The 60,160-nt window shown below is 45.5% G+C and overlaps 1 protein-coding gene across 1 annotated transcript; it reads left to right on the forward strand.

The window, feature by feature from the left end:
* The first annotated feature begins 15,434 nt into the window (after positions 1-15,434).
* slitrk6 (SLIT and NTRK-like family, member 6) lies at positions 15,435-31,191 on the forward strand. The gene is made up of 2 exons (XM_053417530.1): positions 15,435-15,963; positions 27,238-31,191. The coding sequence occupies exon 2, from the start codon at positions 27,253-27,255 to the stop codon at positions 29,770-29,772; it is 2,520 nt and encodes an 839-aa protein (XP_053273505.1). The 5' UTR covers positions 15,435-15,963; positions 27,238-27,252; the 3' UTR covers positions 29,773-31,191.
* The last annotated feature ends 28,969 nt before the right edge of the window (positions 31,192-60,160 follow it).

Below are 60,160 nucleotides of genomic sequence, written 5' to 3' on the forward strand. Positions count from 1 at the left end.
GGGGGGGGCAAATCACCTTCATTATAAATGTGTCTCATTACAGCAATGAGACGATTTCATTATCCCTTAAACGACCTTGTCCCCGGTGTGCTGAACAAGGCCGGCTGTTCCAGAACCCAGTGGGCTTCTTGAGTTGAAGCCCAGCAGGGGGGTCAGGCAGGCAGGCAGGCGGGTGGGTGGTTGGGGTGTGTGTGGGGGGGGTCGACAGGTGCTGCCGGCTGCGACGTGCATGGAGACATCTTAGGGAAGTGCACGACAGGGTGTTCACGCATGTTTTCGATTGTACATGAGAGGTAGTGACGTGAATGCTTAGCAGGCTGGGGTCCTCCTTGTAGTAGAAAACCATTGTGTTGTTCTTACAGCCGTAACAAAAGTATTTGGATATCTGGAGTGACGGTGAGGAAACACCCACTCTACTCCGAGAGCCAGTTGCCTTCAGATGCAGTAATGGTTTTAAAGGAATCTCATATTTTTTACACCGAGAGAAAAGGGAAAGTCACCACACACCTGGCCAGTTAGGTAGCGTGAGATTGTTGGACACAGCCCATGTTTACCTTATTTTCTCTTCTGTATCGAAGCTTTAAAAAAAAGAAAATCATGAATAACTCTTAAATAGTTCTTCAATTTCTGTCGAAAACATGAAGTCACCTGACCAAAGCAGCTGGTAATACATTGACTCCCCATCTTCCCAGTTCATCCAACTCGAGGGGGGGGCTGGAGCCAATCCCAGCTGAGATGAGGATAATAAATAAATAAAAGAGGACCTATGAATAACGTGCATTTCTGTTGACGTTTGTTTTGTTTTGTTTGTGTGCATTTCCTCTATTGGTGTGTTGCCAAAAAGGAAACTCACCTCCATCGTGTTTCAGTGGTTGTATCTTTTTAGTGTTTGTTTTTATGAGGGCTTTAGGTCTCAAGTGACTTTATCTCTTTTTTATCTCACTCATTGATTCCTATAAAAATCTCTTACTGCGTCACGTGCCATGTAAATGTGTGCGTTCGCTTTATTTCATTTTCATTTCAACCTTTTTTATTATCTATTTGATCTGCATTCAATGTAGGAGCGTTGCTGTACATCACATTATTATTTCCAGAGCCTTGATTTGCTCATGACACCTTTTCATACGTCTTTATACTGTGTATCCACGATGTACACGCTCTCCCTCTCCACGGCTCTACCTCGCTCTCCCTCTCATCCTCAAGCTCAGCACTCAATCTGTTTGGAGAGTGAACTCCAGTTGCCGGAGAGCTTATCACCCGCTTGTGAAAGCACCCCGTAAGAACCCCCGTGAACTAATCCCAGCAGCGAGGCCCTAATCCCCCCCACTCTCCAAACACCTCAAGCACTATTTGCTTTCATTCTAATTGTCTCCAAGGCGTTCTGGGGCTCACACGGGTTACTTCCCTTCTGTGTGTGTGTGTCCTGAGTCTTCACCTCACCAGGGCGGTAAAAGCTCCGAGTGTGTTGAGCCGTCTTTTTTACGAGTTTGACCGGGGTGGTCGGGCATGGGCCGGTGACCACGCGGCCGTCAGGGTGCATTTAGGAGGATTGCCACTGTGTAGGAAGGGGATCAGGACCAGAGTCCTAGACCAGAGCTGTGTGGACACGAGCCCGGAATCAGCATTCAGCAGTGTGTGTGCATATGTGTCTGTGTGTGTGTGTACGCTAACCCCATGGGTAACAGTACCTGGTCACAGTCTGTGGATGGAAGTAATTGCCAGTGGAGGGCAATGTGCAGCTGAGGCCTAGAGATGTTGTGTGTGTTTGTGTGTCAGTGTATTTGTATGTGTGTGCGCTGCTAGCTGCTGCTGCTGCTTTTGTCCAATGAGCCAATACTCTATACACACACACAGTGGATTTTCTGCTTAGTCACATGCACAACTATATGCAGTGTATGAATTGGTCTATTAATAGACACTGTTGTGTTTTGAGACCCACCTGGGTTCACTCTCCTGACACTGTGGAGCCAGTAATGAATTTCACAGTGGACAGCACTGCTGAATAGACAGATATTGCAAGAGCCTGACCTAAGGGTTCACTTTAGCATCATGTATACAGCTTTTAAGAAAACTACAAAGTAAAAGGCATTATATACATTCTGTAATGTCAGAGTATGTTCATCATCATATCAACAAAGCAGAAAAGGACTTGAACACAGGACAAAAAGATTTAGATTGTAGTCTGGGTTTCTGAAACTTATACATAGTGGTTCACCATAGGCTCCTCTAACCAGTGCAACTCGCCAGTCACCTGAAGCCTGAAGTCAATAACCAAAACCTATAAATGCACAACAGAAAAAACAACAACACGAGGTCTCAAACTAATTAGAGACACAATATAAAATCACAGAAAACCTGTCATCATATCAAATTTTAAGGTAAAAGACACTACACTCACATTGCATTAGAATTTGGTTTGTTTCAACCCAACAAAGGTCCTTGTGACATCACCGGAGCTACGTGTTATGTATGTACTTTTATATGTTCTACTGATCGATATCTGAGACATATCGATACATAAAATAAGAATTATTATCTCACAACAACCTGTCCGTGCTTTTAATTTACTTTTATTCTACTTGTCGTTGTATGTGTGTTGTTGTTCTGTAGCCGTGCGCTGGTGGTGTGGGTGGGAGAGGGTGAGCATTAGTATTAATGTGCTCATAGGAACACCGCTCGAAAATAACACTTCAAAAACCTTTCAAAAATCCATGAATAGGAAGTGGAAAATCCGAGGTCATTAGACGAATCACGGGTCCTTTTCACTTCTACAAAAATGCCACCTATGAATATAAGGGTTGGTTTTTCATAACAGAATAATATCAGGCTGAGCAAAGGAACCTTGCAACGTTTTCAACACTGTACTTTTACTATCCACTCAAGTATTTTGTTTTTCTTCACCCTTTTACTTCACTATAATTGCCATAATGCAGTAGGCGTAGTAAAAAAGTTATTCGTTTTTCCTCTACTCAAGATATTTGTTTCTCTACTCTTCCTTTCACTGCTCGAGGACCAGAGTGGGTGAGGACTGCCCAAACAGACTTAATGGGTGGATTCCTTCCTTTTATTCATTCAGGGTGTAAAACATAAACCAGCCGGAAAATCACTTCATTCATAATTTGAGGCCTTCCCATAAATCTATGGGACTTAAACTGGTTTTCAGGTTATGAGTTGAGGCTATTTGGAGTTGCATTTAATGCATGTTTTTGTTAGATGTGTTACACTGAGAATTTAGCACCAGTGCCTTTTAATAGTTGCTTCAATGTGACTGTAGTGAGTTTATAGCACGTCGTCTCCTCAGTTTTCAGTGTTGTGTGTTGTTACATCAAATCGCCAGCAGAGGGCCACAAAAACTAACATTTAACAATACACCAGTATGTTCCCCCATCAGGTCTGCAGTGGCTAGTTGAAATGTACAGTTGGATCAAAAAACCTCATTAGATTGTTTTCCCTTCTACTTAAAGAGGAATTAATTAATACATAAAACTAATTAAATTGGACCACACAATTAAATTCAATACAATGACCTGTACAACTTATATATCAGACAAACTGTTATTTTGTGTGTTTCTGTTGTGTATTAAACCCTATAAACTGGGAATACACCCTCAGGAAAAACCGATTAAACTGCATTGAAACTAACTCTTCGCACTTTTGAGCCCGCTGACCCCAAATGGCCACCAATTGCACCAGTCGGCACAAACATTGTGCACGAAGAAACAGAAGGAGACAGGCCCAGTGACAGGCACTGCGAGGTGGGAAATCAGTACGCAATAGACTGAGGGGGCCGTGTGACAGAGGGATCGCACCCCCGGGGCCTTTCTGATCCTTCACAAAACCACTCCATCGGCAAAAACAGAAATAAGCTGTCCCCTTTCATCGGAATTGACGTCACAGGGGTCAGGGGGAGGGTGGGGGGGGGGGGGGTAGTTCTCAGCTTGCTGCTTTACCTGGAAGTGGCTCATAGATCAGCGGCCCACGCACACAAAAAAGCTGAGGTGGCTCCCGGCCTGACGACAATGGCACCAGACGCTTTTGTAGTAAAACACAAAAGCAGCGTTAGGATTTAATTAAAAACCCGTCCCCAGGTGAACAATAAGCCGGACGCCCGGCCAGGTAGTGGTCCTTTGTAGCACTATGTGGCAGGTAGGGCGGGGTGTTGGACGCGGGGGGGGGGGGGGGGGGGGTCTGGCATGAGGGTGACCGGATCGGTGTCCGATGAACATCGCTCAAGAGCGGGCAGGTGTGCAGGGGACGAGAATTTACAAGGGGGGGGGGGGGGGCGACGTTTCCAGGGATTTGTCATATTGCACTTATGACTCATGTCGCACAAGTAAGAGAGAGAGAAAGCTGAGGGGAAGGGCGCCCTATGACAAATGGGATTGGATTGCTAATATGATTTTGGCTCAATAGTAGATCAATGGGGTTCAGGCGGCCCTGAGTAATGCATGTGCGACTCAAGGACAAGGAGATAATGCTCGAGGGGGGGCGTCCGTGCATTTTGTGCCCGGACAGTTTGGCTTGAAAGTTGAAAAGCGATGCTTGAGTCATTTCCTCCGCCTTGCGTCTTCATGTGTGTGTGTGTGTGTCTGTGTGTGTGTGTGTGTGTGGTATCCTTTGCGGTACTGTGCCGCTTTAATTCAAAAGGTCCGCTAATTCTCTCTGCAAATAGATTTTGATGTGTTGTCACAGCAGCAGATCCTTGCAGCCAAATATATTTTTTTACAGGAGCGTTATGCCATTTGAAGGTTATTCTCGACTTTATGTTTAAGAGCACTGCCTTGATTTATCCTCTTAATATGTATTTATAGAAATTATCTTTCAGTTTCAGTAGCTTTCTTATGTCTCTGAGGTTTATTTGGGTTATTTTGGAGCCGAATCCCTGTCGAACTACGTTTCCCATGAGGCCTTGCACAACAGGGCACAGGTACACTTAATAAGATCCAATTTAAATTCTGGACTGCAGCACTTGTGCTTTTCCGTCCTTTCATGTCAGATCTAGGCACTTGCCCGGGGAGCCATTGGCACCTGCTCTCTTACAGTCATAGTCTGGAAGTGTGTCGCCCTGAGGGGAGAGGGTGTGGAGCGGGTGGGGATCAAATCGGACACCTGCCATTTCCCCGGCCCGGCCTGCTGTGCCTTTTGCATCTGGGGCTGTCATGCCTTCACCTTTGCCCCCGCCTTGTCGCAATGGCGGTGTTAGGGTGGAATTGAAAAGCACCTGCACAAGCTCCCGAGAAATACCAAAGCCCCGCCAGAATAATATGTCAGCCGTGCTGTGTGGGTTCCCTAAGCCAGCAGGGACTTTTTGGGCATAAAGGGTGAAGGCGGGAGGTGACATTAAAGCAAGTTGCACCTGGTGTCCTCAAAGCGAGGCTAAGGTGAGGTTCAGCGCCGCAGCCCAAATAACGTCCAATAATAATAACAATATTAATAATCTTTATTTATGAAGCACCTTTCAAAACAAGGTGCTTTGCTAGTGAAATAAATGAGGAATTAAAGGCAAACAATGAATACATGAATACAAATGTTCAGAGCTGGATTAAGATGAATTATAAATAGAAATAAAAATCGAAGGTGAATTACGACATATACAAATTGAGGATTAGGCGTTGGCCTGTTGGATCGCCGAACTGGGACTGTGAGCAAGGCCTTCGCTGAGGCAATCATTTCCCCAAATCTACAGTAGGTCATTTTTTATTCTTTGTTTCGTTTTGGTATATTTGGTGGTGACTCAAACAACAAACCTTCGTAGAATCAAAGTAATTACAAACCAATACATCATTGCATCACGACAGGGAGAGCAACACGGTGGAAGACAAACCACTGTCACTTGAGGTGAAGGAGAAAGCGTGTTGCAGCTTGAGGTCTGATTCCTGCCAAAGTTATAGACTTGAATAATCAGACTCTGTTATGATTCACACACGACATGAAATTTGACTTTGACAACAGCCCGAACCTCATTTTCCCAGGCAGCCTCGAAATTAATGAAATTTGGCCCGTGAAGCCTTGAGCTATCCGAGATGCTACCACGCCTTGAAGGGCACACATCTCTGTGCTTTGCATTTGGCTGTGGCTACAAACATGCTACGCAACACCACTAGGACAGGTTGGACAGCCGGCGCGGAGCTATCAAATCTCCTGCAAGCCCGGGCCTGAGTCAGCGAAGGCAATTAGCATGCTCCTCTCCTCTCGCCTGATGCGTGTTTGTCAAACAGGCAGGGTTCGGGTCTTCGGGGGAAAGAGGGAAAAGCTGCAAGTTACCGATGCTGGCAGACGCTAGCTCGCCGGAGTGGCTGTCATCAGCTGGCTTTAGCAGTTAGCATGTGCAAATATCAGCCCGGCAGCACGTGTGTTTGCTCTGACTCTCTCCAGCTTTGCATTCCCACCGACAGACTTTAAAGTACACACCGAATGTAAATGCCAATCCGGGATGGTTACAGTTCCAAGGGAGACGGCGTCTTTCAGCGGCGTCCCCGGAGTCTGTCTCGCCTCCCCGCGTCCAACAACAAGTCCGCCCTGGGTTGTGTCATGGGAAAGTTCAGGAGCCGCAACAGGTGGAGAGCCGTGAAAAAGGACAGGACGGGTGATAAGAGCCGGGGGGACACAAAGCCATCCATGTGTCCCATGGGGGATTTGGTCCTTCACGGTCTGGTGGTTCCGAGCGATAAGAGACAACGGACAACAAGTATCAAGAGGGTCTTTATTCCACCGGCCACCCAGCTCACCTAACAACCCGACTGCTACAACTCAGTCGCTGAAAACACGCAACGATGTGTACCAATAATTGAAAAGCCTACAAAACATTGAATTACTTCATTATAACAAAAAATAACAATCTTATAATCCCTACTTCTACAATAAGGGGTGACTTAATAAAAAAGAATAACAACAAATGAGTTTGATGACGTCCTGAATCAACGTCCCGCTCCTTGTTTCAGTCAAATCTCTCATTTGATTTCAGCCTTAAGTCGACAAAAGATCACGCATTATTAATTGTTAGCCATTTTGAGACAACATATGTTGCCAAAGTTTATTTGTTTATTTAGAAGGATCCCCATTAGCTCTACCCGAAGACAGAGCTACTGTTAGTGGGGTCCACATTTAAGACATACAGTGCCTTGCATAAGTATTCACCCCCTTTGGACTTTTCTACATTTTGTCATGGTATAACCACAGATTAAAATTTATTTCATCGTGAGTTTATGTAATGGACCAACACAAAATAGTGCATCATTTGGAAGTGGGGGGAAATATTACATGGATTTCACAATTATTTACAAATAAAAATCTGAAAAGTGTTGAGTGCATATGTATTCACCCCCTTTACTGTGAAACCCCTAACAAAGATCTGGTGCGACCAATTGCATTCACAAGTCACATTTGCAAGTCACATAATTAGTAAATAGGGTCCACCTGTCTGCAATTTAATCTCAGTATAAATACACCTGTTCTGTGACGGACTCAGAGTTTGTTGGAGATCATTACTGAACAAACAGCATCATGAAGACCAAGGAGCTCACCAAACAGGTCAGGGATAAAGTTGTGGAGAAATATGAAGCAGGGTTAGGTTATAAAAAAATATCCAGAGCTTTGAACATCTCTCTGAGCACCATAAAATCCATCATAAGAAAATGGAAAGAATATGGCACAACCGCAAACCTACCAAAAGGAGGCCGTCCACCCAAACTGAAGAGTCGGACAAGGAGAAAATTAATCAGAGAAGCAACCAGGAGGCCCATGGTTACTCTGGAGGAGTTGCAGAGATCCACAGCTGAGGTGGGAGAATCTGTCTACAGGACAACTATTAGTAGTCTACTCCACCAATCTGGCCTTTATGGAAGAGTGGCAAGAAGAAAGCCATTGTTGAAAGGGATCCATAAAAAATCCCGTTTGGAGTTTGCCAGAAGCCATGTGGGAGACACAGCAAACATGTGGAAGAAGGTGCTCTGGTCAGATGAGACCAAAATTGAACTTTTTGGCCTCAATGCAAAACGCTATGTGTGGCGAAAACCCAACACTGCCCATCACCCTGAGCACACCATCCCAACAGTGAAACATGGTGGTGGTAGCATCATGCTGTGGGGATGCTTCTCTTCAGCAGGTACAGGGAAACTGGTCAGAATAGAGGGAAAGATGGATGTATCCAAATACAGGGAAATCCTTGAAGAAAATCTGATGCAGTCTGCAAAAGACTTGAGACTGGGGCGGAGGTTCATCTTCCAGCAGGACAATGACCCTAAACATACAGCCAGAGCTACAAAGGAATGGTTTGGATTAAAGAATGTTAATGTCTTAAAATGGCCCAGTCAAAGCCCAGACCTCAATCCAATAGAGATTCTATGGCAAGACTTGAAGATTGCGGTTCACAGACGGTCTCCATCCAATCTGACTGAGCTTCATCTTTTTTGCCAAGAAGAATGGACAAACCTTTCCATCTCTAGATGTGCAAAGCTGGTAGAGACATACCCCAAAAGACTTGCAGCTGTAATTGCAGCGAAAGGGGGTTCTACCAAGTATTGACACAGGGGGGTGAATACTTATGCACCCAACAGATGTCAACTTTTTTGTTCTCATTATTGTTTGTGTCACAATAAAATTTATTTTGCACCTCCAAAGTACTATGCATGTTTTGTTGATCAAACAGGAAAAAGTTTATTTAAGTCTATTTGAATTCCAGTTAGTAACAGTACATAATGGGAAAAAGTCCAAGGGGGGTGAATACTTATGCAAGGCACTGTACATACAGATATCAAACATTTAAAAAAAAACATTAAATACCAATATCAAACATTTAAAACATACGTTACATTATAAATATAAATATGTTACATTATAGATATCAAAAGTTAATATACATAAAAATAGTGTTCATATAATATTACAGATATCAAAAATAAATTTAGTGGTTATGCAATAGCACCTTTGTCATGATATAAAACACTGATACATACAATTCAATAGAAGCGAAAACTGCAAACCATGTAAGAGAATACTACTCCTTTATGTACAGTAACTCACCATCTAGTGTCACAAGTATGCTGTACCCAAGTGTTTCATTATTTGCTTTTTGAACATACATTTACATTTCACGCTAATAATTTCTGCTGGTAGTAGGTTCCATAACTTCATGGCTCTGTATCCCACAGTGCGTTTTAAGAAAATTGGTATTAGTTCTTGGGAGTTTAAACCTACCTTCTATTGCTCGTCTAGTGGCATAGTTACGTGAGGCTATATTTTCATTTAGTTCCCTATACTGATCTGAAGTTACAGGTGTGACACCTCGGCCTCTGAATCTGAACAAAACCGCTCTCTTGGATATAATCTAATCTAATCTAGTACAGTTGTTCCTGCTCGCCTCGTTTTAAAATGGTGTTTTAAAACTCCTCGTCCTTACATGTTTGAAGCAAGAGACTGTGTCATCATTTACAAATGTGTCTGCTTCTTTTTAACCCCGCCCCTTATTTTTCTAACTGAAACGGGACCGGCGGCATTTCTAGACGCCTCTGAGTAATGTGGACGGAAGGCGTGGACACAGCAGCGGGGATGAGAAGTGGACGTAGCCATGGAGACAAAACATGCACTCACACCTATGGGCAATTTAGTGTCCTCAATTTACCGAAGCTGTATGGCTCTGGAATGTGGGAGGAAGACGTCAGACAGGGTGCAATGAAAGCACTTGATGTATGTAAGATTAAGATGCATTTATTTGTCCCAAACACATGCACAGACATGCACAGGCACTCTCATGCAGGTAGGGAAATTTAACCTCTGCTTTTAACCCATCTGGTGCAGGACACACAGAGCAGTGAGCAGCCATGTACGGCGCACGGGGAGCAGATGCTGGGGGAGTACGGTGCCTTGCTCAGGGGCACTAGACAGGGTAGGGAGAATCCTCTTGGATTTTTGGACAGATCAATCCAGATTCGTCTTTTTGTTGTTTCTCCGTGGAGTCGAACCAGAGACCTTTTCTGCCCTTAGTCCAAGTTTCTGCCACTAGTCCACCGCCTCTCACTAAAGTGTTTCTATTGGCGCAGAAGTGAAGAAACAACCGCCATCGTTTCAAATGAGCAAACGTAGATTCACTGGTGTTTTTAATGGGGGATGTCTCCGGCTCCAGCAGCATTACAGTGTTGGTTGACCTTAGTCCCACACAGTGTCAGTTTGTGGACTTTAACTTACCACTCCTTCACGATAGATAGCTCGAGGTGGACCGCGTTGAGGACTCAATGGGATTCTGAAGTTTTGGCCTGGTCTATTATTTCTCCTTTCGACAGGAGACAGAGCGAAGAGCGAGACTAATATTACCCGGTTCAGGTCCTGGCAAGACAATGCATCTTTTCCTCAGGATCCCTGATGCAGAGCATGTGAGACATCTCCGACTGCAGAGCACAAACTGTGCAGCGCAGGACACGTGGGTGGGCCACAGCTCCTTCCGGCCAAAGACAGAAAACACACACGGATTCAAGAAGGATCTTCCGTTATTTGGGGAAGGGAGTCTCGTCGCAGGGAAGCAAAAGTTGGCCCTGTCCTTTGAATCTCGTCACGCTGCAGTTTTCTTCCTCCTGTTGGATCCGTTGGCGCCGCGCCGCCCGCATGAGGATGACTGATGGTGACATCAGAGGAACTAAAAGTAGCAGCAGACAGGATATGGCTCCGGATGGGTCGCAGAAATCCGCGAGCCTTCGGGTCCAAACAAAGCCGGGGACTCGTGTATACAGTGGGATTTTTTTTTCTTTTCCTAAAATGCAGCACAGAATCTGACCTTGATGGATAAAAAAAACAACCGCGGGATCCATTGATGATAATTGTGCATATTGTTACAGCGCCATTATGCAAACTATTATGTAAAAAAGAAATCCTTTGTTTGGCAAAGGGAAGGTCCTTCAGAAGACTCAATTATCAGAAAATACACGATTTGCATGAGAAAGCTGCGACTGCGAGTTTTGTTTTAATCATGCATAAGCACAGTTTTGACCAAGAAACTAGGGAAACCAGATAATGAATAATCCAAGAGGAAAGCAAGGGATAATAACAACCTTTTTCACAATGGGGATCGACCCCTTGTCTGGATCCGCACCTGAATTCAGGGGCTTCTTCCCTGACCACACACCACATCCGTCCACCAAGTGCAGTGGGAATCCGTCATGTAGGTTTTGCGTAATCTTTGCAAAACTGATCAACACCATACTAGTGACACTAGATGGTGAGGTACTGTACATAAAGGAGTAGTATTCTCTTACATGGTTTGCAGTTTTCGCTCAATGGAATTGTATATTTCAATGTTTTATATCATGACAAAGGTAATATTGCATAACCACTAATTTTATTTTTGATATCTGTAATATTATATGATCACTATTTTTATGAACATTAACTTTTGATATGTATAATGTAATACAATTATAATGTAACGTATGTTTTTAATGTTTGATATTGGTATTTAATGTTTGTTTTAAAATGTTTGATATCTGTATGTATGTCTTAAATGTGGACCCCACTAAAAGTAGCTCTGTCTTAGGGTAGAGCTAATGGGGATCCTTCTAAATAAACAAATAAACAAACAGCGAGTCCTTTCCACCAAGTAACGCATCTGATCTCTCCCGTTGTTTTTGTGCAGCGGTGGTAACCAACAAATAAAACGTGATGATAGCCTCATTGCGAGTCAAACACTCCCAATAAACAATAATTTCCAATGTTGAGCCCCAGATTTTCAACAAATGTGAGAATAGTTGGATGAAGCTTCATATCTGCTGCTTTCTTTGATTAGAAGATTTGTTTTCCTGCCGTTTTTTTGCTTTGTTGCTTCTTAGTTTTTAATGATGGTGTTCAGTGGACAAAATGTTAAATCAAGACTTGCACGCGTTGCAGCTCGGGTGCACTTGGCTCGCTATCTTAAGGCTTACAAACTGCAGCGGGGAGAATCGTGGGAATCCCGTGGTGAAAGACAAACATTAAAAGGAAACCAATGTAAAAAAAAAAAGAGGAAAAATGGTGCTTGTAAATAGGGTTGCAAAATTCCGGGAATATTCAAAGTGGGAAACTTTCCATGGGAATATACGGGAATATACGTGAATTAACGTGAATTAACGTGAATTAACGTGAATTAACGTGAATTAACGGAAAAAAACTGGAAATTATGTGGGTAATTTATACTAACTGTTTTACCTTGTCATATACAGACATAAATATAAACATTTTGTTTAGTCATAGGCTGATTTGAGCCCTGAGGAAACTTTGGGCACTTGACTTTATGCTTCTGCATCTTTGTGTCAATCTTAACATAGGTCTTTGCACAGTATTTGCAAATGTACACAGCCTTTCCTTCTACATTGGCTGGGGTGAAATGTCTCCACACATGAGATAGTGCACGTGGAAGTGTTCTGTAGAATAAGAGGAGAAAAAAGCTTGTAAAAAAACATTAATGCAATGCCAGAGATATAAATAGTTGGTCAAATAATTAGAATCGTCTTTAAAATTTTTTACAATTGATGGATAAATGAATAGAAATAGGCTAAATGGACAGATGAACAATCCTCAATCAGCATGTTAATATAATTCCCCCTGTTATATCATCGAAGCTCAATAGCCTTGCTGTAGTGTGAAGGATGCTGGGAATTATCTGTGCATGTGATGGAGAAATGCACAGTGGAGGGTTGAAATTGCAACGTGCAGCGTGTGCTGCATTCCATACATCTTTAAAACAGAGTTTTGAATGATGTTTTTATTGCGCAAGGTTTAATTTGCGAATATTTTTATTTTTTTCAAAATTCCCAAGTCAATATTCCCATGGAACGTTTCCGGAAATTTACCAGAAATTGCCCGCCCCTTTGCAACCCTACTTGTAAACCAAATTAACTTAATAACCTCAGCATCCGTGTTGATGGAAGCGCCGAATAATTACCGGGGCCTCTCGATATGTTGCATCTGGAGCTGATGCAACGCGGGGACACAGTTGTCACAAGCGGGACGTCAACACCACCCGAGAGACACTGACAGGGCGTTTGCTTGCAACAACTGCAAAACTCCGGCTTCAACGAACTCCATCAGGTGGAATCAGCATCTCAAGCTGTCTCGGAAAAAACCGTCAAACATTGTCAGCCTCGTCTGAGTGGGTTTGTTTCTCTCCACTGTGGGGCCCCCCCTGGTCTCTTGTTTCATCCACCACATGTGACCTAGGTGTTCCCGGGATGTACAAAGTCGCCTTCCGGCGGATTCAACCACACACAGCTCAGCGGCAACACAGCATAAAGAACAGGAGTTGACACTTGAATTGTGAACAAAGCTTTGAATAATAGATTTGGGTAAAGTTCCGACTTCTTTCTCTTCGTTACCTTTTGTGCAGCTTCCGTCGCCGGTAAACCAACAAAGACCCTTCATTATATCCACGTGCATGTGCCACCTGCACCGCGGCGATGTTAATATTTGCATTTGATTATGAACAAAGAGCACCTTGTCCCGCGATCAAACAACAGATCAATAATAAAAGAGGAAATAAATAATTAAACCCGTCGTGCCCTTGTCGGGATGACGGCAGTATCAACAGCTGTTTGTTCCTAAAAGCAAATACAGCACAATGAAGATATGCATCTTATCTTCATATATTTGATTTATTGTAAGTTCACGCCCATGTGATGAAGAGCACCGCACCGTACTGATAGGGATTGTTAATGGCCTCATCAGTAGTCGTACAGAAAACAGTGTATTTTCTCTTCAAGAGAATGGGATATGAGCTCCGGGAGTTATTATGAGTAATATTGCAAAAATATTGTAAATAAGTGTAACTTAAAATAATTGGTATTTAAATGGCCTGCACTGTTTAAATATTGATTCTATTTTGTAATAAATGCTGGAAACTCTTTGCAGAAAAATATGATGTCACATGAGGTTGACTTGTAGGAATAACAAATGATATGTCGGCTAACTTTTTAATTCAGCAACTAGAAAAGCAGCTAGTAGAGCACATATGTCTCCAACTGCCCCCCCCCCCCCCTTTTAAAACCACAATTTACGTCATTTAATGCAGCACCAAATACACACTCATTAAAATCAATGGACATGTTGAAAAAGGCAAACTAAAAAGTGAAAAAAAGAGAGAGAAACTGTCGTGACTCATACTCTATCCTTCCACGAAAATTTCAAGGTCATCCATCCCCCGGCTTTTCTGGCGAAATCCTTCTAAATATCAAACGCACAAAAAGCGATTCAAATAACCCCCCTGGGCTGAGAAAACATCTTCTCTCTCATAAGCCCTCGAGGAATTGTTTAAGGTTCTCATATTTACACCTTTTGTTCCCTCCCACATCTTAAGCCTCCGACCTGAGAAGATGTATCTGGGGGTTGGTTCACCGGTGAGGCCAAGCCCGGGCTTATACAGGCTTCACCACGCCATAATGCTGCAGATGGGAGTTAAGTTGTACACTAATGCTGAGACAAACTTGGCACAGGCAAAAAAAACACACAAAAAAAAACGCAACGTGAGGGAGAAATTCCTGGCCCATCTGAAAGTGATCAACCAGCGAGCCGCTCATAATATCAACCAGAGTTCACACGTAGATGAATCAGCCAGTACACCCCCCCCCAGCCCAAAGTTACTGCCGGTGGGTTTTCTGCATCCAACTGTTTGGCATTTTTTAAATCGCACAGAAGCTTGAGCCGGCATAATTATGATTATACTTTATCGGCCCCGGGGGGGTTCAGAGGTCAGGCCGATCCGCAGCTTGGCTGGTGGCTGGTGGTGCTCTTCGGTGTCATGCTCAAGGACGTAGACCAGCTTGAGCTCCCAGTTCGCTGCGGGGGTGTGGAGCTGCGCTTTGTTTGACTTAATCACTGGACTTCCAAGCAGCAAATGCCCTTCCAGTTTCCTCTCATTGGAACTTATACTATCAATTACAACCTCTGAGTATTAAAATGGTCACAAGCCCATTTTCTGACTATGTTTTGGAAGCATTAGCAGTATATGTCTATTAATTAAAGCTTTGTATTCACCCGTCTGGCTTGGTGCTACATCCAGGGTTATTTAAAGACCATCAAGGCAAGTTTTTTTTTTTCTTGATATTTCAAGAACCTCCAAGAGGAGGAGCTCTGTGCCATCGCCACAGAGCTTCCTCCAGCTGTATGAAAAGTGAAGACACATGTACAAGGAAACAGCGGAAGTTGCGATTTCAGTCCTGGTTTTATTAAATCAATATGTGGATGTGTTGCTCACCCGTGCTTCAAAACGCCTTCGTCTTTGCAAAATTCTAAGAAAGGAGGAGGGAGAGGTGCCAACATGCGCAATCCGTTTGGAGCACGTGTCATTTTACGCACTCCGCGTGCTTTACTCTGAAAGGCATCACCGGAACTCCTGCTGGTGCACTCTCGCGGGCTTGGCGTCGCTTCCTCTTCGCCTCTGCCGTGCACCTCCACAGCATGTAAATGACTGAGCAGCTCCACACCGCGCACTGGTCAAGTACAGAGCGCGCAGCGCGGCGCCACGGGAGGACACGGTGCGCGCTTTTTCGTTGTTTTCAGTGGACTTTACGCAGATGAAATAGCCACCTCTTGTTTTTTGGGGTTTTAACCGCAACGCCGTTTCATTCCTGTGGCTAAAAAACCTGCAACTCGGTCAGAATTAAAGTGTGGTTCGGCCGCGGGGAGGAGAGAGACGCCGATCATCCCGGGACCCGGAGTGGAAACCTGTCCCCCGCGCGCAAGGGGAATATCGAGTCGCTCGCTGTGTGACAGCTTCGTGGAGACAGCAGGGGGGACTGACTGCGAAGTGTCCCCCACGAGTGTGTCCGCCTGCTCGTGGACTGCTGAGACCAAAAAAAGTGTGGTGGAGGGTTGCCCCCCCACACACACACACCCACCGACCCCCTCTCCAATGCGTCGCTTCCCCGCATCCTGATGGACTGAGAACGGTGGAATTTTTTGGGAATAGCCTTCCCTCTTTTTTTCTTTTTTTCCCATCAGTTTTACCCGGTAAGTCGCGAGGAGGAGACGCGGGGATGTCTGTCTCGTAGAATAATAGAATAATGCATTAATGTGCTGAGTTAGTTTCTTTTACTGTAGGTTGCACTCAGCTGTGTCTTTCGGAGAGGTATGGAATCCAGGCGTCCATTACGGGGGCAGGTTCCAACTAGCTGAAGTATGTTATGGAGCAGTTTAAACCGTTCCATATATGACAGCTGAAAACGACTCTCCCTGTAGTGTGTGGCGATGGGGCTTGTCACAATGTATTCATCATGTGGATGACGGCACCGGGGTCCTATAAAGAGAAAAGTGCCCTGGACTTGACAGAGAGGGGACCAGTGAGTCCCCCCCCCCCCCAGTTACAGTATCTCACGGCGCCGTGCAGGCCTATGGTAATGGGGGGACTGGTGGTGCCTGCACAGCGTCTCTTTTAAATACACACTGCTTTATTACAAGCCCCCACAGTTATTTGGATATTAACACTATGCGTAAAAATGGCTCTGCTGGTTAACGTTTCACCGGCTGACAGCTCCTCTTCTTCTGCCGTCAGGACACCACTACACGAAGTGGTGGTTTATGAATATGGATTATTGCACGCGAGTGGTCACAGATGTGCGAAATTCCGCCAATCGGATAGGAGCTCTGTTTTTATTAGATGCGTAATTCTTCGTTTTAATGCGTAATTCCTCATTTGAGCTCCCGTTTTAAATCTCTTTACGCAGCCCTGTTGGTATTAAACACACATAAACTGAGAGAATGAGATTTGACTGCGGCTTAATTTTTAATCAGTTTGCACTTTTTACCATGCGAGGTGGAGGTTAGTTAATGGAGGGAAGAAGTGTCTAATTAGCTTTTAACTTGTGCGAGCTGCATAATTGAGTTGGGAATCCCAATGTTTTGGTTGGATGAATCGATGTTTTTCCTAATCCGGTGGCTTGGTCTATAAGTGTTCCATAGCATGAATGCATGTACAGTTTAAAGCATTCATGTGCCTGGGTGACTCGGGATTAATTATTGATTGATGGGTTTTTAAAGAGGCCTGAGCCCATGTGGAGCAATTGAACAGATCACGCAGAACACGAGGGGGAATGTTGTTCGCTGCTTTGTTTCGTCATCCAGCTTTTTTCCAAGTGTAGTCAACAAGACGTCTGCATGTAATGGTTTGCATTTATGATGACAGGGCCCATTTTCTCCAGCTTTAAAGGACCACTGGTTCAATCCCAGTAATCATGGAGGCACTGACATTATTAGGGAAGAGAATTATTGGCCGAGCTGTGGCAATCAGATGCTGCAGTGGTCGACGGATCTCTGTCGAAACAAACAAGATGCCTTTGCACTGAAAGCAACACCTATTCAAACACAATGCATTTTTTTGGAATAGGTGTTGTTGTCGTGTGGGACACAATCACAGGAAATTGGTGTGATTGGTGCGAGCAGTGTGCAGGCTTAAGAGGGGAGGGCGTTGTGAAACTTTACCCGAGCACACTACCTTTTAGAGAGAGAGAGAGAGAGAGAGAGAGAGAGAGAGAGAGAGAGAGAGAGAGAGAGACTGCAGATAAACTGGAGGAGCCTCTAAGACACGGAGAGAGTAGGCAGCGCCAGCCCACAGAATATTGAATCAGTCAAACATAAATTTAAAAAAAAAAACGGTTGGTACACGGGGCAAGGGAGTTGAACTATATCTCTCGCCTCTAGAGTGGGCGGATGTCATAATTATCATTTCTCCAGGATTTGCTGCGGAGCCCCTCGCAGGATCTCTGCAGCTATGTGGGTGTAGCGGTGGTGTCGACCCTGTAGGGCAGGCCACATCACTTCCGAGGCAGAGGAGAGGAAGGGACAAGTCCCGCCGTAATTGGTGCCCGGGAAGACTGCCGGGGCGCTCCGGGGAAGTTGATGGACGGTCAGGGGCGAGTAGGCGTACTTATTAAGCAAGGCCGCGGGAGCAAGGACAATAACTCGCACACATCCATGCCAAACCAGTAAGAGTGCAGGGAGCTCTTATCTCTGCTTTCCCGTGTCAGAGTGAAATGAGACAACCTCCCCCTGGCCTGGACGCAACAGGTCCCCCCATGTCACATTCTCCATTTTTACTCCCATTCTCTGTTTCAGCCCCCCCCTCCGAGCAAAAAGCAGCTTCACTTTAAGTGTCAGTGGACGCACGCGACTGTCACTCGCTGACCAAAGAGAGAGAGAGAGAGAGAGAGAGAGAGGGGGGGGGGGGGGGTCTAACCCCTGCCTGCCGCTGGTTTCATAACTTCTCTTTTTGCAGTTGGGTGTAGATGGGAGGGAAATAGCCGGTTGGATGCAGCCCTGTCTGAAAACCGTTCTATGTAATTATCAGAGAGGACATTCTGTATCATCTGTTTGTGCTTAGTCACACCTTGTCGCGTGTGTTTACCTCAAATGACTGAAAGGAAAATAAAAGGGGCCCCTCTTTCGGTGCAAGGGTTTTTCTTGCTCTGAACCGCTCTGTCAAGAGACGTAGAGGTGGTAGTAGCTTCAGGGTCAGTGGATCTCTTATTGGAGTCTGGTGAGTTAATAGAGTTCGTGCAGGGCTCCAGAAGTTTACCTGCTGTATGAATATTAGAAAACCTGCTGTTCGGAATGTTCAGAAAGCTGGCGTTCCGATGGAAACGCTCAGTGAGCAGATTATTGAGGACAACAAACACCCCTCTGCCTTTGTTTGAAATGCAACACTCCCTTCTGTTGCGTCAACGTCACGTGCGATACGCCTATTCTCCGTTCCCCGCAACACATGCAGTGTTGTCTGTAAATGCGTTTTAATCTTCTCTTTCTGTTATGGATCCAAGCGTGTGAAAGGTGCTCGGCAGCAATCTGTCCATAAAACAAACAGGGAATTACGGGGGGGGGCTGACTTTGATGCTTTATTTCTTGGGACACGTTTGGACAGGAGCGTTAGAATGCCTGGCCGGCCCCTGTCACTGCCCCTGCCCCGCTGTGGCATTCCTACTTAATTGTTCTTGAGAGGTCCCGTTCGGTTGGGACAGTGCAGGGTCAGCTGGAGTCGCCGAAGTTTGTCAAGTCATCAGACACTCAATTAACTCGGCCGTGGTACCACATCCAGAAAAAAAATGACACAGCGGGAGCAGGAAATACAAATTACCTTGACATCTGCTCTAAAGCAACTGCCTTCGGTGACCGGACGAGACTTTAATGTAAAAATAATTCTTTTTATCTGCTTAAATCCCATCTGGGACTGCAGTACTGCAAAAAGCACTACCCCCCCCCCCCCCCCCCACACACACACTCACTCAGACCCCCCGGGAATCGTCCTCAAACTCGCACATCAAATCAAAACTGTCTCTTTAACATCCAGTGGAGCTTCATAGTTTAGATCTCATTGGAAGTCGTTTATTTTTGTCATAATTACCATTATTCAGTCTCATGTCCTCATGTGCTGGCAAAACACAAACAAACATCCCTTTGTATGCAAATAAATGATCATTTGCATATTTTTTTGTAAAACTTGTATTGACTTGATATACCTCTCAGTCTTCTCGTGCTCTAACCAGCTCATCCAGTTGGGGACTGTCATCCGGATCCACGCACCACCAGCCGTCCTCCCGCGTGTGAAACTCCGTCTCCATCTGTTTGCTGTTTAAGTCGGTGCCGTCTTCATTCTGGCAGCTCCACTGAGTCGTGTCACGTCCATTGATCACACTCTGGAGTTCCTTCGGGCGGAATTTGCATCAGGGGTGTCAGACGGGGGCTGGAGTTTCACTCGCGTGGGCCCCCCCCGCGTCGTGAAGCGACCTATTCCGACCCCGGTAAACATGATTCATCCCTGTGTCAGAGATAGGGAGAAGGCAGAGCTCAGGAGCAATCGGAATAAGTGGGCGTACATGAGCCAACCTGCGTTTTTTTGAGACTTGCCTGTGCAAGTTTTCCAAACAGTAAAGTATAGACGGTGACGTTGTGCTAATCCCCTGTCGAGGTATTTGTTTTTTCTACATAACAAAAGCGATAGAAACTAGGGATATCCTTTGCTGGGTCGGGGCACTATTCTTTTTGTTTATTTACATCTCTCTCTATACATATTTTTGTATTCCTCTCAAGGACATGCTTGGACGCAACATATTCAAATATGTATCGACTCAATCAAATATTAAAGGGTACAGCTACCTGCCAAAATGTACAAGATTCAATTTGGACAGTAATGATGTCCCTGTAGCCATCAGTGAAATGTAAAAAAGAAACTGAAATACAAACAGATCTCATGCAGTACTGTTTCGAAAAATAGTTTTTTTTTAATATTGGACTTATTGTCGCTTAATCAGATATAATTCATGACAAGTAGCTTGAACCATTAGCCGCAGTTAAGGGACAGAGCCCTGGGTTTGCATCCTTCATTGCCTCCATGTTACGTTTCGTCTTCTGGAAGATTACAGTTACGTGTCTGCCAATTAGGGATGCCACGAACATAAGACCTGTATGCACCACACTGTGATCTGTCATCAAACAGCTGGTTGTTGTGGGTGTGCTTACAGTGTGCTCACACAGTGTGTTTGTGTGAGAAGTTCAGGGACATAAGCTCACAAGTCATTCTCTGATCACATAACAAACCTAAGAGACTCGTGTTCGGTTGGACTGACGCGGCAATTAACAAAAACATCCAAACAGCCCAATTATTTCCTGCTTTCCAGTTTATGGCTCACATTTTTTGCAGAGCACTTATTTTTATTGGCTACTCTGTGATATCAAATGAAGTTTGCTCATCGAATCACACGCATATTTGGCGAGACAATGTAAACCATTGAATGAGCCGCCTCTCGGTCCTGTTGTCGGTGACGCTCCGGAGCGCTCCGGGCCGTGCCTTGTTTTTTTTTCCCCATAGGGTTTATGCTCAGTAAGCAGGTCTGTCCGCCTGTAACGCTCGGCTCCTTTCAGACTGAAGCATGCGAATCAGGCAGCAGATCTACACCTATTTCTGGAGTGAGTCACAAGACTGTCATTACGATCCACCCTGTGGCCCTGTTTGCCCGCTGTGGGTGGATTTCTTTTTGAAAATAAGCAATTCCAACCACATGAGTTTTGAGACAAGTAATTATTATTTGTTAAAACTTCTAAAAACGACTAGAACTAAGTTATGTATATATTGTAAGGGGACATTTCCATTGCTTTTTCGTGGTTTTGTCCATCAATGATTATAACCAAATACAATACTCCATTTCTGTTTCCTGCATAACGTTCATAAATCTATAATACAATCCCTCATTCATGAATTAGCCTGTTAGCTGTTTTCTAATCGGAGATGACGATGGGTAGAACCCCCGTGGTCCCATGCTGCGTTCAAGATCGTCATCGAACTGTAGGTCTTTTGTTGTTGTTTAGATTGAGAGACCCCTTGCAGCCAATTAGTACCGAGATAATGTTGCTGTGCATCAGTCATGAGGGAAACTGTGCTCGAACCTATTTGAGTTTTTTGCTTATTATGTGCCAGAATATCCAGATGATGCTGTATTGTGTACTCTGAATGAATTATCTACAATTTACCAGCCCTGCCGGGGCCGGTGAGTCACTCCTGAATAGTGAGCATCCCTCTTTTTCTTTTCAAGGGACAATTAAGTCCACTGGAAATATACATCTGTTTGGTGCAGATGTTATTTTATTTTTTTCCCCCCCCTAACAAATGCACCTTGATGCCACCGTACACTGGTGTAATCCGCCCCGCTCATTTCTGGAGAACTAATTACTGCGCATTAGTTAAACAGACCGTTTGAAATGCAGGCCTGCTAAATCACGCTTGCCGGGGGAGCCGAGGCCGTTTCCCTCCCTCCGCGCACACAGTCTTTGTGCCGCTATTGTTAGTCGTATCATGCATATGTTCTCAATCAGACGGCGAGGCCCACCAGCGGAGAGCGGTCGGGAGGCGATGCGGTACACGAGGGAGGCGCGAGTGAACCTGTTTCTTTACTTGGAACACAGGTAGATTAGGTTCCCCCCCCTCTGTAAGGCTGTTTCAGTTCATCAAGCCCCGCTGCTCACGCCGCCTCTCATCGCGCCAGCTGTTAGAACTGCTGCAGGACATGAGAGGGAGGACAAATGCTGATCTGTCTCTCTAAACAGGCCCTCCGATGACATTTGTAAAGACGCCCCCCCCTCCCCCTTGTAACACCCAGCCGAGCACGGGACGTCGTCTTCGCTCCCCTGGCCACCGGGGCCGTGTGCTCACACCGCCGCTGCCAAAGAGAATCGTTATGTCTGCCTGGCGGAGCAGCTGACGGAGGGACTATGGGACGCTGCAGCCTGACTCCTATCCAGGTGGAGAATGTGGGGTTGATTTAGAGGCACATATGGTTCGGTCCGGTTGGTTTTGAGTTTCCGGTGAGCTGCAAAGGGGGGGGGCTTGTCGGGTTTCTCAAAAGGAAAGCAGATGGATACAAAAGCCACTTTTTGAACCCGCTGGAGCGTGCGCCTTCCTCTGCACCTCCCCTCAAACACCAGAGCCGTGTGCCATAAGGTGTAAGCCAGCCGCCGTGAGAAGAGCGGGTATTCTCCGTACCACAATATTGCACATACTCATACCCTTCCCCACAAAGTTCTCACTAATGAGTGTAAGAAAAAGACTCTGTTAGAAAACAAAATGTGCCTCCTCGGAGTCCTGCATCATTGCGTTTGATCCTTGTTACGGAGAACGGATTACATCTACATGTTTTATATACGTAGATGATACACTCGTATATTAAACTCCATTTATACATTCTGACAGGGGACCTCAGACTTCGCAGAATTAGAATTTACTCCCCACCAGCCTTGCATCTGTCAAGACCCATAAATCACCAGGGCTGCAGGTAGCCCAGCAGTGAGGAGGGCCAAGGTCATAAAATGTGAAGGACCGAAAGTTGACTGCGAGGGCCTTTCGAAACGAGCCGAGACCCGAGAACATTCCGGGGGAGTATCCACAAGATATCCACACACACGATGCGCTTGGAACGCAAACACGGAGTGACTGTTATCAGTCTTGACGGAGTTGGGAGGACGGCTCTATCTGTCGGGTGCCACTAGGGATAACAAGCCTTTTATTCTCCGACATCAAGTTGCCTCACGCTACACAAAAAGGAATTAGACTTCTGCCTTATGGGCTATTTGCGGTTCTGCCGGGCTGACTTGACTCACTCTGACAGAGCATGACTACGGGATGTGTTCATGTTATCTCAAAAATAATGTCTCCGACTGTCAACTGGGAAAAATGCGCATGCTAATCGGTCCAGTTCAAAACCCAGGTTCGTGTTTGTTTGTCATCCGCTGTGTCTGTAATATGTGTGCGTGCAAAATATGACAAATGTATAGGGGATAAAAAATACTGCAGTGCTCTGGATGTCTGGTGCATGGAGCGTGCTAAATCGATAGAAAGCAAGGGCACCGGGCTTTTCAGTAAAGAATACATGTTCCAGACGGGGACCTCTTGCTTTCCAGCTGTGGAGCGAATGCCACTGACTTTCAGTTGTCTGTGAGTGCGTCCATTAATCCTGAAAACAGGATGGATTGAGAAGGAGAGAATATCAATATGATGCTTCTTAGTGTCGATTCAATTGCGATTTTTTTAAAGCGAGTTCACATTACCGCTGGTTTCTCTCGTGAGACCGGTCGTAACAGTGAATCTAATATCTCAAGCGTGACTACCGCTTTCGGTGGCGCTCAGGTAGACTGCCAGGGAGAAAATGAAATTACATAAAGGACCAAATAAACAAGCACACGAGGTGAGTTCAGTCAGAGAGTAGGATGCAGCATTGGCGGCCTTACTGAAGTGCCTATGAGCAAGACACAAACGTTTTAACAGCAGCAGAACTCAGCTGTCGTGTTACTGAAGTGCCTATGAGCAAGACACAAACGTTTTAACAGCAGCAGAACTCAGCTGTCATGTACACAAACGTGGACGACATGAGGGCTTGGTCTTGCAGCTGAATTAGACATGTGACCCTATTGTAAAGGCCTTTTAGACCAATAAAAATTAAATAAATAAAAAGCAGCAACTTGAACACACCAATGGGAGTGATGTGGAGGCTTGTTTCTGTTTGTCCACTCCATGGGGACATCCTCTTCCTGATTAATTGCCCGTTAATATTGGTGCAGCCTTTTAAGCATTGCGTAAAGTACATTAAGTGCATTGATCACTTGGTGGGCATAGCTAAGTCTAATCAATATGGACAGACAGCAGTTTCTCGGGGTTTTGTGTTGGACAGGGACGGTGCAGTAAAAACTGTGGCTGGTCCAAATAAAGTGTGAACATGTCACTTATGGGTGTGCAAATGGCAAAAGCCCAGTTTGTATGTCCCAGAGCCTGGAGAGGGCCTCTGTGTGTGATAAATACTCCATCGACAGAATTCTCTCCTCCACTTTGCCTGCCCTGGTTTTCCTCGTGAATGATGGGAGATCTCATAGGGCTTCGGTAGATCTCTAACTGAAGTGTCTGAGCAGCAGGAGATGCACATTTGAATCTGGGAGAGGAGAGAGTGTGCGGCGCGAGAGGCTGGCACCGGAAGAGCATTTCATCTCCCGCGCCCCGTCACGCCGAGTCCCCCATGCAACATTGATTGCCTGGAAAAAATGGGATCGGTTAGACGAGTCTGTTTGAAATACAGAACAAAGATTGCACGAGGCTGATGCCTTTCCATATCTGCCCCTCAGCAGCGTGTTATCGTGCAGCGGGCGATAGCATCTGTTAATAGCCTTTGTTTCATTTTGTGTTGTCTTGCGAGCCATCGGGGGGTCACGGAGGTGAGTGCCTCGGGTGCCGTGACCACCACCGGCCTCCTGAATGAGAAAGAAACGCAGACAAATGATGGAAAAGGGCCAGAGATGTGTTTTGGCAGCGGCTTTGAGAGCTCCTTCGCTCTGTGTCATTACTGTCAAAGCAATGCTTTTGTAATAAGTCGGACAAAGTATAATTCGGCGTCTCATTATATTTCCTGCCGCATTATCTACCGTTGAGAAACGTGGCGGATTTGACCCTCGCCGCCGATAATAATAGCTCCCTGTCCTTTGTTCGAGATGGTCATTTTCCTAACTGGTCCTTTCTGGTTTGCCATCGGAACTTCACATTGTTCCTCTTTTCAAACCCTTATCTGGCCTCATATAACATCAGTGAACAGCTATGAAGTGTTGGTCAAGACTGCGTAATTAAAGTCTAATGGTTTATAATGCAATATGCGATAAATAGATGGATCACATTATTATTTATTTAAGTTTGAAGAATTTTTTTTCTCATTTTTGCTCCTGAGGGAAGGTTGTGGTTTAAAACATTCCTCTCTGGGCAGAGGGTGTCAAACACCTGATAAACAGGGAAATATTTTACAGACGTGAACATTTGAGAAACAACTAGAAACTGGTTTTTGTTAATGAGTTATAATTAGATGCCCTTTTTTGGAAAGATTGCTCAACAGTGGGTCTCCCTATTCTTGTGCTGCTGTGAACACCGACTCCGAGCACTGGCTGTCCCCGGGGGCGAGAACAACTAATTACTCTGGTGTAATCTGTCTGATGTTGTGGTAATACCTAGAACAGATAACTATGTACTTTATGTAACAGTGACGATACTTCTTTTGTATATTACATATAGTAAGGTGTTTGTATGTACTCAATCATTTGTATATTTCATATGATAACAGGAGTGTTTTAACATTTATCTTCTTGTCTGAAATTTGATGTGATGATGATGACCGTTTCAGTCGCCTCTTGGTGAACGATTGTAGAGTTGGTAAACAATCTATTGTTCTGTATTTTGGGATGTTTTTTCACGACACCATAGAATTTACCATACATCCACGTTTATAAGATATGTTAAGCAGAGCCACTGGAAATTAGGGTCCCCCTGAAAGCCCTAATTTGGGGGGAATAGGGTTTTCTCTCAGTGGTCAGGTCGAATCCTCGGGTGCATGTGGGGCAAACCAAACTTATCTGAAGTAGCGACTGTAAATCTGAAAGGGCACATCTACGAACTTTAAAGACAAGTATTGGTCAGTATGTGTCGAGTTCGAACAAGGCTCGCCTTGTCAAGTCGGAAATCAATTTTCGGGTTGCTAATCAAATTTTTGTTTACGCCAAAAGAAGTGTTTTCTTGACATCCTTCCAGCTCTTATCCCTTTGAAGCACTATCTTCTTAGGGTGGATATTTAGTTATCCTCGATCACGGGAAGAATCCATCTCATGACTTTCTCCACCACTTCCCCCTTGAGTGGGTTGCAGCCCTTTGATCCATTTGGATTCCAGTCAAATTTGTGGGATGGATTTAGATGTGTTGCTGAGGGGCCCACGTCGATAACAAAAAACCACATGTCGATGTTTCCCCCTCGTCTTTCGACAGAAGTCCTGCTCACGGCGATGTTGGTTGGTTCGGGGGAAAGTTTGGAGCTTCGTGTAGTCTGGCAAATCGGATGGATCGACTTCAGCTTGGCTTGTGATCAGTCCACTCGAGTCTTGAGCTAATTGGGCGAACAGTAAAGCCATTAATTTCCAGTGCCGAGCTGAACACCTGTTATAAACGTAGCTGTAACAAGGACTCAAAAATGGCCTTAACTGACTTCTGCATTTGTGTGACTAACGCCGAGTTTTTTCTCCATGTACCATTATCCCACTGTGAGTCACCGGGGGAGGCGATGCTGTCTTAATGTCATCGCTCACCCTGTGAAATGTATTTACTCATCGCTGAAATTGCCGGGGTCCGTGCGGATTCAGATGACTCTTTTATACGGATTATTAGGATTCCCATTATCGGCTACACTTGGTTTAATGGCCATTCTTCACGTCCACACGGGGAATTGTTGCTCAGCATCGTGGAGGCCACATAGGGGTAATAGACGAAGAAAGAAATGCCACTATAATCATGATGAGCTCATCACGATGCATTTAGATTGGCAAAACATCAAATCTGTGGGATAGTAAGATTGTGACGCTGGTTTGCTTTTTCACCCTATATATTTTTCATGGATTTCCGCCGTGTTAAGGCAATTTGACACTACACAAATGCTTCCCTCCAAGACGAGTGTTACTTCCCTCCATGCATATGATGCACCCATAAATGTCAATTTCTCCTTTGTTACACTTTCTAACACGGCCAAAGTTCAAGTATTGTAACAAATACATTTTTTATCCCTGGGATTGCACGTGACTCCGTCTCAGGGCATGTAAATAGAAATGATTATTCAGAAACAGGCATTTAATTCATGTCATCTTGTATAACAACGGTCATATAATGTTGTGTTTTCTCTCCTCTCCTACCCACCCCCACCCCTTCTGCCCATGTTTCTTTCCTCTCCTCCACAGATATCTCAGCCCGAAATGCTGCCCTGTATTATTTCCATCGCCTTGTTTGTCACTGCGGTCCAATCCCAAGATATCCATCCCTCACAGGCATCATCCGCGATTAGCGAGTCTTGTGACTCCCTGTGCTCCTGCGAGTGGAAAGATGGCATCCTTCATCTTAACTGCGAGCAGAGAAACATCAGCAAGATCTCCCAGATCAGAGTCCCGGCAGGTGTGCCCTTCCACCTGAACCTTTACAAAAATGACTTGGTTGAGCTGCGTGCGGAGGAAATGGAAGGGCTTAACACTGCCCTGTCGCTGCACATCGGGGGTAACAGCATACAGGAGCTGGAACCGGGGGTCTTCAGCACTCTGAGTTCGCTGAAGAAACTCCACATCAATAGCAATTTCCTCGTCACCTTGAAAGAGGACACTTTTCAAGGCCTGGTGAATTTGGAGTTTCTCCAGGCCGACACTAATTTCATCCGGGTCATCGAGCCGGGGGCCTTCAACAAGCTGATCCGCCTCAAGGTCCTCATCCTGAATGATAACTCCATCGAGTTTTTGCCCAACAACATTTTCCGGTTCGTGCCCCTCACACACCTGGACCTGCGTGGGAACCAGCTCCAGACCTTGCCCTATGTCGGGTTCCTGGAGCACATCGGAAGGATAATGGAACTCCTCCTCGAGGACAACGACTGGCTCTGTGACTGTGACATTTTACACTTGAAAATATGGATGGAGAACATGAGGGCCCAGTCGGCAATCGGGGACGTGGTCTGTAGCACGCCGCAGCACCTGAAGGGAACCATTCTGGCAAAGGTGAAGCGGGACGTCCTGTGCCCGTCCCACGCGGACATCAACCTGGAGGAGCCGTCGAAGTCACTGGATATGGTGGTCACTCCCTCGTCCAAAGTGTCTCCTAATCCGAAGTCCAAAGACGACGCCAAGGCACCGACCCCCTCCCACGTCCCCGGCAGTCCTTGTGTGGAACACTGCTCCTGCCACAATCACCCCGTGGCTGGGTTTCTGATGCATTGTCAGGACAGAGGAATCCAAAAGGTGTCGGATATCGGAATACTCCAGCAGAGCCCCACAAAGCTGGTCATGACGGGAAACATGATCCAGAAGCTCTTGAAATATGATTTTGTCACGTACGACAGTTTGGAATTGCTCAACCTGGCGAACAACAGGATTGATTACGTGGATAATGAAACCTTCCTCAGCCTGAGCAGTTTGAAAAAGCTCTACCTGAATGGCAACAGGATTGAAAAGCTGTCCTCCACAATGTTTGTGGGGCTGCACAACCTTGAGTACCTGTATCTGGAATACAACCTTATCAAAGAGATCGCTCCGGGCACATTTAATCCCCTGCCAAACCTGAAGCTCTTGTCATTAAACAACAACCTGCTCAGCTCTCTCCCGGCGCAGATATTTCGCAACGTGCCCCTCACCAAGTTAAACCTGAGGAAAAATCTACTCATGCACCTGCCAGTGAGCAACGTGCTCGATCAACTCGACGCACTCGAGCAGATTTATTTAGAGGACAACCCCTGGGACTGCAGCTGTGACTTGCTCAGCCTCAAACAATGGGTGGAGAAGCTCCGGAAGGACACGGTGGTGGGTTCCATTTTGTGTCACACCCCAAAGAATGTGATGGAGGCTGAGCTGAGGAGCCTGCGTCATGAGATGCTGTGTCCTGGTCTGGGGACATACTACCCAGGTGAGGAGGAGAGTGTGACAGCCACGCTGGGGCCTGACAGCATCGGCAAGGGATTTTTCAGCCCCCTCACGGACACTGTCCCACTCTCTGTGCTCATCCTGAGCCTCCTCATTCTCGCCCTCATGGTTATATTCTGCTCCGCCGGGCTGGTGGTGTTTGTGGTTCACCGGCGGCGAAGTAGGGCAAAGAAAAAGGCGACAGAGGAGCAGCCGAGAGAGAACACCAACAGTAGTCCCATCCACTTGCATTACAGCATGTATGGGCAGAAAACCACGCACCACACGCTGACCCAAAGAACTGGGTCTGCGACTCTGTACGAGGACAGATCACACAGTCCCATTGTTCAGATCTGCCGCAACCCCACCTACTGCTCGCAGCACAAGGAACATGACGCAGATCTGGATTATGGCCTCGACGAGCCCAGCGGCAAGCATCACGTCTGCCGGAGCATCATGGAGAAAGAGAACACTTCTCCCCTGACGGGGAACCCCGGCTCAAAGTTCAGACCCATGACCGGCGAGTGCCCCGCGGAGTTTGTCACGCTCGGGAACCCCAACTCTTTGTACAGGAACATCCTGGAGAGGGAGAAGGAGCTGCAGCAGCTCGGAATAACCGAGTACCTGCGGAAGAACATGCCCCAGCTCCAGTCCGCTGTGGACATGCATGTCCCGGGGCACCAGGAGGAGTTAAAGCTGATGGAGACAATTATGTACTCGAGGCCGCGCAAGGTCACGCTAGAGCAAACAAAGAATGAGTACTTTGAACTTAAGGCTAACCTGCATTCTGAGCCAGACTACTTGGAGGTGCTGGAGCATCAAACTGCATTTAACTGAGTTTAGGCAGAAAAGAAAAAAAGAAATATATATATATTGTGTTTTGAACCAAGTGCCTTGTCCCGTTTGCCCTGCTGTACGTTCCACAGTGTGAAATATGTATCATGGGCACATCACTTTAAGTTTAACAGTAGCACAGAATGTAACTGGGTTATTTTTGTTGTTTTGTAACTATCTATTGACAGCCATTTTATGTAGCTGGTGAAAGGTGTCATATATATTTTTTTGGGCCAAATGTAACTTACAGGAAGCCGTCGCCGTCTGTTGAGCAGGCCTCTTTGGAATCCACTAAACCAAGGTTTTATGATTGATTAAATGTTCATGGCTTTATCACAGCCAAAGGAATTGATCCCCCACATGCACAAACACACACACAAACACACAAACACCCTACATCTGAGGATAAAGCAGATGTTTGTGAAGAAACGAGTGAATTTCAATCACCACTTGACCCAGAAATGCTGTTAAATCGGTCTATCCTGGCTCAGTGTGACCTGATTAGACCCCCCCCCCCCTCCCTGTCAACACAAGCCAGATGGAAAGCTGAAACCAGAATGCTCATTGTGCCGTGGAGTCAGCAAAAACAACGCCAACTGTACATTTGACGGACCTATAGCGCTGCGCCGCTGCAGCCACGGGGCACGTTTTATTTATTTTTATACAAACTGGTGATGTGTTTGCGGACAGTTACGCTTTGTTTTCTCTCTATCGGTAAATAGAGCACTTAAAAAGTACAGTATATAATACACGACTGTAATCTTGTACAAAATGCATTGCACTAATCAAATGCCATAAGATGGTGCATGACAATCAAACGGAGTCCTGCTGAAACTTTACATGTTTTGATTTTTTTTGTCATTTCTGCCAGAAAAAAAGAAAATGAACTCGACATGTGTATGATTTGTGTGTTTTTGTTTGTGTGTGTGAGAGAGAGATGGCGTTTGATGTCACTGTTTTATGTCCGACTATATTCAAAAAGCATTCAAGAGCGTTGCACACTCTCCTCCGTGGAACTGTTCTGAACTGATCCCAGGTCGGCGGGGGGAGGGATATTAATCTATTAGCACATGAATGGTTACTGACGAGCAACGTTACTACCCCCCCCCCCCCGGAAAAAAAAACCACAGACTCAGCTCGTGCTCAAACCAGTGGACTGCTGGGAAGTGACATTTTTTGCAACTGTGGACATGTCTGGGATTTATACCGCACACTCATTCAACTTCGAAAAAACGGTTCATGTAAGCACACACTCTGTAGCTTTTCTACGTACCTAGATTGAATTATTTATTCTGTATATTTTGTATATACTTCTGTTCCATTATATCTTTATGGTTTTTTTTTTGTGTGCCTTCAGTGCTTGTACAGAATATAAACAGAAGTTGTAACTGATAAAGAGGAAATAAAGAAATTGCAATGTCACGTCAAGTTGGAAAAATTCATTTAGGAGGAGCTCGTGTGCAAAGTGGAGCCCCGACTGATATGACGCTTCGGGGCAGATGCAGAAATAAGGGAATATAAATGTTCCATCATTTTTAAAGTGGAAAGGTAAAACTGAGAAGTGACACATTACAGGAATTATGATTATGTTGAAGTGATATCTTGTTGTTGCTGCTGTTTGTCAGCTGGTAATGAATTAAAAGCAGGATATGACTTTTACCTGATCATAACCCCCAACCATCCGTAGATATATATTGAGAATAACATAAATATAATTATTTATAAAGCACTTTTCTTGCTTAACACCAAGTAGTAAAACCACAAAATATAAAAACCATTGGCCCGATAAAAGATAAAACAAATAATTGCAGATCAAAAATTCCCAGAAGCTTCAAAAAGAGAGGTTTTTAGACGACATTTAAAGAAATGTAATTGAGGCTTTATATTTGGCTGTTTACCCCATAAACTTTATAAGTAAGTGTAAATAAAAAAGAAAAACAACACAAAGAGAACTTTTGTTGGTTTTAATATTGGTGCATATGTCTCTGAAAGGCTGATATCAGCCAAACCCCATATCAGTCGGGCTCTCGGGCAAAGTCCAGCTTCTCTGCGGTGTCACAATCTGTCCCTTAATTGACACATCAGTCACCGCGACAAGGGAAATAATTTCTCCCATTGTGTTATCGCTCCTCGCTGTGCCAGTGTATGTGTGCATGCATGTACTTGTGTAAACACCGCTTGTTTGTTTTCCTGCTGTGTGAATAATTCAGCCCCCCCCCACCACCACCACGACGGCTCAAACCTAGTCTTTAATCACACAACAATGGCTGCGGGGGTTTATTTCTCACCCGCCGTGGTTTTTCTGCATGACTTTCATTTTTACCCCCGCCCCCACCTCTCTCCGGAGAAACTCTGGGCCCTCTCTAATTCCTCCTTTTGCATGATGGATGCATCGGAGGGCAGTCTTCACAGGAGCACGCACGTGACCTTGCAGCTTCGGATTCTCGCCGTGCAGCGCGAGGGCAGAAACCCTGCTGACGTGCATGAATAAATGCTGATCGATTTGTATGCAGACATGCATCATTTAAAGTGCCTAAACTCACAGAGGCAAATAGACCTGTGCGCACACACACACACACACACACACACGCTCACAGCAGGGAAGATGAATCATCGGCCGCAAGCTTGATCCTGCGAGGCTCATAAGTAATATTCACCTCCAAAGGTGAGACATTAGGAAAGTGCAGAAGTGTGTTCAGAGGGATTCTTTACGTCAGGGGCCCGACTTCAAATAAATGGAATCGCTTATGAGCTGGAGCTCTCTGAGGGGCCCGAGCTGCATTAAGAACACCGCACTGTTAAAAGGAATAAATAACAACCGCAACTCAAAACACCGACTGCAGGGTTGTGCAAGTCCTGATTTGCTTTTGACTGTTTCAATTATTACACGTGGCAGAGTTTGAGAGAAAGGAGAAAAATAATTACAGTGTAGATGTCTTTGTATTTGTCGCCAACACTGTTTAACCACCACAGGCCTCTGCGAGTAGAGTATATCGGATGTTATGAGTTGTTGTGTTTTTGCACCTTGCTGTGTTAATTTGCACAATCATGATAAAACACGGTGGTACATTAGAGGTAAATACCTCTTGTTCAATTGGGACGCTCCTGTTTGGATGCAGCTGTCACACTCACGCTGACTTACCTGCGACCATCCAGTGTAATGCAGATATATGGCAACACAAACAATGCGGCTAACTGTCGTGACTCAGAATTAGCACACGCGTGACGTGTGATGTTTAAACACATGAAGCACACGGGGCCCGGATTTCGGGGCCGAGCAAACAAACCCCGCCAAGTTGAATGCAAACAAACACAACCAGTTACCAACTGTGACTATTTACAATTCATTTCCAAACACGGCTCTCGGGTTTGTTTTGCATCGCGGCCAGATGACAATCGCGTCTTGTGACCCGAGATATTATCGCCCGACTCCAAAGTAAGGAATTCGTACACACCGGCACTCCAAAAAAACAAAACAAATAAATTATTCATTCTAACACAAAATAACACCGCACATTATCGAAACAACACAATTTGAGCAGGACTTATTGGAGTGTCTAGTGTCTCATCCCCACTGTGGATGATATATTAGCTTTATTAGCAAAAATGCTATCTGAAAAAATCCATACATCTCCCCCAGTTCTTTTTGTAAAACGGTTGGAGTACATCGTCGTTAACATTCATATCTGCGAGCGCAAAACAAACACAACATCTCTTCCGGGCGCCGTTATCGATCGAGCGTTTGCACTCCGAGAGTTTCACCGGGGCCCGTCTGTGGTTTGCTTCGGTCAATTAACGCCTCATTCTCGCCTTTAATTCCTGCAGGTGTTCCAAAGAGCAGTGAGTGGCAGAGATTGGGAATAATCAGGCTTTAGGATGCCACTCCCGGAAAACAAAAAAAAGTTGCAAAAAATTTTTTGCATGCAGGAGTGGAGCAGATGTAAGTTGTGTGTGTGTAGGTGCACTGAAACAGTTTTTATTGGCAAGATTTCCAAGGCCAGTTAAATGCTTCTACGTAGAATCCCCCCAAAGATTCCATGTACCAATACGTGCACTTCTTTGGGGGAATCCACAGACCCGCCTCACTCGGTGCAGCGGAGGCATTCCCCGTCACCTCCTCTTAGTAACTGCAGTGAAACCAACTTGCTGTTTCGACATTGATCTGCTCCGACTCCCGACAAGAGCCACTCGGTGTAAATCTCTCTGTTTGTTTTTTTCTCCTGTGGGAATTCGGCACAGGAAAGGAACCCCCACAGCAAATTAGCTTCGGCAGTGTAATCGCAGCTCAAGGAGCTCAAAGACTAAATAAAGACGGATGATGTAAGATTTGCTCTTCATTAGTTATTTGACGCAGTTCAAAATGAATGTCAGTTGAGACTGACTCACAATTGGTTGAACCCATGTATTGTGCAGACTCTAAATGCTTAAGCCGACACTGTTCACATCCGGTATAGTCTCACTTCCTTTCTGCATAGTGGGAGAAAGTAGGGGCATGTTGTCCATCTTTTTAGGGCCCGAGCACTGACAGTGGGAGGCCCTATTGAAATTGTAATGATTATTATTATTATTACTATTATTATTATTATATTTTTGAGGGCTTTGACATGCTCAAATCCTTACAAAAATCTGCAGAAAGTTAGAAAGTGGTAAAAATGTACGTATTCTGGAGGAATTTTCAATTGGTGTTGCAAAATGTCTCAATGGTGCACCCCCGAGACCCCTGGAACTTGTTCACATTGACCGATCTTCACAAAAATTGATACACAGGTGTATCATGAACAGACAAACAATAAAAGTCTAGGTGCAATTGGAAAAACGCAACAGGAAGTCTGCTATTTTGTATTTAGTGGCCATTTTGGCCATATTCCACATTTTTACTTTGATAAACTTGTACCAGGGCTTTTATCAGATCAACTTCAAATTGAGATCAGTGTCATCACAACAAGATGCAGATAAAAAGTTGTTATTACACACTATGTTTTAACACTCACAACTGTGTAGGATCCTACACAGCCTTTTGTATTCAACACGCCTTGCGATGACAAGACAAGGTGATCTGAGCCGCTTTAAAATCTCTCCTTCACACCGCCCCAAACTTTTAATAGACAGGGCGTGATTTGGAATGAGCCACACACCCAACCATCCATTTCCTACACACGTGCTTTCCTCTAATCATCCAAGGTCGTGCGGCGTAGGGGCTGCATTGGAACACAGACGTGCATGAGAAGCACATTTATGTAAAGGGATCCAGAAGATTGAGCAAAGGGAAATTTGCATGGAGTCGATTAACTTGTCACACGTCGCCGCAATCGCCGCCAAAGGTGTTCCCGGTGTACAATACCTGCTAATGTTCCACCGTGCTCATTTCGATTTCACCCGCACTTGGTTTCCTCCTGTTTCAGTCTCCAGGCGCCGAAGTGACATGAATCCATAACAAGTGGCTACATGCATGCGCTGTGTAGTGTCTGCAGGAATGAATGAAGCGCCATTGTGCGGGGGGGCCGACTTTGTGTGTTTGTGCTCCACGCCGAACTGCAGTCCGCTCAGCAGCTTTACCCCCGAGGGCGATCCTATGATGCCGGCTGCCAAAGGGGGGGAGCAGCTTGCCGCGGAGCCCTGGACACTGAACCCCCGCATCCTGTTGTTCGCTTGGCACACAGTTATAAACGCCGAGCCGGTGACCCAGTTCTGCGTCGGAGCATCAGAAGTATTTAGCGGGTGGGACGGACTGCATCGAGTGTTTTTTGTTCGGAGAGCGGCCTCGCAGGTACGGCGGATAAACTGTTTATCGATTTATTTCTAAAGCCCCCCCGGTTTCCCACGAGTTTCCGCACCTCACTCAGCCTCAATGGACCTGAATGTGATGTAGCCTTCAAACAAAGAGGCTTCAACTCTTCTTTAAATGCTATTAATGGGTCTATATGCCACATCTGGAGGTGCTGGCACTTTCTCCAAATTACGGGGGAAATGCAGGAAACAACCACCTGGCCCACAAATCAACAATGTATAGTGAGATAGAATGGGTGCCAGGCCAAAGAAAATTGCGGCACTTCATCACCAAAAAACAGCTAGTGGAAAAGTATCCCCGGATTAATGAGATCTAACAGGGTAAAAGTGTCCGAGGGAAGATTCTCTCCTTTTTTAATGGAGTGTGTGCCACGTTTCATCAGGTAGCGCATACAGTAGAGTACAGCTCAATGAGAATGGATGGCGGGTAATGGAGGGAAATGTACGGCGTGAGTGAGAGCATAACCGGTTGATGGATTTAATGGCGGGTAACATGAGGACACCTCCAGAAAACGGAATTGATTTTTTGTTCGGTTTCTCTCGGAGGCCCGTTGTTTTTCATCGTAAATCAATCGCGGGGGAAACGGTCGGTCTTTCATAAAGCGAAGTGCATTTAAAGAAAAGCCGTCGTCTCCTATGGATTAACCTTATCACATCCTTTCTGATCATCGAGGAGACGATTCACAAGGGGGATCGCGGATGGTCGCGACAGACCGTGTATAGTGTCATTAACATTTTATAAGGAGACATTAAGAGTGGTTGTTAATTCTCTCCGGCGGCGGGTTGAGATATCTATAAATTCGGGCACGACAGTCGGCCACGTGGCGTAATTTTTCTTTTTCCAAAAAACACTTCAAACGAGGGAGAAGGAGTACAGACTAAAGAGAAGATGGAAATAACCAAGCGTAAATATTTCTGAATATGTTTCTTCTTTTTTTCGTTGAATATTCGTAGTACAGCAAATAAGGGGACCTTTGTATTTATCTCTGCTTTAAGTTGGATTTTTCACCACTGTCGGTTGGTTTGTCGGCAGAATTACACAACACACACTGGGCTGATCTCAAGGAAAGCTCAATTCAAGAGCCTGTCCGGACCATAATAAATGAAATCCAAGACACACACGTCAAGTACCACAGGTGCTAAAGGGATCTCGGAGTCCCAGAACTAAACACACTTCTCCTTAATTGAAGACAGAGTGAAGTAGCTCTAGAGGACAGCACACTTCTATACACTGTATTATCTTGCAAAGTACAAGTAGAGTATGCATAGTCTTTACCAAGTGTACTAGGCTGTTAGGTATCAGTTCCACAATAGTCTTGTTTGTTCTTCACACTGTTAAACTTTAGATCTTTGACTGGTCCTGTGGAAAACATGGAAGGACAGGACATGAGCCGAGAAGGAGCATAAAGAAAGTTCTGAGATTTTCCCAGGGAATGATTCAGGGGACTGATATTTGAGTGGGTGCAATTCGATTGGCTTTAAGGGGACGGACAGCCTTAGCAGAGGTATGCGTTGGACTGATTGGCATTGTACACCAGGGATATAAGTAGTACTTTGTACATTAAGTGCTTGATATGGATATAGATATTCAGTTGAAAGAATACATGTGTCAACTATGTTCACATTTCTCCTGGACTACATTCCGCTCTCTCGACAATTCGCCGCGAGCAGAACACACATATATATAGAAGGTAGCAACTGACACACAAATAACACATGAGAGTCCACTTATGAATCCGCCTTTTGTTCATATTGTACAGTATTGCCTGTACAGCACATATAGGCAAACAACGAATAAACAAGCAAAGCTCAGTGAACCTCAACCCAGAAGTGCTGTACTCTTCCTCCCCGTGGATTCAGCGAGTTGGATTTTACACCCGAGAAGAAGCCTAGTCATGCGCGCTCGACATGTAAACGCCGATGTACGCGTGTACCGTAAGAGAATGCCCCCCCGCCCCCCCCCCCGTTATGTCTTGGAAACACAGCGGGAGCTCGTCGAGCATGAAGCGAGGTCGGGGTGGGGTGACATGACCGTCTGCGGTGAGAGGGGGGAGGAGGAGGAGGAGGAGGAGGAGGAGGAGGAGGGAGGCCGCAACATCCTCCACGACAGAGAGAGTCACAAGTCGCACTTCCCCCCCCGCTCCCTGCATTAGAACAAATGTCCTCATGTGATCAAGCCGCTGAAGTATGAGCCTTAAGTGATTCTAATAATATTGCAAGCTAATGACCCATTTCGGGGGAAAAAGAGCCCGGCCAGGCTTTGCCCAGCTTGGCCCGGCTTGGCCCGGCTTGGCCCGGCCCTGGGAAGCGTGGAGCACTGAGCAGGACCACTGATGGGCCTCCGCCGTCTCGGAGAAGACGCGAGGCATCCGTTTTATCCTTCCTCCGCTGAATGACGGTGCAATTTAAATGTTACATGGTGTGCCAACATCAGTGCTACCACTGCACTGGCTCCCAGCTATCTTGTTCTTCTCCTCTCAAAGAGCTGTCATGCGAGGCACAAAGAGATGAGATGTAAGTCTATTTCTTAGCACTCCTTCATATTTTCGATTATTTTTTTTTTGGCTTCATCCAACTTTTCCCAGAAGTAGATCTAAGCCGCATCAATTAGAGACGTACACTTCAAACCTTTGCTCCCGGAATGATCTCTGTCTGCACGGCAACAACGCAATTCAGACCTCCCCCCCCCCTCTCTCGCTTCTTCTCTCTGTTTGCTGTGTATTCTGTGAGGTGCAGACCAACGGGAGGGAAAAGACGAACAGATACAGACTCTGCAATAATCTTTCAATCACAGTGTATTGCGTGTGCTGCACAACATCAATACTCCAGAAAAGGAAACCTTTATTTTCTTCTCTTTTTAGGGGGGGGGGGGGGCTGAAATCACGAATGCAAGGCGTCTGCAGGGAAACCGATAAAGATTGTGCCTTTCGGTTCCTTTTGAATTCTGTAAAAAGACAGAGACACTCTGTAAAATGAGGTAAAACGTCTTTACTTATTCCCAAGAGATACTTCTTATCAGCGATATGAATACAATTACACACATTCAGCATCAGGATGTGTATTTTGTGTATTATTGTGTAGAGTGCAATGCAGTTTAACATTCCAGACCATTAAGCAGTTGAAATAATCCTGTAAAGGCATATATAATTCCCTATTACAAGTTTGATTTTATGGTTTGTGTTTTACAAGAGTAGTTCACTGACTTTTATGGTATTCGTTTAGTAAAATAATACAGTAAACTCCCGTGAAATGATCTTTTCTACAGTGCAAATAACAACTTCTGCAATACATAATCTCGGACTCTAAATGAAAATCAATGTGACACATGCGACATATTCTTTGCGATAAGAAGACCTGGGGGGACAGGGGCGAGCGTGTGCTTCTCTGTCAAACTCCTATAAACCGTGTCATTAGGGAACAGATTAGCTTTCATAGAGTGGTGTTTTTTTTTGCTTTAGCCCGCGGCGTCAATACAATAAAACGAGAATTAATGTAATGATGGTGTTAAAAGAGTGTGTTCTTGTTTTAATTTGTGCCACAAGAAAGGGTGTTTAACACGGAAGGGGGGGGGGGGGGGGGGGGGCTGATTCTTTGGTTTTTGAAAGAAAGGGATGAATTCGAATATCTGCCAGTTCATCTGTTCATGGTCGATGGAGCCCTCTTTCTGGATAGCGGGAGGAAGTGGAGACGTGTCGTCCATCTTTATTTGCAGTCTGTGGAAAGGGCCCCCCCATGAACTCGCCCTGGATTGCAGTGTGCAAGGAAAGCTTTGGTGTTCCATCCCCCCCCCCCGTCCATGTCACTTTTCATTAAATATTAAAAACCCAATTCGTTTAAAATGAGAAAAAAAGCACGTTCATGCAGAACCCCGAGTGGACAAAAGAATTCAATCGACTCTAAAATGATCAGTTAGGTACCGGACAACAAAGGGAAACTTCAATGTTGATGAGAGCAAAGCTGGCACCAATCGGCGGACCTGTCTCGATTGCCAGTCGGCCCAGCACGTGAATCAAATGGGATTCATGGGTCACATCCCCCCGACTGTCTGGAGGTCCCCCACTCTCTCAAAGCGACACACTTCCACTGTATGTGTGTGTGTGTGTGTGTGTGTGTGTGTTGCTTAGGACCATCCCCCGGTGAAATCACTAAGTCCCTCAAGTCTCTTCTGCGGATTTTCGAAGCCTCTTATTTGGAATTACAGCCACTGCCTTAATCTGGTGGATTTAAGAGAAGCTGATTGCTCTCCAAGAAAAAGGGAAAAACATTGTACTTAACAGAAAGAGGAGAAACATTCATTTCACAATTAAAAAAGTAACTCTGGTTCGTGAGCCGTTCCTTCGGGAGTTAAACATCGCAAACGTTTCGACGGTAATAATGCGTCAGTCATTTTGACGAGGCCTCCTGATGTCTTACCATACTGGGCTGATGTTTTTAAACCGAGCCCCTTGCTTTCACCTGCCATCCGTGAGCATCTAGGGCAAATCCTGGCGTTTCCATTGTGCTTCTTTCTTTTTGTAACTTTGTAGAAACTTTTATAATTCACACAGAGAGTTCTCCGAGCATCGCCGGGCTCGAGGCGTCCTGCGTTGGAAGTCAAAACAATTAAGTCACTCCTCACCCATAGGCCTGTGTTGCGCAGAGGCTGCAAGAGCTGAAGGGAGGCAAATTTAAACACACACACACACAAACACACACACACTTACAGTATTCCTCCACACAGGCATTTTATAAGCCTCTCTTTTCTTTGTTAGAGATCTGGGACGTATAAATTATTTATTCCAACTGTGGTTTTTAGAGCCCAGATAAAAAACAATATAGGCCTAATTAGGAGTAGTTTTAAGCAGAACTACGTCTGCTGCAGGAGTGTGACAATAACCCACACACAGACACACACACACACACACACACCAACACTTTTATTCCCTATATTTCCAATCCACCTGGGAGCCACAAGATGTAACAGTGGACAGTTTTATAAGACGCGGTGATTGTACCGACACCTGCAATAAATGTCAGATTTTTTCACGAGAGCGTAAATACTGGTGACACACACACACACACACACAGTCCCACACACAACAATCCTAGTTTCATGAACACACAACTGTCTTTCAAGCAAACGCGCCGCGCCAGTTACCAAAACAACGCATTAAGAGAAGTACACAATGGATTAAAAAACCCACACCCAGATGAGTGCACGCTAGATTTAGCCGGCTGCCTCCGCTTTTTCAACGGTGACACAATTTGATTGGCTGGTGCTTCCGTTTTTCCGACCACATTGGGAGTGAATGGGCGGCGTTATGTGGGCGACAGGTCCAACGCACATGTGTGAGTCCGGCAATACTTAACCTTATCCATCACGACTAAATGCCCGATCCGAAACCAAAACACAAAAACCTGTCCAACTGCTCTTTTGGAAAAGATTCAAACCAAAATCCTCCCTCTCTCCTCGCAAAGATATCTGTGAAAGTACACACACACACACGCAATAACACACACACGAGAGCACAAGGTGGGTCATCGGTTTGTGTTTATGTTGCTCAGCTGGAACTGAGACTGTGGTAGATAAGCTCACCACATGATGTGCGTATATGAAACCACACACACGCGGCCCCAGCTTGTTTAGGAGCGATAGCAGGGACTAGGCCCCGGTGCACATGGCTGAGTGCAGTGGGAGCAGGGATGCAGGCTTGTGTGTCTTTGCATCTATGTGTGTGTGTGTGTGTGTGTGTGCCGTTTCAATGCTTATTGAAGCCAGCGTGTGCTTTTTCGATACCACCCACCACTCATCTCGCAGCCCGGGCGAATAATTTTTTTCCTGACGACAACATCACACGCTCCTTCATGCCCACGTTCACAAAGCATACGCACACTTGACTCCCCCCCCCCCGCCAATCGGCGTCACCGCCATGCGCTCCAGCGTGCGTGGCTATTCTCGGCCGAAACTCCACCGACCGCAGATCAATATCCGATTTAAGATTCAAGAAACCCCCCCCCCCGCCTCCTCCACAGATGATCTGTTGGACGGAAGTGAACCCGTCGCACATTGCGTGCGGGGGGCCCCTCGCCCCCCCGACGACGCACACGGGCAAATGTGAGTCCATCCGACACGGTGAATCATGCCCAAATCCCTTTAAGCATTTTTCTCTTTTTCTCCTTTCATCTGCTTTTCTTTGTGTGTTTGTGTGTGTGTGTCGGGGGGGGGGGGGGGCAGATATGATGTGTTCAAGGGGTTAAGAGGACACTGCTCAGGCTCTTGACACCGCATTGTCACCCACCCTGTTGCAAGTGAGCTCCAGCTCCAGCCGTGTCCACACACCATGAGCTAGGTCACACTCTTCAACGGGAGTCACGCACACACACACACACACACATACACACACAAACACACACACGGGGATTTGTGTAACAGGATACACACACTTCTTCTCGGCGCGAGCTCCAGCCTGCTGTCAGTTTCGGTGAAAAGAGGCTGGAGCCCCCGGAGTTTGGCCTCTTCTTTTTTCTCCTCACCTCTCTCTCTCTCTCTCTCTCTCTTTCGCACACAGACTCTCAATCGTGCTCCCTCGCCGTCACCGTTTCCCATCTCTTCTTTTACTTGTCTTCTTCTTTCCACTCCCACGCAACCTCTCTGCATCTCATTCGCTCCCTCTCCCCCTTTCCCCGCAAGATGCCGCGACATGCCACTATCCCCGGTCCCTCGCTCCCTCGCTCCCTTCAATTTACAAGCATTCTCACACGCGGCGTCTTTTGTGCCGTCACGCTCCGGGGCTATTTTTAGGCCGCCCTCGCCGCACCTCCACAAACGAGCCTCCTCCGGCTTATTATTTGGGAATTACGTGGCGCGCATCACCTCCAGAAGTTACACGAAGCACCAGTAAATCTCCCCGAGATGGTATCTGTTTTATACACTGGGCTGGCGTGGCAGAACAGGTCCACAAATCCCGGAGGAGATGATTCGGCGGTGAGTGCGCCGTGTGTGTGCTCTCTGCAGGACTCCCTCTTGTTTGGTTGGAGCTTGTTTTCCCCCTCCAAGCATTAAGACTCTCCGAAATCACTCAGGCATTTAAACTATGTCCTCTTAGCCCTCCGCTGTCAATCACTGTTAAGAGAGTGTCCCTGAAAACCCAGGGGGCACTTTTCATATCTCTCAGTTGAAAAACACTTTTTCTCTTCAGCTTGTTTTCTTTTAATATATACATAACACGCTACACCTTGACATCTGGCTGTTTAAACACGCGTCGCAGGGGTTGCCAACACCTGAGGACAGAAACACAATGATGACCTTTTTGTTGCCGTCTCACTTTTATTTTAATCTTGCTCCAGCTCTTCAGCATTATGGGTATTTTCGAACGCTCTCGCCCGCTTTCCTCAGAAAAATGTGACTAAGGGGCCATACCGGATTTCATTTGGAAAGCCCGGCCATCGTTGGTGGACATAAGCTGAACGAACGCGGTGACCTAGAATCACCTAGGAGTATCACATGACAAAGTTCTGCTCATTCCGTACCTGGAAGCGATTACCGCAGCACCGCGGTTGAGGCGACGTGTCGTGGTTTCGAAAACAAGGGGTTTCTTTTTTGGGATAAAAAGGTGTCAGCTGTATCAACCGGGTTAAATGTCCACAGGTGTGAGGCGAACGACAATAGCAGCTGCCATTTTGGAGAAAAATCAAAGAGAGTTGCCCCGAAGGCGGTCTTTACACATTCTCCAAAGAAAAGATTTGGGAAAACAACGGGTTTTGAATATCAGTCAAGTGCTTGATGTGGTTTTATTTTGAGAAAGACTTATTTAGCATGTGTGCAGGCGATTGAAAGGACGTAATAGATATTCCCTTTACTTAGTGTATTACATTTTTGATAAAAGGAGGAGGTGACCTCAATGTACAGTGGACGAACAGGTAAGTTGCATCTTCTAAAGCAACAGTTAATCAATGTGTGGGTTTTCCTAGATTTGCTTTGTTCAGTTCTACTTAAAGGGGACATATTATGAAATTCAACTTTTCTAGTGCTTCTACACGTTAATTTGTGTATCTGGCATGTCTACCGTCCCCAAAACTCTGGAAAAAAACAACTCCCCTCGATTTGTTGTGGTTCCTCTATGTCAGAAACGATACGCTAAAGTGTGTCGAAGGGGATTACGACCGAAATAAACATTATAGTCACACCATGCCCATGTAGGGAGTCTCACTACATGGCCTTGGACGAGCGAGCTAACGCTAGCCGGGCTCCACCGGCCCGGTTAGCTCGCTGCTGCTACCCGTCAGACATTTAAGTGGCCGCATAAACAAGGTACCCCGGGACACCTCTAAACGTTGACTCAAAAGTGTGGAAGGATGCTGCTGTTGCGCCAGCTCAAGCTCCCACTGCTCCCACTGCTCCCACTGCGGGGCTGCGCTGGGGAGCTGGGGCTCTCGCAGCCAGGCTCAACGGGGGTGAGGGTGGCGGGCCACTCAAAACAGGTCAATCTGAGGAGGGCTGTTTTAGACAGGGTAAAAAGGAGCTGTTTTAAATTATCCTTTTGGTATTTTGACCAAAATATGTTCCAGACATTTCATTAAGACCCCAAGGAACCATATCAACTGTGGTAAAATGCCATAATATCCCGGATATGAACGCCAACATCTCTTTCAGTGTGCTAGCATTCAAAAAGCAGGGGAATGAAAATCTTGACAAAGAGAACAGGCTGAGACGCGGTTGCCTCGATACGTTTCATCTTTAATTGCGTGAGAATTTTGAAGTGACGGATGAGAAGCTGTTACCGTACACATCGAGCTCAGTGACAGAAGGAAAAGAGTGCTAAATCTTGAGTTTTGAAACAATTAGAGGTTTGGAAACTGCCATGTTTTACCTCATCAGGAACCTAATGAACTTGAATCCTCCGCTCGAGAGTAAAAACGCTGCCTGAGGCAGTTTGATTGTGGACAAAAGTGATGGATGATCTCATAAAAAAAAGGGGGCAGAGCATCCCAGTGACCAAGTGTATGGGAAAAGTTGTTTTTTTCTCTTTAATGGCTCTGAAGATGGGGAGATTTCACTCTAATGGCTGTTTTCAAGTGCAGTTTAGAACATGCAAACATAAGCTTAGTTTCCACTTGCTTTTTTTATCTCAATCATTTGAATCACATGGAGGATTACCTCATCTGAAAGTTTGCTGTATCACACAGGATACAGACAGGGAGCAGCCACTGTGACTCCAGGGCAGCAATGCGCTAAATCACGGTTAAAATATGGAACATAGAGACAAGCCCCTTCTTCCTTTTGTGTCAAGATAATGAGCCTGGCAAGGTTATGCATAGAATTACTTTAAGTTTTCATATTTATGTGCAAAACTAGGATCTCTATATACGGCGTCTTTTAAGGTGACGCTCCGGGTTTGTCTTTCACGGGCCATAAAACTTGCCGGCGCGTGAAAATGTCAGCTGTCAATTACGGACAAATGAATTAAATATTGGCGTTAGCGGCTTTCACCTCACTGTGCACTCAGTTAGGGATCGGAAATGAGGAGAGAGGAGACGCCAGATGCAATGTAATTTACAATTAACAGCTTCACTGTTCCCTGCCAAAATGGGAGATGAAAGATTTAATGTGATTGCAAAGTCCCGAGCAGAAAGTGGAATGCTCCGCCGGCGCGTTATTTCACCGCTCGCTTGTTCTCTTTTTTTTAGCTGTCACCTGTTTGAACGGAAGCGGCGTTAGTGGTTTCACACAGGCTCATGCAACAGCTCAGTCGCAGGTGTCACTCTTTATTTTGGCCTTTTTCGTTATGTTTTTTAATAATGTCTGCAAATGTGACCACTCAACACTGGAATTTAATCCACGTAGTGTTTATTTATTCTATCCAGACATCCATCCATCTACAACATACACGTTTTAACATAAATAATATGAACTTTTACTGTTTTACTACACATGCCACGTGTATATTTTATACACTTTTTGGTTTGTTTTTCTCTCTTTTTTTGGTCTTTCATGAATTGAAATCAGTTCTTGGCTCTTGTCAACAAACATATTTCTTTTCCAGAAATTTTTGCTTTTAGCAAAACAGAGAAATTGTTTGTGGTTATCTTCCGCGGAGTTGGAAGAAAAAACGAAAAAGCCACAGACTTCCTGGAACATTTTGTAAACACGGCCGTCGATGAGTTGTGTGCGGCAGAAGTATGCACACAATGGGGGTGACCTCTGCCAACCCCTTCCACACTGGTAGCTGGAGAACACTTTTTGATATCAAATGTGCATATTTTACAGCGCATTTCAGATTTGATTTGTAAAAAAAACATTTGGGAAATATGTCTTTCGATACCCGTGAGTCCCAGCTGCTGCTGGAAATGCCAGCTCAGTGGCACCTTCCAAAATGTCCGCCTCATAACTGCCATATTGCTCCAGATTGATTTCCGTGGCAGCGTAAGCGTTCATGTTGCAGGTTAACACTGGTGCAGATTGTCACAGTGTGAGCATACTTCACACAGGTTGTCCTCAAATTTACTGTTGAGCACACACCGGGTTTCGTCAGCATTTTTATAATGGTAATTTTTTTGGTAACAATCCTCGATATAGAGTGAAGTGCCCCAGCTTCAAAAGAGACGAGCAATAGGAGAAATTGGACGTCTCTATTCTGACATGTCTTTCTTGGGATTATTCCCTTGCGCACACTTACACGTACATTCTCCCGTCGGTGATTGACGGTGAGCAAAGCGTAGCCTAATGCGGCGCTGATACCGGAGACGCTCGGCTGTGGCACAAATGAAACAACAATTAAGCCAACGCTGACAAACACCAAATGAAGGCTCCGTGTTCACTGTGATGGATTACCTTTGCTGGAGCCGCGGCAATTTTTCTCGAGTTGTTTCAAGTATAGAATTGAGTGGCGGCAAACAGCTTCTCCTGAAGGGACGAAAACAAGCCTCCATATCTGCACCGAAAAAGTCCTTTAAGCCTGCGGAGGCAATGATTGATTTTTTTCTTTTCTTAACTCCATGCTTTGGGCCTCAGAGAGGCTCGGTCCCGTAGTCACAGTTTATAAGGATTTGGATTCAGCGGAGCTAAATTCTTAAAAGTAAAAGAAAAATGAGGCCATGTGTATTGATGAAAGCTGCTATTCCCCCGATGAAGGATAATACACCGCAAAAATGGTAAGCAAGTGATTACCATTTTAATGGAGACCTCGTGCGGATGCCGAAGAGCCACTCCTGCAAGAAGAGGCACACAGTCCGATAAGCAAGCCACCAGAGGAGATAAGTCTCCAGATTACCAGAAAGGCCTGTGAAGAACTTTCTGAGGATGTCATGTCATGTCCCTTCACTCTCCCCTCGCCCCGTCGACTGACAGAGTGGCAACGAGCCGGTTTCCTGACTGACTCCTGGAAGGGGGGGGGGGGGGGGGGCTCTTGACATGATCCGCGCTCTTCCCGGCTCGACCGGTTTCCCTTCACTCCCGCCGTTTGATCGAGCAGCCTCGGGGGTGTGCTCAGGCAGAAAATAGCCGAAGTGTTCTCAGTGTTTTCGCTTGAGTGTGACCGTCATCTCCTCTACGGATGACTGTTTCGGGAAAAAGACAAAAACTTGTGCTTTTATGCTGCTGTGCTCATAGGTAGAAATATTCTGAAATAGAATAATGTTGAAAAGATACGGAGGGAAAATGTCATATTTTGAGATTTAGGTTAAGAATATTCAGTGACAATGTATTTTGAGTAAAATAAATATTTGAATATTTTGGGGAAAAAGTGATACTTCATTAATATTTAGATTTTTTAAACTTGCATCGGGAACATTTATACTATCATCAACCTTGAAGCAACCCAGATGTGAAGAACTTCGATATGTTTTAATTTTACAATGATCCCTGTTAGCGATTAGCACAACTTAAATGATCGTTGCTTCTTAAACCTCTTTCAGCAGGTATGTGAAAGAGGTTTTTGTTTTTCCCGTTAGTGTTTTTTGTTTTGTTTTGTGTATGTTAAAGAACTTGTTTAATTCAAAATTAGCTTTTGTTTTAAACTCTGCGTCTGGGTTCTACTCCTCCCAAAAATTCTGACCAATGCATGATCAGTCTGACCAGTGACAACGTATTTATCCCGATTGCAGTGAATTAGAGTCGCCTGTCAAGGACACAAGGCCTCTTTCGACAAGAGTGGACTATATGTATGTCCGAAAACATCCTGATGGATTGTTGTAAAAATGCATTACCACAGAAAACATCCTCTGAAACCTTGAAGATGCAACGGCTGCACACAAGGACACCTTTGGCTGCTGGAGAAACATTGAAGTAGTCGTAAGTATTGATCAGCAGCTCTAGCCTGGCAGTGCTCGGTGCTTCCCCATCTGCCGGAGTGGCTAAAGGCCACATGCCAGCTGCCTTAACTGGTTTTCTGGTCCGAGTTCAGTGTCACAAAAAGACTGAAGGTGTGTCCATCTGGACTTAAGTGTAGAAAATGGAAGAACGCACTCATTTAAAGGGGCCTAGATAAATATATGGTCCTGGAGTTTGATTGTTCACAACATATTAACTTAAAGTTATATTAGAGGAATTTATTTTGCTGTTTTCATTTAAAACACTTTTCTTTGTTGTCCTCTGTGGTAAATACGTGAATCCACAACTGCTCCAGGGCAAGAAGCTTTACATGAGGAAACCACCAAAACAGCTCAAGGCTATGTGATGTTTCAGCTCGGATCAATTTGACCTGATCTCCCTTTCGGAACAAGTCACATCCGCCGTCTCAAAAAAACGCAGAGATCACTCGGCAGATATGCGTTTGTGCGTTTTCCTCTGAGTGACGCCGGAAGTGTGTGTGATCAGCCGGCCTGCCACGATGATGTGTCACTTCCCCGACAGAGACTTTCAAGACGTGCTCGTCGTCAGCAGGCGAGAGAAAGTGTGAATTGTGCAGAGTCAGGCGGGCGGCCCTGCTAACATGTGACACACTCACACAATCTGCTGTACAGTGCATGGTTGAGACTTCAACAGCCTCGGGGGGGTGAAGACGTGGGCAACCGTGGCTCCCACACAAGAGTTTATTAACCAAAAATATTTACATATATATATATATATCCATATAAATACTAGTCCTTTCATTCAGTCCAAATAGTGAATTCGATCTGCAGCATAATGCAATGAAGGCTTTCTTATGATCCCGGATGGTTCATTTATATTTCCCTCTGAATATAAACACCCCCCCTCCTCCCTTTTAATGAGAAGCTCTCGAACATATCAGATGGAGACGATGAAAGGATTGTGCTGCGTCGCGAGCGGGGGGGGGGGGGGGGGACGTGTCCTGCCAATCACGCGGCTAGCTTGTTAGCTTGTCACAAACTGATGTGTTCCATTCCATTCCACACACACACACTCTCACACACACACACAAGCACACACACAGACAGCTCTTGCATCTCAAGATTTGACGTTTCCCTTCACCGGCAGCAAGGTGTGGGGAGTACCCAGATACTCACGATGACGCGGTGTAATGTGCCGAAAAGCACACGTTTATTCGGGGGAAGTCACATTTCTGGGAGAAAAAAAAAAGGAAATAAAGACTTGTTTTCCTCGGGATACTGGCACAGCTACCTCGGAGGTTCGTTCTTCTTTTGCTTTGTTTTCTCTTTTCTTGAGCACAAACAAGGCCGCGGGTAATACAAAAAAATATACCTCCGTCAGCTGGTTGCTTTCATCTAAATCGAAATGATCGCACTGAACCCACAGAATTATCAGCGGCGCCGCACCGCTAATGACTCCAGCACTCTGGCTTTGGAGAAGCAAAGGGGGGGGCACCCCAGTAGTGAAATAACCCACTAAAGGAGCTCATTACTGGCCTGCAATGCCTTCTCCTTCTACTGTACATCCAGCTATCATTAAGTCTGCATTTTGGATATAATGACCTTGTGTTGTTACATGGCTGTCACGGGTTATAACAGTAATGGTCCTCAAGCCACTGACTCTCACTGTTGCGCAAAAGTGACAAAAGTTAAGGACACACTCGCGCACACGCACGCACACACACGCACACACACACACTCACACATAGTTGGTGACAGTATTTTTGTCTTTTTTTCCCAGCCATCCCCGAAGGGACCACGAGAGCCACTGGCCAAACAGCGCTGTCTCGACACCTTGTCACAACCCTCGGTCTGAGGGTGCCGAATTGTGCGCTTGTGTGTGTTTGCGTATGCGAGCGTGTGCGCATGCGCGGCACACATGCCACCTCCGACCCCGACGCCATTCCCGCGGCGAGCCATATCGATGTGACGTGGCGAAGTGCGAAGCTCATTGCGGGTGTATGGCTAACGGGGGGATGGGGAGGGGGGGGGGTGGTGCGTTGACAGCGGCGAGGGTGCCACAAAGAAGGTCATTTGCATCAGGGCGGCGCTTGACGTAAATTGGATCGTTTTTCAATTGGCTATTAGATCACTCGGTTGCACCATCGCGGCGGGGGGATCTATTTCCCGCTCTGCTGATCGAGAGAAAGTTAAAGGAGATGTCAGAAAAAAAGAAAGGAGCTGAAACTGCCTTTCTTTCTACTCCGTGGACTGTTTTGTCACAGATCACTTCAGAGAGCCACAAGTGAAGTGACGGCAAGAGTTCATTTCCCCACAGCTCTGGACCATAAAAGAAGCAAAAGGGGATTTCAGTCGCCCTGCGTATTCGCTTTGATGTGGTCACTTGATCATGCAAGCGAGCAGCAGCCGACTGTAATGTCAAAAAATTCCTTTTTGTGTGTGTGTGTGTGTGGGGGGGGGTTGACACATCCGTTTTGCCCACTAAATTGTGCCTCAGATCAAATAAAGACCGTAATTTTGTTATTTCCCCACTCCAACTCCAACTGCTCCCAGGTCCACTGTGTATAAACCGTTTTTTAAGACTTATTCACACTGGGTACCCTTCGGCTGAGCGGCGGCGCCCCCCCGCACTGTTCTCCCCCCAGTTTAGTCACGACTTCTCGAGGAGGGCCGGCTAAAGCTCCTTGTCCCCCTCCTATGAGTCTGACACGGGGGAACAGACGGAGGAAAGCGTTAAATATTTCAGCGCGGTGTCTTCCCCTCGCAGCGTCTCAGGTGGAGGAGGTGCGTCGGTGGCGATGGGCGCGCGCCGGCCCCCGCGTATCTGACGACTTCCAGAAATCTGAATTATGAATGGCCGACTCGACGTTAAAGAGAACAATCTTGGACGGGTTTTTGCGGGAAATTTGTTTTTCATCCTTGTGAAGATAGCGAGAGGATCGGGGTTGATGTTTAGAGGATTACTTCGCTTCAGCTAGTTTAAATATTACCGCTAATTAATTTCCACTCAATTCGTTTTTTTCCGTCTCCTTGAATTTGCCCTCGACGAGGATTCTATCGGGGAAGAGATACTGTGTATACAATACCAATACTGTGTATACAATGTGTATGCCGATACCATCTCAACAGCTTAATATGTAAAGATAAGATGAAAAGTTATTAATATTTACAGCCCCCCCCCCCCCCCCCCCCCACCCCCCCCCCCCCCCCCCCCCCTGCTTTTCTTACATCCGTGTGAGTGTTTGTGTAAAGTTCTTTTGTGAGACTTTCCGAGGCAGGCCATCACTTTCCTCAGGGACAAGCCGCCCTGCTTCAACCAGCATCACAACAGCCTCCCCCCTGCAGGAACTCAAATTGTTTTTCAGCGCACACACACACAAACACACACACACACACACACACATACACACACAAACACACACGTGTCCTCTTGTGTGTGCATGACTACAGTGAAAGGAATAACACAGAAAGGTTTTCGGTAAAAAAAAAAATTGCAGCCACAAAGTGCACCGACGCAAACATCTCTGGCACGAGAAAAAAGATCTATTAGGAGCATCATTATCACCACAGGCTGCAGTTTTTTTTTCCTTTTCACCGCAGCTTCATCTGTATGTTAAATATTTTACAAATACATCCGCTCGGAGAGACGTTTCTGGAATATTTAAACGTTATAGGAGTTGGTATCTAAATAGTGTGTGACAGGCAGTTTACAGAGCTGAAGATTGGTTGGGGAGTAGGGGGAGGAGGCCAACTATAAGCACTGATTGGCCCTCAGATGCCTCCAAATCCTGAAAGGTCTGGAAGCCAGCTCTAAGAGAGATATAAGCGACAGCCAAATAAAAGATGTGATTTGGAGGATCAAAAAAATGGGGGGAACTTTTCGGGGAGAAGTTTCTGGTGATAGAAATGTGATGATATGTCAAAACTGTAGACTATGTGCAAAGAAATGCAGGGCAAAGGTGTCCAGGTCAGGGTTAGCAGATGATTTTCATGTGGGTTTCCATATCACAACACCTCTTTGTTAGCCGCAGCCACAACCTTTGCCTAACCACCATCACCGAGCGACGCAGGTTACACCAGGGAGATGCTCCCTCTTTCTAATCTGAACCCAAATGGGCACGATGCATGCATTTTAAGATTCAATGTGACTTTCTTATTTTTCTTGAATTATCTCTGAATAGATGTCTATAAATATGCCTCGATATCAAAGTGCGGAGACACTATTCGAATCTGCCTATGAATCTTTTTGTGCTTGTCTTCAGTATCATAGTAATGCATTGTTTTTTATTCAGTGATAACTTCTAAAAAGATAATACTGCATACTTTTATTGGCAGAAAAGTTCCATGTTGCTCTATATCACTATGTGTTATCCGTACTTGAACTAATTTGTCATAACCGTTGAACATGCACAGATATTGACCAAATGGCTCAAACTTGAACATGTTGCAGTCGAACATTGACAAATCATCATTGTAATGGTAGTGTTTTAGAATTCCCTTAGAAATAACCTGTCTTTACAGGGTCTGTAATCCATCTATCCATCTATTACCACTTATCTTTTAAAGCCTAGCTCACGCCACACCAGTTCTAACGGATTTTCCAGTCGTCGTTTTGTATTCGAAGTCGCAGAGAAAAGTTCACCAGTCGCTATGTGTGAACTCTTTAAGCCTAGAATACTAACGTCAAGTGTTCTTTACCCGAGCGAGTGTGGTCATGGGTTTTTCATTGTGCTGCTGCTATCTGAGTGGGTCCTTGGGTATCTTCAGTCTGCTCACTCACGTCATAGAAGGTCGGCTAGTTTCCCTGCTCCCATCCCTGTTTTTTTCAACAGGCACGTGTTCGGGTAATTTTTACCCGACGTTAGTGTTAGAGGGTAAAATATTTGTTGAATATGATATAAGTTGTAAATGATGCAGGGAGACTGTGCCTTCACCGGACATGTCCCAACAACGGCTGGACCAAAGAACAAGTTCCCAGCTCTATTATACATTTTTTTAGGAAATTATTCCTTAACAACCTTTTTGGGGTTTTATGAGATGTTGTATCAGGGAAAATAAAAGAAGAGTACTTCAAATTGCCATGTGTTGTTGTTCCTAAATATATTTTGGTGAGAAGTATTTTTTATCGGGTATATCATATCAGGTAAAATGTGACTGATTTTACGTTAGTGTTCTATGGTTAAGGACGCGACTTGGTGGCCCTGTCGACACACTGCAGATTGATGATACTCGATATCTTGACAATAATTTTTCATGGTGCACAATGAGGGATAACCATGTGTGAGGGTTATGGTAACACAAACTCATCGCAGAGTTGGATTCGGGGAGAGAAACTCGATTAATAAAGCCATTTTTTAAAAACATTCCCAGATAAGAGTTTGGCAGCCTGCTTGGTGTTTACCCAGAAGCCTGCTTGTGTACCTTTAAAAATGTCCCAGCCCACCGTCCGACAGGAAAGCCCGAGCGCATGCGTGGCAAAGCGGCTACAGGTCACATTAAAGAACAGCTCCGGGAGATTACGGCACTAGGCGCCAAAGAAAAGAAACCAGGAAATTTGAGATAACATGATAACCTGTCCCCACCTCCCCCTCCCCTCCCTGCAGTATCCTTTTGCTTTCTCTCAGGCATATGGCAACCTTAAGGCAATATGGTGTCCCCCCTGATTGCCTGGGAGGCGAAATTCATATCTGACAGGCTTGCCCCCTTGTATGGCTTCACTTCCTGTCAGGCATCTGGTATTGTCTGGCAGCCCACCTCCTCTGGCCTGGCTTTTCCTGGGGAAGCTTAACACTCGCATCCTGCAGCCTCACACACTGCTTATATGTTCAGTAGCCTGTAGCTAGTAGAGCTCTGTACCCACTGCCTCCGAGGCATTAGTTTTAAAAATGCAGCCTTTGAGGCATTTCCATTAGGTGTGTATTCTCAGCACTGAAATTAGTAATACTCCTAGTAGATATTTGCTCCCCCTACATGTGTGCAAGAATAGTCTTATCAAGATCCAGTAACGTGAGTAAGAACAGTCGTATTCGATGCCAAGGACTTCTTTTTTTAAATATGAGGAGGTCACGGGTCGTCATGACAACAGATGGAGGCGGTTTGGATGATACAGTTTGAAACTACTGTGATGAAAGATGTGGTTTTCCGGCTTCCCTCAGATGATGCCTCACTGGAAACCACAGCGGCAAAACGGATCAACAACCTGAACTCTCCTGTTGAATTAAAACATTTTCAAAATAAAACATGACACCAAGAGCTCTTGTTATTTTCACAGGAAAAAAGCCGGGGATCGGATCGTATGCTCGTCTTTTCATTTTGTTATCGACAGTGATATTTGCGTTGTACATAGTTCAAATACTTCTGGTGTGTTAAAGCAGGTTTTTTTTCTATATTTAGACATCTTTAGGAGCAGTAAGCTGTGTGTGTTTATTTCAAAAGAATTGGTGATATGAAGCTTTTGAAGACACGGCAAGAAACCATCACAGTCAGCAAAAACTCAGCGGTCACGCTTCGGGGACAGCTGCAGATACATTTTTTTTTTTTACAGCTGAGTGAATCAGGTTTTGTTGTATTGCCGTAATAACCCAAATTGAATAATACATTATACAAACACATCAGAGAGTTTCAAAGGTGTTCTGGCAACCGAGTTTCAACATCACCTCCCAAAGGCGCAATGCCGACTGCAAGGACTTGAAAGACAGAGAGTGTTTGGAATAGAGGCTCCTTGAGGTGGACTGCAGGCATCAGTGCATTAAAAAAAAAAGATTTCAAGAAGATTCGAGAAGAGTCGAGAAGAAGAAAAATGCGGCAACGGCAAAGCTGCGCCTGAAGGTAAAGAGTGGAACTTCATTTAAGGAGCTGACAGAGGTTGGGAATCAGTAACTGTACATAAAGGAAATCAGAGATTGCCCACAAATATATATAATAAAACTAACTGTGCAGTAGTTTTCGATATCATTGCTTCTTATCTATTCAGAGTTGGTATCAAGGTTTAACCAAATAAGCCGGTTTGTTTGGGGGATTTAAATTAACGCAGGTTACTCCGCTCGAAGCGATCCACCCAATGGGATTGCGCGGAGATAGATGTGTGCATGTGGGAAAGAATAGTGAGCTCTGCAGCAGCCAGATGTCTGCAGAGCGATCCCTCTGCACAATTACCTCCGGACATCTGGGACCTATAAACACAGCCAGCGAGCGTCGGCACTGTCTCTTTTTCTTTGTCTATTATTGTCTCTTCATCATCGTCCTCTCTCTCCCGAGTCTATTTCTTCCCCTTCCACACTGCCTCATATTGTGTTTTCATCCTTCCCCCTCTTCTTTCTCAGCAAGCCCCCTGCGTGCACCCATGCATCTCTCTGTCGCCCGGCCTCGCTTCCTGTGCAGCCCCGCCAGCCTCCGAGCACATGAATTTCCCGATCTCACTCCCTCTTCTTCTACCATAACATATTTCTCCTCTCTCTCTCGCAGTCGGTGGCCTCCCTTTGCTTCCCCTCTCCCAGCCTCGTCTCCCTCTCCCAGTATCACCATCACTTGTCACCTGTCACTCGTCTCCTCCATGGGCGTCAGCAACATCCGAAACCTATTTGTTATTCAAATAGTTAGTTTTTTCTCATTGTAAGCTCGTCACCGGGCACCTGCATGTGTCGCGTGTGCTCAACGTCAATCATCATCATGCAAATTATGTTATATGTGTTAGGAAAGGTACTAAAGAGAACAGACGATACTTGATACCAGTTCAAAGTTATTTCCTACTTTATTAATTAGTAATTAACTACTTCTGCTCGTCGGCCAAGCTCCGTGAACAAGTCACGAGGCCGCGGCGTCAGCTCCTCAACACAGTTCACACATTTCTCGAGCTCGGAGACACAACATGCAAATTAGATTCGCCCCCGAGTCAAAGTCAAGATCGGAAAAAGGTCATCGGTCCTAATTCCCTCAAACCAACCCCACCAGAACAAAACAGCACCAAGCTAACTGGTCCTGGACCAGTACACAGTGTGCACGGACCATGAAATGTGTCATTTGGTGTTTTCTGTCTCCAAAGTAGATGCTATATTTGCACTCAGGGTAGAATAGCCAATGTGAGGATTATCTCCTGGATTTAGGCTCGGTGGACCTGTTTCGAGCACCTGTGCAACGAGATTTGCGCTCAGGTGGCTCGGGCCCAGTCGGTCCCCACTGAATTCAATCGAGCAGCACCGAATGTCACAAACACAAAAACAGTAATCCTCTAAACATGTCTGGTTTCTCATGCGGCACATGAATCATCCATGAATTAGTCCCTGAGAAATCAAGGAATAGGTTGAAAACTGCTTGTTATCCTTAGTCAGGATCTTTCCCTTATGTAAATAAGTAGTTTGGTTGCCTGAACCAATAACAATAAATCCACTAAGTCCAAACGAGTCCAATCCCAGTCTCTTGGGTGAAAGTCCCGCGGTTGACCCATTCATCAACAAGGACTCTATATTCCACCCCATGTGACCTCCCTCCAGCCTTTCTGGTAGTTATGGCATTTTATCACCAGACAGTGACAGATGCTTAGAACGCCCCAGGGGCCACATTACGAAATAGCTGATTGCTTTGTGCCTGTCACTTTTCAACCGAAGCAAGTCTTGTGAGGGGGGGGGGGGGAATTGTGGCCCTTAGGGAACTACTGGACAGTCCAAACAGGTGTAAGAGGTTGAACACCTGTTTGCTCACACACGGAGACACAAGGATTACGTTTCAATTTAATAAGCAAATCCAACACTTACAACACTAAAGATTTGTCCGTGTATGTGTATGTATTTTGCTTTTTTTTCAAACAATTTATTGTGTATATATTTTTTTTATGCACCTGTAACTGCCGTGCTGGATTTCTCCAATATGTCCGCAATATGCTTGTTATTGGAAATACAGTATTAACATTACAATAACACAGCTGCCCAGCAGTGACACTAAAAAACACATAAAGATAAATATGGACAAAATAGAAATAATACATGAAAGAATTCTCATTAAGTAAGGAAGACTGTTACTCTCTTGACAGTGCAGCAAAATGACCTAGATTGCAAATAACGTTTATTTGGCATTGGTTAGCCCTACTACTTGGGATTTAGTGCGGGGCGAGCGGCACACAGTAATTGCCTTTCCACTGCTTTAAACATTTATGCGAGGGAGGGGGGGGGGTGAATAAAAACACACAAACAAGGGCAAGGGAACAAATTGTGTCCGGGATGGGAGGCAACTGACGCTGATTGTGTCTAAACAAGATACAAACTTAGCCTCGGGAAATGGGTTCACCTGTTCACCCTGTTCTGAATAATTTCTCTTGCTGCGGATATTATCCCGCAGTCATGCGGCAAACGATGTAACGTGAGAGAAAAGAACAAGCATGGTCTGGTATAGTGCGTAATCCCAAAGCCTGATGTGTACGAGAGAGAGAGAGAGAGAGGCTGCAAGTTGGGGGGGTGTCCTGTTTGTGCCCCATCGGGTAAATAACTCTTCTGTAGCCGCTTCTTATGATGACTACTGGACGCCGAGTAGTAAACGTGGGGGCCTAAACCACGGCCCAGATAGCTCAGGTAGTCCGTCACAGTAATCTAAATATATACGGAGGGGGGGGGAGTTAGCGTGAGGTAACTGTTTTTGTCCAGAGGATAAACAGTGGCGCGCAGGATTTAAGGAGGTGAGGAAGGCGGGCTGGCTGCATGTGGTTATAGAATGACAATCCTTAATGTAAGAGGGGAATTAAATGTCCTCTACTTTGCTTATATTTGGCCGTTAAAAAAAAAATGCAGCTTACTATTTAAAAGCCAGGCACTGTAGAATGGTTAGTCTAATGTATTTACTGTTAAATCAAAGCTCCGGAGGGCAATTAGACTAGCTCAGCCTTGAATCCATGATTGAATTGGGATTGCGTTCCTTTAATTTGCCCCTCAATTCATGTAAAGAACATCCATTTCCTTTCAAAATAAGGCCTTTCCCCCTGCGGCGCGGTTGGTAGTGAGAACAGGGCATTCCATATGTCTCAGAGTTTTATATTTATAGCTCACTTTCAGTGTAACGTATTGAGGTGCAAAGGGCGTCCAAGGACTGGGAGATGACAAACACAGTCATAACAGGAGCAGGAGAACCCTAAAACACATACAGGCTCTTTATTTTTCAGTATAATAAAAAAAGGCCACACTCTCTACAGCTCGCTCTTCCCCCAGCGCCTTAATATTATTGACCAGCGCTGATCCCTGCTGGCTTTCTGAATATGGAACGAGGATTTTTTTTTTTTCATTCATCCTCTCGCGCCACCGAAGGTCCTTGAACTGCTTGTCCCTGTCATCCGGCGGTATCGAAACGGCTCTGTCGACCTTGTAAAACAACTTGAGAGGTGGACGGGGGCGCGCTCAGGGCCGTCACGCCACTAAACATCTCACGGGGACACTAATCCGGGGAATCGCCGGCAATAAACTTCAAGTGAAGCAGGTCAGCGAACGGGGGGGGGGGATGAAGTGACGCGTCCTATATCGCGTCACTATACCGCTGCATGGCCCCCAAAAAAAGTTTGAATCAAAATCGCTTGCGGTGATGATTGAGGATATCCGGCCCTTGTTGATTTGGCCACATGCCCTCATTTCCCATCGCAACGGCAAATGTTGGTTTACACACGATCCAAACTGTGTACATGTTTACAACCCAGCTAAACGCACCGGATTCCACTAAACGAAGCTCGACTCAACAGTTTATCTTCACTCAGTTAGGATGTTGACTCGTCTGACTAACAGCGTTATAAATCTTGCGACATGGGGCGCTTTGAATAATCACCGCGGTTTACAGGAACGCGGTGATGAATGACTCTGACATGGCGTTTCTGTGGCAAATTCAACAACTGGGCTCGGAGCCTGTCGCCACCTGTCAATATTTAAACAAGCGTTTTCCCTTCTGCCGAGGTCCAAACCCCGAGGAGTTCTTGAAAATTTGAGTCATGATGGTGGGGTCGATCTCGAGCTCCTGTCTTGGCTCTTTGACGAGCTTAAATTTAAAGTGTGACTGTTGCAGGGGGGGGGGGGGAGCGTATATACATTTGAGGATGACCACAGGGAACGGGGCCCAGGTATCTCATTGCTGAAACGGGAGAGCGGGGCTGTCAAGGTGCGACATCCGAGCTAATGACCTTTGGCTTTGGCAATGCATTAGCGTCGAGGGGTTGGGGGGGGTTGGGGGGGGGGGATGGAAAGGTAAAGCTCCATACAAACAGCATTGAGAGCGGCTCAAACACCTGGAGTACGTGTTTCTAAACATAAAAAAAAAAAATACAATGGTGTTTTGCTGCTTTAAAGATTTTCCTCCAGAAGTGGACACTGACTCAATTCAACATGGCCCCCCCCCCCATCTACCCCGACCACATTTTCCTTCACCGCCCGTGTTCCATGACGTGGGGTTTTCTTTTCATCACGTAATCCCGCGGGGCCAGTCGAGATCCGAGGCATTAAGAAGACAATTGTTTGTGAAATACTTTTCCCCATAATCCCGTGACCCACTTTTGGTCCCTTCCCCGCGGAACCTCATTGAATTCCTTCATGTGGCTTTTTAACACAGCCCCCCCCCCCCCCACCCCACTCCCTTTTCAAAGAATAAATTTCCATCGTTTAATGTTAATGTAAACTCCTGTGAGCTTCTTTTTCTAAAGAGATGATGATTCTCATATAGAGACGCTCAGCATACCGATGACTCGCCTGGTGGGTGAGCGGAGCACGAAGCGGACCTAACCCTGTTTATCTTTAAATGGGGGCGTCCCTTTTCCGATGCCAGGGATTGTTTGCGGAGTTCAGAGCTCAGGCATCTTCGATAAATAACAAAGTGATGACGGTGCAGGTGTTGTGTAAGACCCTGGCATTCGGATTGGATCGCCACGGCTTGTTCCCACGCGGGATAGGTGGCGTTTGGGCAGATGATAGGGGAAGGTGCCGTGCCTGGAGACATATTTTGATATGACAGATGTGGGTCTGATTTAAAAAAACTATTAAAGCAACGCCAAACAAGACCAGACGTTGATTGTAAGAGGATTAAAACTTAAACACCTATAGAGTTTGCGATAGAGTTTCATGTGAGTGCATGCTTTTGAAACAAAGCCACTTGTGTGTGTGTGTGTGTGTGTGTGTGTGGACTGGGATATGTTTGTGAGTTGCTTTTCTACCTGGAGTTGAAGTCTGACCAAATCCCACAAGTTAACGTACAATTTAAATATACCCTGTCTTATTATATTAGTACAATGGCTGAAATTAAATATGTTTGCATTTTAGAGCTGGCTTCCCGGCTCATGTCCGCTGATTACTAAAGGAAATAAGACCATTTTAGCTATATGTCT

Source organism: Pleuronectes platessa, chromosome 24 (genome assembly GCF_947347685.1).
Source record: "Pleuronectes platessa chromosome 24, fPlePla1.1, whole genome shotgun sequence".
Taxonomy (NCBI): domain Eukaryota; kingdom Metazoa; phylum Chordata; class Actinopteri; order Pleuronectiformes; family Pleuronectidae; genus Pleuronectes; species Pleuronectes platessa.

Coding starts and splice junctions, on each gene's coding strand:
- slitrk6 (XM_053417530.1), top strand. CDS start 27,253: ATGCTGCCCTGTATTATTTCCATCGCCTTGTTTGTCACTGCGGTCCAA.